The following is a 72,089-nucleotide window of genomic DNA, read 5'->3' as shown; positions in this document are numbered from 1 at the left end:
GCTGTTACAGCTCGCAATGTTCGACCCATTATATCGATGTCATCGGTATAGGCGAGTAACATGTGTTGTTTGGTGTACCGAGTGTCATTTCTATTCACTTTTGCCTCTTGTATGACCTTTTCCAGCAGGATGTTAAAAAGATCACACGACAAACTGTCATCTTGTCTGAATCTTCGTTAGGTATTAAAGGGCTCTGATAGGTCCTTTACGACTTTAATTGCTGACCTTGTGTCACTTGAAGTTATCCTGCATAGCCGTATTAATTTTGCAGGAATGTCGAACGTAGACATGGCTTTAAACACCTCTGAGCGGATAGGGCTGTCGAATGCGGCTTTATAGTCGACGAATAGGTGGTATGTGTCGATGTATTTTTCGTGGGTCTGAACCCGCATTGATATGGTTCAATAATGTCATTGACCATTGGCTTCAATCGTTCACACAGCACACTGGATAGCACTTTATATGCGATGTGAAGGAGACTTATTCCTCTATAGTTGGCACATATCGTCTTGTCTCCTTTTTTGTGCACGGGACACAGGATGCTGAGGTCCCAATCATAGGGTATGCATTCCTCTAGCTAATCTGCTGGTGCATGCTCCTTACCAACATCTGACCACCAGTATTGAATAGTTCGGCTGGTAATCCATTGGCTGCTTTGTTGTTCTTGAGCCGATTAATTGCTTTAACGACCTCATCTTGGCTAGGTGGTATACACTCTATAGCATCATCTATTATTGGTTCTGGGGTATCCTGAGGTCCCAATCATAGGGCATGCATTTCTCTAGCCAAATGCTACTAATCAGCTGGTGCATGCTCCTTACCAACATCTGAGCACCAGTATTGAATAGTTCGGCTGGTAAGCCATTGGCTCATGCTGCTTTGTTGTTCTTGAGCCGATTAATTGCTTTAATGACCTCATCTTGGCTAGGTGGTATACACTCTATAGCATCATCTGTTATTGGTTCTGGGGTATCCTCTTCACCGCTACTATTTGATACCAGAAGCTTTTCGAAATCTCTACAGGAGGATGTGCCTGTACCAAAACCTAAGGTTTGGTGTTTTATTCTTTGGTAAAATTTCCGGACTTCATTCTGACTCCTATACATTTCGATTGACACACGCTCATGTTTTTCTTGTTCTTTCTTCTAAAAACCCGTTTCTCCTCTCTCCTTTTCTCCCGATAGTTCTCCATCACATTACGTGTTACTACTGTCTGCAGGGTTGCCCTATACGCTGCGTTTTTCATATCAGTAGCATTACGACACTCCTAATCGTACCATGGATTTCTGGCTGGTGGTTGTTGGTACCCAAGTGTTGCTTTTGCTGCAATTTGAAGGGAGTGGACAATTCTTTGCCATTGAGCTTCTATACTATTATCGGAAGAAGTAGTGCTTTCGCAAACAGGGTGGGTAAGTTGAGCGGAGTAGGCCTCGGCTACATTAGATCGCACCTTTGCTGCAACATTAAGACGAGTGCGAGCCTTGGCTGCTACAAAGTAGTGGCCCGAATCGATATTCGCTCCTCGGATCGATCGAACGTCTAATACACTGGATGAATGCCTTCCGTCTATCACAACATGATCGATTTTAGTTCTCATTGTTCGATCGGGAGAAATCCAAGTGACCTTGTGTATATCGAGATGCTTGAATCTGGTGCTGCTAATTACCATGGTTTTATTGCTGCTGCGAAGTCAATCAACCTCATGCCATTGTCGGATGTTTTTTCATGACGTCTGAATTTTCTGACGGTGGGGCCAAAGATATTTTTCCTTTCGATTTTTGCATTAAAATCTCCTAGCAGAATTTTAATGTCATGGCCAGGGCAGCGATCATATGCAGCTTCTAGGTCCTCGTAAAATGTGTCTTTGTCTTCGGTCGGAGCATGGGCGCAAATGAGACTAATGTAGAAGAACTTCGCTTTTTTACGGATTATAGCAATTCGCTCATCTGCGGGACTGAATCTGGCAACTGCCGTTGCTTAGTATCTATCACCCTTACGCCACCTCAAAATAATAATAATGAACCCTTGAAAAAATATTCTTTAAAAAATACGCGCCTTATGTAGGTCCTTAAAAAATATTCTTTAAAAATCGACGTCTTATGTAGGTCCTTATTTATTTTTTTTTTTTAAAAAAAAACTTATTTTCAGACAGTCCAAGCGTTTTATGGGTCCTCGAAATAATATTTTTTTGAAAATCCCCGCCTTGAAAAAATCTTTTTAAAAATCCACATCGCCGATTACGCTTATCATTTTTTTTTAATATTTTTGAAAAAAAAAAAATAAACAATCCAGTCCCTGTATTGTTCCACCTCCCCCATAATCTTACAGACATTTCCTCAGAATTGCAATAAATTAATTGCTCTTCTTCTTCTTCTTGTTTTTTTTTTTTTTTTTTTTTTGAATGAACTGCTGTACATTTCTTTAGAATTTCAATACTGTTATCTAAATGAAAATCATCGATAATACTTGAATAAATTTTCTGAGAATTGAAATAGAAAATCTTGGCTGGCAAAAAAATAAACATGATTGAGCAAATACCTGCATAAATAAACGATTTTACATCAAATGCTTCAATTTAACTTTGAGTAAAGACCAATTTTATTACGATGTAGTTGTTGTTGTTGTGCTTTTTGTTGTGTCTAATGCTGATGTGTAATTTTCCATTGAAATAAGTTATGTGGTTTTCTCTTTCAATCGACTAGACAAATATTAGTCTAAAGGAAAAAAACTCTTCTTAGGGACCTATAAAAGTGGTGGATTTTTTAAAGAATGTGTTTCAAGCTTCTAGACAGCATTTGAAACAATTGTCTTTAAAGAATCCATACTTTGATAAATCCAGGCCTTAGATGACCCTTAAAATAAAATATTTTGTAACAAATCCAGGCTTTAGATGGCTGATTGAAGGCTGATTTTTATAGGGTCCTTGAATATTGAACACGTTATAATAATTGATACATAGATGCGTATACGTGGTGACAACACCTATACGCTCCTGTGTACATCGCATCAATATAAATGCCACACTGAATCGGTCCTGGAAATCTTTAAAATGTCTTCAATTCAAAAAATTTAAATTAGTCATTCTTCTTCCCCTTCAAAAATTCCCTTTTTAGAATTCCTTAACATCCATTTAAATCCTTTACCCGGTATCCTTTTCAGCCCTTTTGTATTGATTGTGTTGCAACATTTCCTTCCTGTTTAATGAAATTCATTTGAGATGAATTCAGGCAGGAGATTCGATTTCCTTGTACGAAAATGTTCTAATCAGATAATCCTCTCTATGGCTCAGTTTACCAGCACATTCAAAAGGGAGGGAGGGAGGATGGGAGTGAACATGTTTTCTATTTGAAAGGGGATCCTTTAATTCCGCAGCTATCGAAGAACGTGTGGGCTTAAAATCGTTTTCAAAAATATTTTGCATGTCGAGGTGATAATATTCTTACCTAGGAAAATGTTATACGGAAAATGTTGTATTGGTGTGTATGTGTATGTGCGTAGTAAATAGAGTTACTCTTTTAAGTACAAAGCAAAGTAGATCCCAATTTGCCGAAAGGATTCATATTTGTAAAAATTTTAATTGGAAAATGTTTTACAATTTTAATAAGAAATTAGATACAAAGTAGAGAGCAAGCCAGGATGATGTTGTAATAGAAATTGAATATTGAACAATCTATAATAATTGATACATAGAGGCGTATACGTGGTGACAACAATTATACGCTCCTGTGTTCATTCATGCCTAGAATTCATATTTCAATATTAATTCCACGAAATTGTGCATGGTGTGGAATTTAAAATGGATTAGACATACTTTCAATATGTCAACTAATTACAAAAATTAATTTACAATTTTATATAGTTATTCAATTCAATAAATTCAATTGCATATTTAAATGGTATTTTAAAAAGTTATCAACTATCTATGTGGCAAATTGAAATTAGCAAAATTGAGTTTTCGGCAAAAGGGTTGAACAATTAACAAATATTTATTCTATTTTGATTAGTGTAAATATATAACATGTGTTAAATTTCCAAACAAATTTCGTGGACCGCAAATAAAAATGCAAACAAAAAACTATTGCCATAATGGGAAATAGTATGGAGAGCAAAGAGGATATTTTTCTAAGTCTTCAATAAGGCGTGGATTTTTTAAAAATTATTTTTGACCATCCTTATAAGGCGTGGATTTTTTAAAAATTATTTTTGACCATCCTTATAAGGCGTGGATTTTTTAAAAATTATTTTTGACCATCCTTATAAGGCGTGGATTTTTTAAAAATTATTTTTGACCATCCTTATAAGGCGTGGATTTTTTAAAAATTATTTTTGACCATTCTTATAAGGCGTGGATTTTTTAAAAATTATTTTTGACCATTCTTATAAGGCGTGGATTTTTTAAAAATTATTTTTGACCATTCTTATAGGGCGTGGATTTTTTAAAAATTATTTTTGACCATCCTTATGTGGTGCCACCTGAGGTAGCTATTTTCATCACCCGATGAAATAGTGAGCTAATATGTGCCGCGAGTTCACCCATAAGAACTATTAAAAAATGGGTTGAGGCGTCGGGTTAGTTGCCAACTATCCGAAAACCCAACCTACTATGAAAAAGCAAAGAAAAATAAAACCAACCCCCCCACCCCCCTAATGTTGACGACCCCCGCAAACGTATAAAGAACCACGATCTGTGAATCTGCACATGGAATGTGCGCACGTTGTACAGAACAGGCGCAGTTTTCGCTTTGGCGGATGTACTCAAGAAGTATAAAGCCGAAATTATTGACATATAGGAAATGCGATGGAAAGGGACTGGCGTAAGTAAATCAGATGATTACGCACTGTATTACAGCTGCCATGAAACGACGAGACATGAATTTGGCTGCGGATTTATGGTTAACAGGAGAATAAAAGACCTCGTCTCCAGATTCACTCCAGTAGATGAGCGAATTGCTGTAATCCATATAAATGCGATGTGGTTCTATATCAGTATCATTTGCGCCCATGCTCCGACCGAAGATAAAGATGAATAGACTAAAGACAAATTTTACGAGCGCCTAGAAACAGCATATGAGATTTTAATGCCATAGGAGATTTTAATGCCAAAAATCGGAAGGGGAAATATCTTTGGCCTCACCGTCGGAAAATTAAGTCTCAGTTTAATCCCATAGGAGATTTCAATGCCAAAAATCGGAAGGGAAAATATCTTTGAACCCACCGTCGGAAAATTCAGCCTCCATGAAGAAACATCAGACAACGGCATGAGGTTCATTGACTTCGTGGCAGCAAAAAACATGGTAGTTAGCAGTACCAGATTCAAGCATCTCGATATACCCAAGACCACTTGGATTTCTCCCGATCGAACAACGAGAAATCAAATCGATCATGTTGTAATAGACGGAAGGCATTCATCCAGTGTATTAGACGTCCGATCGATCAGGGGAGCTAATATCGATTCGGACCACTACTTTGTAGCAGCCAAGGTTCGGACTCGTCTTAATGTAGCAACAAAGGTGCGATCTAATGTAACACGGAAATTTGACGTCGAAAAGCTGCAAACACAACAGATAGCAGAATCCTATTCCGCGCAACATACCCAGCTGCTTGACGACAGCACTCCTGGTCCGGATAATATATTATTATCGGCACAATGGCACAGAATTGCCCACTCCCTACAAACTGCAGCAAAAGCAACACTTGGGTACCAAAGACCACCATCAAGAAATCCGTGGTACGATCAGGAGTGTCGTAATGCTACTGATGTGAAAAACGCAGCGTATAGGGTAACCCTGCGGACAGTAGCAACACGTAATACGATGGAGAACTATTGGGAGAAAAGAAGAGAGAGGAGAAACGTGTTTTCAGAAAAAGAAGAAATAACAAGAAAAACATGAGCGTGAGCAAATCGAGATGTACAGAAGTCAGAATGAAGTCCGGAAATTTTACCAAAGAATAAAACACCAAACCTTAGGTTTTGGTACAGGCACATCCTCCTGTAGAGATGAAGAAGGTAACCTGGTGACAGATACAGACAGCGTGCTGAGGATCTGGAAGGAGCATTTTGAAAAGCTTCAGGTATCAAATAGTGGTAGTGAAGATGACACCCCAGAACCAATAAGAGATGATTGTATAGACTGTATACCACCGAGCCAGGATTAGGTCATAAAAGCATTTAATCGGCTCAAGAACAATAAAGCAGCAGGAACCGATGGGTTACAAGCCGAACTATTCAAGACTGGTGGTCAGATGCTGATAAGGTACAATTTGGCTAGAGGAATGCATGCCCAATGATTGGAACCTCAGCATCCTGTGCCCCGTGCACAAAAAAGGAGACAAGACGATATGTACCAACTGTAGAGGAATGAGTCTCCTTCCCATCGCATATAAAGTGCTATCCAGCGTGAACGACTGAAGACAATGGTCAATGACATCGCATATAAAGTGCTATCCAGCGTGAACGACATATGTACCAACTGTGGAGGAATGAGTCTCCTTCCCATCGCCAATGCGGCTTTATAGTTGCGGCTTTATAGTTCTATTCGTCAACTATAAAGCCGCATTCGACAGCCCTATCCCTTCAGAGGTGTTTAAAGCCATGTCTGCGTTCGGCATTCCTGCAAAATTAATACGGCTATGCAGGATAACTTTAAGTTGCACAAGGTCAGCAGTTAAAGTCGGAAAGGACCTCTCGGACCCCTGTAATACCGAACGAGGATTCAGACAAGGTGAAAGTTTATCGTGTGATCTTTTTAACATCCAGCTGGAAAAGGACATACGAGACGCAAAGGTGAAGAGAAATGGCACTCTGTACACCAAACATCACATGTTGCTCGCCTACGCCGATGACATCGACATAATGGTTCGAGCATTGCGAGCGGTAACAGCCACCTTTGAACAAATCGAGAAGGAGTCTCCCAAAGTGGTTGTGGAAGTAAACGGCGAGAAGAGCAAGTTGATGGTATCAACGCGCAAGACTCGGACTAACTGTGGAACTTGAGAACTACAGCTTCGATGTAGTCAAAGATTTTTTATACCTTGGTACCGCCATAAACAAATGGAATGACATCTGTTTTGAAATTCGGAGAAGGATAGTGATGGCCAACCAATTCTACTATGGTCTATGTAAGCAGTATAGAAACAAAGCCACTTCCCTCCAGACCAAACTCACACTCTACAAGACGCTGATATTACCCGTGCTGTTATATAGATCCGAAGCATGGTTAATTACGCAAGCAGATGAGTCAGCTCTTGGAGTGTTTGGGAGAAAATTTCTCCGAAAGATCTATGCTCCGATTTGCGTTGATGGTGAATATCGCCGTCGAATGAACCATGAGCTGAGTACCAGCTATTCTCGGACATCGATATTGTTAGACGCATTGAGCTGCAGCGACTACGTTGGCTAGGTCATGTTAGGAGAATGGATGAAGATGCCTCAGCCCAGAAGGCATATATAAGCTAACCATCTGATGTTTCACGCAGAAGGGGAAGGCCAAGAATAAGATGGAAAGACCAAGTGGAAGATAACATTGCCGAATATGGTCTTTCAAATTGGAAAAACTGCGCAAAAGACCGACGCGCCTGGAAATCTTTTCTAAGCTCGGCTTATGGAACGAAAGTTCTGTCACAAGCCAGCTAAGTATTATTATTTATTTGTGTACCCTACACAACTATGTTGTCAGGGTATTATAGCTTTGTGCAGCCTCAAATGTTTGTTACGCCACAAAATAGTGCAGACCCAAAAGTTTGTTACACCGCGAAATGTTGGTCCTAGACCCAGTCATATCTCGAGAGTCGATCTAGACATGTGTGTACGTCCTTACGTCCGTCAGTCCATTATAATTTGTAAACACGATACTGGTTATACAGTTATGGATCAATCTTCACGAAATTTTGCATGTAAGATGGGCTCTGGCCAATGAAGGCCCCTATTGTTTTGGGTAAAGTTCGGTTAATATTTAGGGAATGAAATGGACCAAAAACTTTATTTTTGTCTGATTTTTTGGTCGCTCTAGAGGCCACAATAATGACCCAAACATCGTGAATTTTTAGATGGAAAAGATGATCGGGCCAAAGTATAAGCATGCCTGTTCAAATGGACCCTAACTTTTGTGTGAAAAATTACAAAATTTGTCATTGATAGTATATCATCGTCTTCAAGAGCCCTACTGAAATCCCACCCCGCCCCTCCATTCGATATACCCATACTTGCTAAATCTCTAATGTCATCATAGTAACGGCATTCCGTCAGTATATGCCTCCAGTCCTCAGTCGCTCTAGAGGCCACAATAATGACCCAAACATCGTGAATTTTTAGATGGAAAAGATGATCGGGCCAAAGTATAAGCATGCCTGTTCAAATGGACCCTAACTTTTGTGTGAAAAATGACAAAATTTGTCATTGATAGTATATCATCGTCTTCAAGAGCCCTACTGAAATCCCACCCCGCCCCTCCATTCGATATACCCATACTTGCTAAATCTCTAATGTCATCATAGTAACGGCATTCCGTCAGTATATGCCTCCAGTCCTTAGTCATCCCGCACCGTCTGGGGCAGGCCTCTTTTACGCAGAAACGCCTTGAGAGAACCATGCCCAGTCAGTAAAAAAGCAGTACTTAAGCCGAAGCGAAAGTCTGGCCGGTCCACTATGAACGTTGCGTCACGAATAAATTCGTACATCACCCTCCCTTTGTCACTGTTCGTCCACCTTGTCCTCTACCTATCAACAACACAGTCCCGAAGGATAGTGCTGAACCGCCCACTCTCCCCATCCACCAAATCAGAAGGCTTGAGCCAATCATCCTCATCCAACTGCAAGCCACACTTAAGCTTATACATGATAGCCCAACTTCTCACTTCAAGATCAAGCGGCGCGGCGCCATGCAGCATTTACAATGCATCTGTGGAAACAGTGCGATACAGTGGCAAGCATGCTAACATGACGACTCACTGACACGAAAGAAGCTTCTTTTGCCCAAAGACAGACAAGGTAGTTCTGTACCATATAGGTGCACCGTACCATATAGGTGCACAGGCAACAAAAATCCCACCATATATGATACGCACAGAACGCCTACTCAAGCCCCAATCAGTCCGCAAAACACGCCTGATGATCCCAACGACCGTTCTCAGTTTCTCCTTTAACCGATCGCAGTGTGGAAGAAAATTCAAACGCTCTGACACCGTTATCAAGAGATATTTGACAGCATACGAATACCTTATGCCGCGTTCACCAGGTCGAATGCAGGGAGGACGACTGCGTGCCAACCGTCTTCTCGGTAGCCACCTCCTCTCCAACTCGGTCACCCCAATCCTGCACAATCTGCATAGATTGCTCACCACGATTTTCCAGTTCAAGGCGACTATCCCCTTCAATCATGATGAGCAAGTCATCCGAATATACACAGACCTTGAAGGAGGCAGCTAGTTCCTGCAACAGAGGATCCATCATAAGATTCCATATACATGGACCACAAATGTAACCCTGTGGGCAACCATGCTGCACATCCCTCCAGACCGAAGCACTGCCTCCCATGACACAAGCCTTCCTATCCCGGAAATAACTTGGCCAAAGAGCGATCTCCCTACACCCGAACTCTGACAACCTTGTGAGCACGCTATCCCATAAAAGGAAGTCAAATGCGCCTTTAAAATCCATCTTTGAATTTTTATGTGTCGTATGTCGTATGTGGTCGGATGTGGTAGTTACACTTAAATATTTACAGGTGCTTACGTATTTAGATATTATTTAGTTACCCATTACCACACCAGAGGGCGGAAACATAGCGCTGATCGCTTTGAAATTTTCCATGAGGATCCAGGTATGGTTAGGGACATCGCCTATAATTTTCGATAATGATCAGATAATAATATTCGGGTGAAGTGGACTGAGAACTTAATTTGTTGTATTTTTTCGATCTATAGACCACAATTAAAAGCCGAACATCACAACACAACCCACGGTGAAGGAAATATGGAAATCAATTAATTAGAAAGGATGTACTGAATATTAGTATTATTTGTTGACCTCTAGTCGGTCAAGAGGGTGCAAATATCGCGAAATATTGTCCATGCTCAGAATATAGAATCACAGAAAGTTGTTCTTCGTGGATGTTGTGTAGGGTATCATATGGTCGGCTCCGTCCGACTATATTTTTCCGCTTACTGGTTTTAATTATTTTTAATATCTCCATTTGCCCAGTAACCCCTTTTAAATTGAGTGTCCATTAAGGATGTTTGTCTGTTTGCCCTGCATTTATAATATATGTTTGTATTTATTATTGAATAACTTTGATAATAAATTAAATACAGAAAAACAGAAAAAACTCCCAGGGTTTTTATTTGACCAGGACTTCCGTCCAGCGATGCCAACCAAAAAAAACCCAAGAAAAAACTGTTGTTTGTGCTTGAAAAAATCGGAATAAAATTTATGTTTGAATGTTCCTTGTCTTTTACCCTCAAGGCTTCTACACTCTTTCGAGTGTTGAAGGCATGGACTGTTCATATAAATTAAGAAAACTATTTGCAGGCCATTAGAAGTTGTTTTTTAATTTCAGGAGCCCATTTGGGAAGGTTTTTTTCATTCTTGTGAAGAATATTTTTTATGAAATGATCCCTTGGGTCATTTCTTTAAAATGATGTTTTGTGGAAAATTTTGAGTTGTTAAGTTACTCCTGTCAAACTTATTATTAAACATCCGTTTACCCTTCCCTTCCTCCCTCAACTTTCCATCCCATCTCATTGCCCCAAAGCCAAAGAAAATTCAATTTCATTGCAATGACCACATCAACTCCAAACAATTTTCACAATAAAAAAATCAACCCTCCCCCTGACCTACCCTTCTCATTATAAAATGTTTCCCCCTTGGCCTGTAGAGGACAGTTTTACGGTCTGCCGAATAACACCACTGACAACAAACTAACTATTTGCCGCATCAAAACAAAATTCCGACCTACCGACCGGCAAAAGTTCTATGCCCATCGCACAACTCAAAAAGAAGTCTCCAAGAAGCAGCTACTTTAATGTAAATAAAACTATGAAGATGACAACAACAATAACAACGACAATGAGATGAAGAAGAAGAAGAAGTAGGAGCAGCAAAGTCAGAAGAAGGCTTAATGTGACACCACACCACAATGGCAATGCATTTGAAGGTCACATTCACTGTGCAGTGCACGGAAAGTGAATGAAGCAATAAAAAAAGGACAATCTGAGAATGTCAACAAAATCAATGGAACAGGGGCGTGGTAGGGGATGTGATGATTAAAAAAAAAATACGAAATATTCCAGGCGTGGATTTTCTTAAAACTATTTTTTTCGAAGGTCAGAACAAGTCGTGGATTTTCAAAATATTTTTATGGACCAATGCAAGGCGAGGTCATAACAAGGCGTGGATTTTAAAAATATTTTGTTATGGACCCATTGAATGCGTGGTCAGAACAAGGCATGGATTTTTAAAATATTTTTTATGGACCAATACAAGGCGTGGTCAGAACAAGGCGTGGATTTTTAAAATATTTTTTTATGGACCAATACAAGGCGTGGTCAGAACAAGGCGTGGATTTTAAAAATATTTTGTTATGGACCCATTGAATGCGTGGTCAGAACAAGGCATGGATTTTTAAAATATTTTTTTATGGACCAATACAAGGCGTGGTCAGAACAAGGCGTGGATTTTTAAAATATTTTTTTATGGACCAATACAAGGCGTGGTCAGAACAAGGCGTGGATTTTTAAAATATTCTTTTATGGACCAATACAAGGCATGGTCAGAACAAGGCGTGGATTTTTAAAATATTCTTTTATGGACCAATACAAGGCATGGTCAGAACAAGGCGTGGATTTTTAAAATATTCTTTTATGGACCAATACAAGGCGTGGATTTCTTAAAATAAATTTTTCGAGGGTCATAAGAAGGCGTGGATTTTTAAAATATATTTTTCGAGAGTCATAAGAAGGCGTGGATTTTTAAAATATATTTTTCGAGGGCCATAAGAAGGCGTGGATTTTTAAAATATATTTTTCGAGGGCCATAAGAAGGCGTTGATTTTTAAAATATATTTTTCGAGGGCCATAAGAAGGCGTGGATTTTTAAAATATATTTTTCGAGGGCCATAAGAAGGCGTGGATTTTTAAAATATATTTTTCGAGGGCCATAAGAAGGCGTAGATTTTTAAAATATATTTTTCGAGGGCCATAAGAAGGCGTGGATTTTTAAAACTATTTTTTTCGAGGGTCATAACAAGGCGTGGATTTTTAAAATATATTTTTCGAGGGCCATAAGAAGGCGTGGATTTTTAAAATATATTTTTCGAGGGCCATAAGAAGGCGTGGATTTTTAAAATATATTTTTCGAGGGCCATAAGAAGGCGTGGATTTTTAAAATATATTTTTCGAGGGCCATAAGAAGGCGTGGATTTTTAAAATATATTTTTCGAGGGACATAAGAAGGTGTGGATTTTTAAAATATATTTTTCGAGGGTCATAAGAAGGCGTGGATTTTAAAAAAATTTTTTTCGAGGGTCATAAGAAGGCTTGGATTTTTAAAATACTTTTTTTCCACGCCCCTGCCTTGAAAGTTGAAATATAATAAAGACCACCGTAGAAATTCCAACAAATCAAGATACTTCTTTTTATTTTCTTTCCCAAAGTCCAATAATGTCAACAAACAAAGAAACTTCAAGGAGCCACAATATAGGAAGTGCATGGTCTCGACATGGCAACGATGCAAGATGCAGCAGATGTTTGTGACTTTTCCGAACAGACATAAATATTGAAGAACTGAGCAACTGAAAAACGAACACTAATGCTGCTAATATACCAAGGAGCCGTAATAAGTTTTGTCATGAATGTATGAAGCGGACTGTTTTGGTTTTAATGAAATGAATAAATTTAAAATTAAGGAAAAATATTTTTTAAAAAATCCACGCTTTCTATAGCCCTTGAAAAAAGTCTTCTTTAAAAAATCCACGCCTTAATTAGGCCTTGAAAAAAGTCTTCTTTAAAACATCCAGGCCTTGTATAGCCCTTGAAAAAAAAGTTGGTTAGGCCTTGAAAATAGTCTTCTTTAATAAATCCACGCCTTGGTTAGGCCTTGAAAATAGTCTTATTTAATAAATCCACGCCTTGGTTAGGCCTTTAAAATAGTCTTCTTTAATAAATCCACGCCTTGGTTGGGCCTTGAAAATAGTCTTCTTTAATAAATCCAATCCTTGGTTAGGCCTTGAAAAAAGTCTTCTTTAAAAAAGCCACGCCTTAATTAGGCCTTGAAAAAAGTCTTCTTTAAAAAATCCAGGCCTTGTTCGGGTCCTTGAAAAAAGTCTTCTTTAAAAAATCCACGCCTTAATTAGGCCTTGAAAAAAGTCTTCTTTAAAAAATCCACGCCTTATGTAGGCCTTGAAAAAAGTATTCTTTCCTGCTGACCTTGTGCCACTTAAAGTTATCCTGCATAGCCTTATTAATTTTGCAGTAATGCCAAACGCAGACATGGCTTTATACACCTCTGAATGGATAGGGCTGTCGAATGCGGCTTTATAGTCGACGAATAGGTGGAATGTGTCGCAAAGTGAAAATCTTGTCAATGATGGATTTGCCGCATTGGTATGGTCCAATAATGTCATTGACCATTGTCTTCAATCGTTCACACAGCACACTGGATAGCACTTTATATGCGATGGGAAGGAGACTTATTCCTTTATTGTTGTCACATATCGTCTTGTATCCTTTTTGTGCACGGGACAGAGGATGCTGAGGTTCCAATCATTGGGCATTCATTCTTCTCTTCAAATTGTACTAATCAGCTGGTGCATGCTCCTGACCAGCATCTGGCCACCAGTCTTGAATAGTTCGGTTGGTAACCCATCGGCACCTGCTGCTTTATTATTCTTCAACCGACTGATTGCTATTCTGACTTCATCTTGGCTAGGTGTCTGTATCTGTCACCAGGTTTGATTCTTTATCTCTACAGGAGGATGTGCCTGCACCAAAGCCTTCAGTTTGGTTTTTTACCCGTTAGTAGAATTTTCGGATTTCATTCTGACTCCTGTGCATTTCGATTTGCTCACGCTCACGTTTTTCTCCTTTTTTCTGAAAACAAGTTTCTCCTCTCTCCATCACATTACGTGTTGCTATTGCCCGCAGGGTTGCCCTATACGCTGCGTTTTTCACATCAGTAGCATTAGGACACTCCTGATTGTACCACGGATTTCTTGATGGTGGTCTTTGATTGCCAATTGTTGCTTTTACTGCAGTTTGTAGGGAGTTCGCAATTCTCTGCCACTGTACTTCTATATTATTATCGGGACAATGGGTGCTTTCGTCAAGCAGTTGGGTAAGTTGTGCGGAGTAGGCCTCGGCTACCTGTTGTGTTTGCAGCTTTTCAACGTCAAATTTCCCTGTTACATTAGATCGCACCTTTGCTGCTACATTAAGACGAGTGCGTACCTTGGCTGCCACTAGGTAATGGTCCGAATCGATATTCTTTCCTCGAATCGATCGGACGTCTAAAACACTGGATGAATGCCTTCCGTCTATCACGATTTGATTTCTCGTTGTTCGATCGGGAGAAATCCAAGTGGCCTTGTGTATATCGAGAATCTTGAATCTGGTGCTGCTAACTACCATGTTGTATATCCCTTGAAAAAATATTCTTTAAAAAATCAACGCCTAGTATAGCCCTTAACAAAATATTCTTTAAAAAAATCCACATCTTATGTAGGCCTTAAAAAAATATTTTTCAAAAATCGAATTTACACCCTAATATACATTTTTCATTTCTTTAAAAATCATCCAATTTGGTTCCACTCAATATATTTGTTTTTGTTGTTGTTGCTGCCATTCTGCCAAATGTTGATTTCCATTCAATACCAGTTGAGTCAATTACTTTGTAACAAAAAAAAGTTTGAGGAGTTATCCGATCGGAAGGGAAACATTGCCAGAGTCATGGCAAAGTGCAGCGATAACTCAGTGATTTCCCCTCACACACACCCAGCCATACTGACACACACCCGTGGCATATGTAGATGCATGTAAATGTAATCAATCAAAAGTTCGATATGAGTGATGCCATTTTTTGTTGTTGTTGTATTTTTTTCATTTTGATTGTTTTTTAAGAAACATCGAAAATATTTATGTATGAATTTGAAGTCCGTTTTTTATCCTTTCTGATTTATGGCAAATAAATGTGGCATGTTTGGCATTTCGAACACAGCAAATTTGAATGAAAGTTTAGAAAAATATTTGCCGTTGTTGTGTTTTGTTTTATTTATTTCTTTGTTGTTGTTGCTAGTTGTTGTTATAGAAATAAAAAATCCAACATTGATATATGGTTATGGGAAGGATGTGACTGGACATGTTTTAGTGTTATGTTTTTGTATATTTTTTTTTTTTGGCATATAAAGTAGTTCGACTATTTTTTATGAATATCCAAATGAAATAACAACAACAGAAAACTAATATTGTTAAAATAAAGACAGAATACAAATTAAATATTTGTAGTCCTTAGGTATTTTGTGGAGGCTTATTCCCAGGGAGACAGTGGACAGGAAAAAAAATTAAAAAAATATTTTTTCAAAGATCTCTACAAGGACTTTTTAATGAATATTTTTCCAGAGCCTACATAGAACGTGGATTTTAAAAAATAAATTTTCAAGGACCTACATAAGGCGTGGATTTTTTTTTATACCCTTCACCACACTGTGGTACAGGGTATTATGTCTTTGTGCATATGTTTGTAACAGGCAAAAGGAAACGAGATAGACACATGGTTCCTTTTGAGAATATGCATAGAATCACTTTCTAAGTCGATTTATGCATGTTCGTCCGTCCGTCTGTCTGTCTGTCTGTCTGTCTGTGCATGTTAAATTGTAAACAAAGTACAGGTCGCATTTATGATCCGAATTGGATGAAATTTGGCATAGGTCACTTATTCGGCCCAAGGACGAACCCTATTGAAATTGGGAAAAATCGGTTCAGATTTAGATATAGCTCCCATATATATATTTTACCGATTTAATGTAAACGGTCCCTATATATTTTTCGATTTGCACGAAATTTGGTACAGCCTAATCATTTAGGTCTATAATGATGTATGCCAAGTTTCGGTCCAGATTTAGATATAGCTCCCATATATAGTTTCGTCCGATTTCATGTAAATGGTGCCCCAAAGTCCCTATATATCTTTCGATTTGTACGAAATTTGGCATAACGTACTGAATTGAGCCTAGAGTGATGTCTGCCAAGTTTCGAGAAAATCGGTCCAGATTTAGATATAGCTCCCATATATAGTTTCGTCCGATTTCATGTAAATGGTGCCCCAAAGTCCCTATATATCTTTCGATTTGCACGAAATTTGGCATAACGTACTGTATTGAGCCTAGAATGATGTCTGCCAAGTTTCGTGAAAATCGGTCCAGATTTAGATATAGCTCCCATATATAGTTTCGTCTGATTTCATATAATTGGTGCACTAAAGTCCCTATATATCCTTCGATTTGCACGAAATTTGGCATAACGTACTGAATTGAGCCTAGAGGGATGTCTGCCAAGTTTCGAGAAAATCGGTCCAGATTTCTATATAGCTCCCATATATAGTTTCGTCCGATTTCATGTAAATGGTACACCAAAGTCGCTATATATCTTTCGATTTGCACGAAATTTGGCATAACATACTGAATTGAGCCTAGAGTAATGTCTGCCTTGTTTCGTGAAAATCGGTCCAGATTTAGATATAGCTCCCTTTTAATATAGATTTACTTTAAGTAATTGACGCACCAAGGAACCAATAGGCTGATAGGAACAAAACGTTCTGAAATTAGTATAACCTACCCTGTGACAAGTTTTTTTTTTTGAAATCGCTTAATATTTGGATAGAGCTTCCATATATATTTTCGCCCGATTTCAAGTAAATTGTTAGTCAGTTTGACATCAATTTTTGCACAACTTACAAAATTGAGCATAGAATTACGCAGTTGCGTTTTCTAGAATTACAGACATAGCCCAACGGATGACCTATTTATATTTGTTTGAACTCGATTTACATACTTAATGGATAGATCTAGGTAGATGCACATTTACATAAATATCACATATTTTATTTCATTCAATTTCATGTTAATAATCCTGTTTAATATACCCATAGTGGTGAAGGGTATCATATAGTCGGCACCGTCCGACTTTACTACTTTCCTTACTGGTTTAAATTAATTTTTCAAGGTCTATACAAGGCGTGGATTTTTTAAATTAATTTTTCGAGGTCTATACATTTGTTGTTATGTTGAATTTGTTGTCCTTTTGAAAAAATATTCTTTAAAAAATCCACGCCTTATGTAGGTCCTTGAAAAAATGGCACAGGGTCTTTAAAAAAAAAACAGGCACTAACAACAACAAAATTACATTAAAGAAGGATTTTGTTATGTTCCTTGAAAAAATATTCTTTAAAAAATCCACGCCTTATGTAGGTCCTTGAAAAAATATTCTTTAAAAAATCCACGCCTTATGTAGGTCCTTGAAAAAATATTCTTTAAAAAATCCACGCCTTATGTAGGTCCTTGAAAAAATATTCTTTAAAAAATCCACGCCTTATGTAGGTCCTTGAAAAAATATTCTTTAAAAAATCCACGCCTTATGTAGGTCCTTGAAAAAATATTCTTTAAAAAATCCACGCCTTATGTAGGTCCTTGAAAAAATATTCTTTAAAAAATCCACGCCTTATGTAGGTCCTTGAAAAAATATTCTTTAAAAAATCCACGCCTTATGTAGGTCCTTGAAAAAATATTCTTTAAAAAATCCACGCCTTATGTAGGTCCTTGAAAAAAATCCACGCCTTATGTAGGTCCTTGAAAAAATATTCTTTAAAAAATCCACGCCTTATGTAGGTCCTTGAAAAAATATTCTTTAAAAAATCCACGCCTTATGTAGGTCCTTGAAAAAATATTCTTTAAAAAATCCACGCCTTATGTAGGTCCTTGAAAAAATATTCTTTAAAAAATCCACGCCTTATGTAGGTCCTTGAAAAAATATTCTTTAAAAAATCCACGCCTTATGTAGGTCCTTGAAAAAATATTCTTTAAAAAATCCACGCCTTATGTAGGTCCTTGAAAAAATATTCTTTAAAAAATCCACGCCTTATGTAGGTCCTTGAAAAAATATTCTTTAAAAAATCCACGCCTTATGTAGGTCCTTGAAAAAATATTCTTTAAAAAATCCACGCCTTATGTAGGTCCTTGAAAAAATATTCTTTAAAAAATCCACGCCTTATGTAGGTCCTTGAAAAAATATTCTTTAAAAAATCCACGCCTTATGTAGGTCCTTGAAAAAATATTCTTTAAAAAATCCACGCCTTATGTAGGTCCTTGAAAAAATATTCTAAAAAATCCACGCCTTATGTAGGTCCTTGAAAAAATATTCTTTAAAAAATCCACGCCTTATGTAGGTCCTTGAAAAAATATTCTTTCTAAAATCCACGCCTTATGTAGGTCCTTGAAAAAATTACTTTGAATATCCACGCCTTTCTAAAATCCACGCCTTATGTAGGTCCTTGAAAAAATTACATAGAATATCTACGCCTTTCTAATATCCACGCCATTCTAAAACCCGCGCCTTATGTAGGTCCTTGAAAAAATTACTTTAAAAAATCCACGCCTTATGTAGGTCCTTGAAAAAATATTCTTTAAAAAATCCACGCCTTATGTAGGTCCTTGAAAAAATATTCTTTAAAAAATCCACGCCTTATGTAGGTCCTTGAAAAAATATTCTTTAAAAAATCCACGCCTTATGTAGGTCCTTGAAAAAACATTCTTAAAAAATCCACGCCTTATGTAGGTCCTTGAAAAAACATTCTTAAAAAATCCACGCCTTATGTAGGTCCTTGAAAAAAATATTATTTAAAAAATCCACGCCTTATGTAGGTCCTTGAAAAAATATTCTTTAAAAAATCCACGCCTTATGTAGGTCCTTGAAAAAATATTCTTTAAAAAATCCACGCCTTATGTAGGTCCTTGAAAAAATATTCTTTAAAAAATCCACGCCTTATGTAGGTCCTTGAAAAAATATTCTTTAAAAAATCCACGCCTTATGTAGGTCCTTGAAAAAATATTATTTAAAAAATACACGCCTTATGTAGGTCCTTTAATGTAAACGGAATTCTGGTGGTGTGGGAAGAATGGCAGGAGTGCCTCTCAACGAAGTTGAGAAGAGAGAAATACACATCTCTTAAAGGAGAGATGTGTAGCTCTCTTCGGTGTGGTCAATTTAGCGTTGATTTTATACGATTATGTCAAGGACTATCTGAGGCATGGTTTTATAAAAGAATATTTTTTTCAAGGACTATCTGAGGCGTGGTTTTATAAAAGAATATTTTTTTCAAGGACTATCTGAGGCGTGGTTTTATAAAAGAATATTTTTTTCAAGGACTATCTGAGGCGTGGTTTTATAAAAGAATATTTTTTTCAAGGACTATCTGAGGCGTGGTTTATAAAAGAAGACTTTTTTTCAAGGACTATCTGAGGCGTGGTTTTATAAAAGAAGACTTTTTTCAAGGACTATCTGAGGCGTGGTTTTATAAAAGAAGCCTTTTTTCAAGGACTATCGAAGGCGTGGTTTTATAAAAGAAGACTTTTTTCAAGGACTATCTGAGGCGTGGTTTATAAAAGAAAATTTTTTTTCAAGGACTATCTGAGGCGTGGTTTTATAAAAGAGGACTTTTTTCAAGGACTATCTGAGGCGTGGTTTTATAAAAGAAGACTTTTTTCAAGGACTATCTGAGGCGTGGTTTTATAAAAGAAGACTTTTTTCAAGGACTATCTGAGGCGTGGTTTTATAAAAGAAGACTTTTTCAAGGACTATCTGAGGCGTGGTTTTATAAAAGAGGACTTTTTTCAAGGACTATCTGAGGCGTGGTTTTATAAAACAAGACTTTTTTCAAGGACTATCTGAGGCGTGGTCTTATAAAAGAATATTTTTTCAAGGACTATCTGAGGCGTGGTTTTATAAAAGAATATTTTTTCAAGGACTATCTGAGGCGTGGTTTTATAAAAGAAGACTTTTTTCAAGGACTATCGAAGGCGTGGTTTTATAAAAGAAGACTTTTTTCAAGGACTATCTGAGGCGTGGTCTTATAAAAGAATATTTTTTCAAGGACTATCTGAGGCGTGGTTTTATAAAAGAATATTTTTTCAAGGACTATCTGAGGCGTGGTTTTATAAAAGAATATTTTGTCAAGGACTATCTGAGGCGTGGTTTTATAAAAGAAGACTTTTTTCAAGGACTATCTGAGGCGTGGTTTTATAAAAGAAGACTTTTTTCAAGGACTATCTGAGGCGTGGTTTTTTAAATATTTATTTTCAAAGGACTATCTGAGGCGTGGTTTTTTAAATATTTATTTTCAAAGGACTATCTGAGGCGTGGTTTTTTAAAATATTAATTTTCAAAGGACTATCTGAGGCGTGGTTTTTATAAAAGAAGACTTTTTTCAAGGACTATCTGATGCGTGGTTTTATAAAAGAAGACTTTTTTCAAGGACTATCTGAGGCGTGGTTTTATAAAAGAAGACTTTTTCAAGGACTATCTGAGGCGTGGATTTATTGAAGAAGACTTTTTTCAAGGACCCAAACAAGGCGTGGATTTATAAAAGAAGACTTTTTTCAAGGACCCAAACAAGGCGTGGATTTATAAAAGAAGACTTTTTTCAAGACTATCTGAGGCGTGGTTTTATAAAAGAAGACTTTTTTCAAGGACTATCTGAGGCGTGGTTTTATAAAAGAAGACTTTTTTCGAGGACTATCTGAGGCGTGGTTTTATAAAAGAAGACTTTTTTCAAGGACTATCTGAGGCGTGGTTTTATAAAAGAATATTTTTTCAAGGACTATCTGAGGCGTGGTTTTATAAAAGAAGACTTTTTTCAAGGACTATCTGAGGCGTGGTTTTATAAAAGAAGACTTTTTTCAAGGACTATCTGAGGCGTGGTTTTATAAAAGAAGACTTTTTTCAAGGACTATCTGAGGCGTGGTTTTATAAAAGAAGACTTTTTTCAAGGACTATCTGAGGCGTGGTTTTATAAAAGAAGACTTTTTTCAAGGACTATCTGAGGCGTGGTTTTATAAAAGAAGACTTTTTTCAAGGACTATCTGAGGCGTGGTTTTATAAAAGAAGACTTTTTTCAAGGACTATCTGAGGCGTGGTTTTATAAAAGAAGACTTTTTTCAAGGACTATCTGAGGCGTGGTTTTATAAAAGAAGACTTTTTTCAAGGACTATCTGAGGCGTGGTTTTATAAAAGAAGACTTTTTTCAAGGACTATCTGAGGCGTGGTTTTATAAAAGAAGACTTTTTTCAAGGACTATCTGAGGCGTGGTTTTATAAAAGAAGACTTTTTTCAAGGACTATCTGAGGCGTGGTTTTATAAAAGAAGACTTTTTTCAAGGACTATCTGAGGCGTGGTTTTATAAAAGAATATTTTTTCAAGGACTATCTGAGGCGTGGTTTTATAAAAGAATATTTTTTCAAGGGCCATACAAGGCGTGGGTTTATAAAAGAATATTTTCAGAGACCTCTAGAAGGCGTGGGTTTATAAAAGAATATTTTTTCAAGGACTATCTGAGGCGTGGTTTTATAAAAGAATATTTTTTCAAGGACTATCTGAGGCGTGGTTTTATAAAAGAATATTTTTTCAAGGACTATCTGAGGCGTGGTTTTATAAAAGAATATTTTTTCAAGGACTATCTGAGGCGTGGTTTTATAAAAGAAGACTTTTTTCAAGGACTATCTGAGGCGTGGTTTTATAAAAGAAGACTTTTTTCAAGGACTATCTGAGGCGTGGTTTTATAAAAGAAGACTTTTTTCAAGGACTATCTGAGGCGTGGTTTTATAAAAGAAGACTTTTTTCAAGGACTATCTGAGGCGTGGTTTTATAAAAGAAGACTTTTTTCAAGGACTATCTGAGGCGTGGTTTTGGCCCTTTCTGGCCTGTCGCATTCACAATTTTTCTACAGAAAAATGACAAGAAAAATTTTTTTATTAAAAATTTCCCTACCAGGCCACCAGCAACCGCCAGCACTCCAATAAAGTTCCGATAAAAGTTTTTTGGGGTAAAAGTTAGTTCACAAATGTGACAAACGTTATTTTGTTGTTTTTTTATTATTACAAAAAAATTAAGAAAATTTACTCTTTTTTAAAAGCATCGGACAAGGGGAACAGACTTTTTAACCAGGACCATAAACAACAACATAATTGTTTCGCCAAGGCCTTGGGTAGAAAGAAATATTTTGTTTTTTATTATTTATTTATTTTTTTATTAATCCCTAAAAAATGAGAAAAAATCGGAATTTTATACAAGAAAATAATGGGCGAACAGAAATTTCCGAAAGATAGCCAAAAAATGTTTTTGGCTGTTGGAGAAAAAAATCTCTTCAGCAATCGGGATGTGTGGGAATGCATGGTGTTGGCTGACGGCAATGTATCCTCGTACGTATACGGCATACGTGAACGTAAATAAAAGAGCCGGAGTACCGACAAAACAACAAACAAAACAACAATAAACAACAACAACATAAACTCGAACAGTTGCCATAAAAAACGAATCTCCCCTCCAGCCAGCCAACCAACCATCTATCCATCCATCCACCCAATCCATCTCTACACCCGAAGAGAGCAATCACCCATCCTGCCATCCATTCGGCATGTGTTGCTTATTTTTGTTTGTATGCCAATGAATGTATGATACACATGTACAGATATGAGTATGTATGTGAGTATGAGTGTGTGTGTGTGAAATGTACTGAACATGTAAACCTTTTTTTATTTATATTGACTCCTTTTCCATCCCTCAGAGAAGGGGCAGGGGTTACATGTTTAGTAGCTTTCAAGCAAAAAATACCATATGACAGATTCCTCTACCCCCTCCTCTGCCTTCCACCCCCTAACTCCTTACACAAAAAATTTCCGAACTTCGAACACAAATTGTTTTTGGCAAGTGTAGAGACAAAGTCTAAACAATTTGGTTATTTGGCAATTTTTTTACCAGGAGAAATACACACCGGTACACATGTATGTGACGTGAGTGTGTATGTGTCACATTTGCTCCTGGTATTCGCCAGTTTTCGTAGGCTGTGTAAAATCACTTGCTATTGAAATTTGTCGATTTTATTTTTGTTTTGCCTGGCAGGCATATGGCCTACGACACCATTAACACCATGTTGCTTTGGGTCATCTTCGGAAAAAGGAAACGATAAATGAGCAGTGATTTATTATCCTGGTCAAAAGGAAGGAGGAGATAAACTTGAAATTTAGAATGCGAATTAGGGTTGAGATGTATGGTCCATTTAAGGAGATGGTTTTGAAAGCGTGTACTCATGCATGTACGAAAAGTACTATATGGTACTATATTTGGTATAAATTTAATTTGGAGATACAAATCGAGCTGGAATCCTGGAATTTGAAATTAACATTACCGTCGGTTGGAGTGTAGGATTGGGATATGTACTGAGTTTTGGACATTTTTTACTTATGTGTACAAAAAGTACAAAATTGTACTATAATTGGTATACAATTTGGATTTGGGCGAACCGATAGAGCGGGGACAATGAAATTTGGAGTCAGGATCACTGATTGGGTACTAAATGGTACTAAATTTGGTACAATTTGAATTTAAGTTGAACCAATTGAGCTAGAATCCTGAAATTTTGATTGAGGATCACTGTGGAGGTCCAGGATTGAGATATGTAGGAAGTTTTAGAAATTTGTACTAATGTGTACTAAATTTGGTATAATTTAAATTGTGGGAACAATGAAATTTGGAATCAGGATCACTGATTGGGTACTAAATTTTGTACAATTTGAATTTAAGGTGAGAATCCTGAAATAGAGAATCCTGAAATTTTGATTTAGAATCACTGTGGAGATCCACGATTGAGATATGTAGGAAGTTTTAGAAATTTGTACAAATGTGTACTAAATTTGGTACAATTTAAATTGTGGCTGAAGCGATAGAGTTGAAATTCTGAAACTTGGATTCAGGATCACTGTGCGGGGGTTAAGTAGAAAGTTTTGGAAATTGGTACTACTGTGTACTAAATTTGATACAACTGTAGTTTTCTCTGACTTACCCCTCGGCGAACAAGCGCCAACACTACTGTGTGTGAACCAATAGAGTTGGAATCCTGAATTTGAATTTAGAATCATTGTGGGGGTGTAGGATCGGGGTATGCAGGAAGGTTTTGTTGGATGGTTGAGGAGGGTACTTATGGAAATAATGTGTGCTAAATGGAACTAAATTTGGTAAAATTTGGATTTGGGTGAACCTTTAGAGCTCGAATCATGAAATTTGGTACCAAAATGGTACTCAAATTTAATTTTTTGGTCGATATTAATGTGCGGATTGTTTTTTTTTTTCGACATATGCAGACTAAACGGCTAAAGCTAGAAACTTAAAATTTGGCACGTAGGTCGGGTTTGTGTGAGTAGACGTGTGATAAGGCGGGGTTTTTGAAAATTCGTACTAAAAAGTACTAAATACTGTATTACGGAGGAACGGTTAGGTGTAGAACTTTGAAATTCGGTATGAAATTTGGTAATTCAGTGCGCTGTGCAAAATTTTGTTTCAATCGGGCAAATATTAGGATTTTTGGGCATCATTCATATAAAATCTGACGAAACTATATATGGGAGCTATATCTAAATCTGAACCGATTTCAACAAAACTTCGCGTACTTAAATATGGATATAATTCAGTGCGCTGTGCAATTACCTGTACTTTGTTCACAATTTAACATGGACAGACGGACGAAATCGACTCAGAAAGTGATTTTGAGTCAACTTTGGATATCCTCCACCATATATATACTGACAGGTACTAGAAATTAAAATATAGGGAAAATACCAAAATATGGACCTATACCGACATTTCTAAAAACGGATTATGTGAACCATAATACAAATTTCAGAAACTTTTAATGGATAACTATACCATCAATTACACTTTAACACGGTGAAAATGTGCCCATCGAAATATTGGTTCTAGACCCCATGTTTCTTTGGACCACATCCGTTTCAGAAAATTAAGTTTTCATCCAAACGTTGCTCATTTTATTATTTCTTCCAAACTTAGTTCAAATTCGAAGATAGGGAATATCGGTATACTCCTTATGGAACCTCCACACAGGGCCGAGGTCTAAATGCGGCTATAGTTCATTATCCAACCATACGTTCTAATTTTTTATCTCGCTATCCTCCGCAGGTGAAATGATTACAACAGAGTCTTAGAACCAAACTCAAAACGCGGAAAAAATTAGATAACTTTTTTAATATAAAAAGGCGGTTTATATGGGGACTACCCCAAAAAGGGGAGAAATATAAAAAAATTGACCTATATTCACAATTTTTTGTGGAGAGATTTGGTACCTATTACGAACTCAAAATACTAAATTACAGCTAATTCGGCGGAAAAATACAATCAAAAACCCCAAAAATACTGCAAATTAGCAGGAACCATTATGTGGGGGCTACCAGAAAAAGTGGACCTATATTTATAATTTTTTGTGGAGACATTTAGTAACCAATAAGAACCCAATGTAGCAAATTTCAGCGAATTCGGTTGAAAAACGCGCTCAAGAACCCCAAAATACCGAATATTTGGGGGTACCCTTATACGGGAGCTATGCCAAAACGTGGACCGATAAAGCCCATCTTCGAACTTGACCTGCCTGCAGACAAAAGACAAACCTATGCCAAATTTCAGCACCTTATCTCAATTCCTTCAGAAGATAGCGTTATTACAACAGACGGACGGACGGACATGGCTAGATCGTAATAAATCCACGCCTTGGTTAGGCCTTGAAAAAAGTCTTCTTTAATAAATCCACGCCTTGGGTAGGCCTTGAAAAAAGTCTTGGTTAGGCCTTGAAAAAAGTCTTCTTTAATAAATCCACGCCTTGGATAGGCCTTGAAAAAAGTCTTCTTTAATAAATCCACGCCTTGGTTAGGCCTTGAAAAAAGTCTTCTTTAATAAATCCCCGCCTTGTTTAGGCCTTGAAAAAAGTCTTCTTTAATAAATCCACGCCTTGGTTAGGCCTTGAAAAAAGTCTTCTTTAATAAATCCACGCCTTGGTTAGGCCTTAAAAACTATTATCTTAAATTTATCACATCTAAGCCCCTCTAGGTTTTATTTACTGCCTCTGAATGACTACTAACATTTCTCTTTTTAAACAAATCATTGACATTTGTTTTCAAGTGGTCTGAACGGCCATCCTCCACATCCTTTTTTCTCCAAACAGGATGCAATGGCATATGACTTTCCAATGAAACTGAAAACTTATCAAGTTTCTATGAATCGAATAAAAAGAAGAAAGTAAAAAAGAACAGAAATAAATAAAAGCATCCATAACATCAGGATATAAAAGAATGGAAAAGTGAAAAGGATGTCATCATAAGTCAAGTTTAAGGATACTGCGATATAACCAAGCGGTAGGCCACATCATATTTGTATTCGAATTCAATATATATTGAATGGGTGGATTTATATTCACATCTTAGACCTTGTCACACAAGTCATGTTGATAAAGGATACAATTCTTTTTATATCCTTGATTTCTATGAAGGATCACATAATCGCTTGTTTATAGGGGTTTGGTTGCAGTTTTGTTTTATAAGCCTTATGTGTATTGTTTTAAATATTATTCAAGATATTGGTGATTTCCATCAGGATTATATGAATGGCAAGGATTGTATGTAACAACAATGCAAGGATAACAAATATCCTTATTCATCAACAAGAAATGGCATTTAATTGATTTTTTTGGTTGATGAAAAAATAGAAGACATTTTTAAAGATTTTTTGGGGAAATTGTTAAGTATATTTTCGGGGGCTCCAAAAGGCCAATAGGCGTGGATTTTTAAAGGAAAATTTCAAAGACTCCCAGAGGACAATAGGCGTGGATTTTTAAAGGAAAATTTCAAAGACTCCCAGAGGACAATAGGCGTGGATTTTTAAAGGAAAATTTCAAAGACTTCCAGAGATCAATAGGCGTGGATTTTTTAAGGAAAATTTCAAAGACTCCCTGAGGCAAATAGGGTGCAAATTTAATACGTCAACAAGGTGCGAGATTAAAGAAATTTAAAAGCTCACTAAAGGGCAACAAGGCGTGCGTTTTTAAAGAAATTTAAAGGGTCACTAAAGGGCAACAAGGCGTGCGTTTTTAAAGAAATCTAAAGGGCCACTAAAGGGCAACAAGGCGTGCGTTTTTAAAGAAATTTAAAGGGTCACTAAAGGGCAACAAGGCGTGGATTTTTAAAAACATTTAAAGGGTTTTTAAAGGAATTTAGGAGGCAATTTTTTTAAAAATATTTAAACGGCTTTTCAAAGAAATTAGGAGACGATTGTTTAAAGAATATTTCAACAAGTCTACAAATAAATTAGGAGGTGATTTTTTTAACAAATTTTAAAAGATTTTTAAAGAGCTACCGAGTGTGGTTTTTTTAACAATCTTTTAATGACAAATAAACACATCTTCTTCTTGGGTGACAATTCTGTTTTTGCTTAGCCAAGACAACAACCTTATAAAACCCAGTATTTCTTTTTATACCCTTCACCACACTGTGGTACAGGGTATTATGTCTTTGTGCATATGTTTGTAACAGGCAAAAATAATCGAGATAGACCCATGGTTCCTTTTGAGAATATGCATAGAATCACTTTCTGAGTCGATTTATGCATGTCCGTCCGTCCGTCCGTCCGTCTGTCCGTCTGTCCGTCTGTCCGTCTGTCTGTCCATGTTAAATTGTAAACAAAGTACAGGTCGCATTTATGATCCGAATTGGATGAAATTTGGCACAAGTCACTTATTTGGCCCAAGGACGAACCCTATTGAAATTGGGAAAAATCGGTTCAGATTTAGATATAGCTCCCATATATATATTTAACCGATTTAATGTAAACGGTCCCTATATATCTTTCGATTTGCACGAAACTTGGTACAGCCTAATCATTTAGGTCTAGAATGATGTCTGCCAAGTTTCGTGAAAATCGGTCCAGATTTAGATATAGCTCCCATATATAGTTTCGTCCGATTTCATGTAAATGGTGCACCAAAGTCCCTATATATCATTCGATTTGCACGAAATTTGGCATAACGTAATGAATTAAGCCTAGAGTGATGTCTGCCAAGTTTCGAGAAAATCGGTTCAGATTTAGATATAGCTCCCATATATAGTTTCGTCCGATTTCATGTAAATTGTGCCCCAAAGTCCCTATATATCTTTCGATTTGCACGAAATTTGGCATAACGTAATGAATTAAGCCTAGAGTGATGTCTGCCAAGTTTCGAGAAAATCGGTTCAGATTTAGATATAGCTCCCATATATAGTTTCGTCCGATTTCATGTAAATGGTGCCCCAAAGTCCCTATATATCTTTCGATTTGCACGAAATTTGGCATAACGTACTGAATTGAGCCTAGAATGATGTCTGCCAAGTTTCGTGAAAATCGGTCGTGATTTAGATATAGCTTCCATATATAGTTTCTCCCGATTTTAGGTAAATGGTGCACCAAAGTCCCTATATATCCTTCGATTTGCACGAAATTTGGCATAACGTACTGAAGTGAGCCTAGAGTGATGTCTGCCAAGTTTCAAGAAAATCGGTCCAGATTTCTATATAGCTCCCATATATACTTTCGTCCGATTTCATGTAAATGGTGCGCCAAAGTCCCTATATATCTTTCGATTTGCACGAAATTTGGCATAACGTACTGAATTGAGCCTAGAATGATGTCTGCCAAGTTTTGATAAAATCGGTTCAGATTTAGATATACCTCCCATATATAGTTTCGTCCGATTTCATTTAAATGGTGCCCCAAAGTCCCTATATATCTTTCGATTTGCACGAAATTTGGCATAACGTACTGAATTGAGCCTAGAGTAATGTCTGCAAAGTTTTGATAAAATCGGTTCAGATTTAGATATACCTCCCATATATAGTTTCGTCCGATTTCATTTAAATGGTGCCCCAAAGTCCCTATATATCTTTCGATTTGCACGAAATCGTTCTGAATTAAGCGTAGAGTGATGTCTTCCAAGTTCCGAGAAAATCGGTCCAGATTTAGATATAGCTTCCATATATAGTTTCGTCCGATTTCATGTAAATGATGCACCAAAGTCCCTATATATCTTTCGATTTGCACGACATTTGGCATAACGTACTGAATTGAGCCTAGAATGATGTCTGCCAAGTTTCGTGAAAATCTGTCCTGATTTAGATATAGCTCCCATATATAGTTTCGCCCGATTTTAGGTAAATGGTGCACCAAAGTCCCTATATATCCTTCGATTTGCACGAAATTTGGCATAACGTACTGAATTGAGCCTAGAGTGATGTCTGTCTTGTTTCGTGAAAATCGGTCCAGATTTAGATAGAGCTTCCTTTTATTATAGATTGATTTTAAGTAATTGATGCACCAAGGAACCAATAGGCTGATAGGAACAAAACTTTCTGAAATTAGTATAACCTAACCTGTGACAAGTTTGTTTGAAATCGCCTAATATTTCGATAGAGCTTCCATATATATTTTCGCCCGATTTCAAGTAAATTGGGCATCAAACTCCTCATGTTAGTCAGATTGAAATCAAATTTTGTACAACTTACAAAATTGAGCATAGAATTACGTAGTTGCGTTTTGTAGAAGTACAGACATAGCCCAACGGATGACCTATTTATATTTGTTTGAAGTCGATTTACATACTTTATGGATAGATTTAGGTAGATTCACATTTAGATAAATATCACATATTTTATTTCATCCAATTTCATCTTAATAGTCCTGTTTAATATACCCATAGTGGTGAAGGGTATCATATAGTCGGCCCCGTCCGACTTTACTACTTTCCTTACTGGTTTAAAATATTACATAGGCAATGCCCTATACATAACTTTTAAACTCTATATAAATGAAACAATATTTATTTAAATATTTTGTTTTTACTACTACAAAAAAATACTTTCTGGAACTTAATACAAAATTTTACAGTTATTATGTTGACATATAATAACACAAAAATAATTTACAAAATAAAAACGAAGTTAAATTATAAAAATACTAAATTTTCTCTAAGGGGCAAGGTAAGGAAATTAATTATTTAAGTCAAATAATGCAGCTAAATTTCAGTAGTCTTCTCAGGGCAGTTTTAGTACAATTCATTATCATCCTCCACATCCAAATTAAGGCAATTAATCCAGAAATTCTCCATGGTGTGATACAGATGAGGCAAGAAATTGCCAATGGAATGGTTTTCGTCGGTATAGAACTGTGAAAAATAAAGGGAAATTATTTAAATATTCAATCAAATTGCTAAGGGGTTTACTTACCATCTCATCAAACATAATATCATGGGCCTGCAATACCTTAGCAAACGCCATGGCATGTTGGATGTGCACATTATCATCACCCGAGCCATGGACCAACATATAGCTATGATTACGGAAATTATCCAGATTCTCCAAGACACTTGTCTCATAGTATTTCTTCAGGTTATCCTCCACTGTGGGTAAGCCCATAAAACGTTCAGTATAAATGGTGTCGTAATACAACCAAGATGTAACCGGTGCCACCGAAATACCACACTGATAGACCCCCTCACTGTCATGGGCCAAAGTACGGGCCGTCATATAACCACCATAACTCCAACCCCATATACCCGTACGTTCAGCATCAACATAGGGTAGGGATTGTAAATATTTGGTCACAAAGATTTGATCGTCCACCTCAAATTCACCCAAATGATTGTTGACGGAAAATAGTAAATCCTTACCCTTATTACCTGTACCGCGGCCATCAATTTGGGCATAGATCACTTCATGATTTGTTGTCATATATCCGTCAAAGCCCACACCAAAGCCATTGGTAACTCTAACGGAATTTGGACCACCATAAACATAAACAATCATGGGATATTTCTTGTTGGCATTCTCATCCAAACCGGGAGGTAATTGTAGCTTGACAAAGCCCATCGAACCATCAGCCAAGGTGACATTCATATAACGAATTTGTGGCCTAAGGCGGGTGGTTAAAAATTCACGGAATGGCAAATTCAATTCCCAATCTTTGATCACAGTATTTGTTTTGGTTTCCACAATTTTCGTATAGCTGGGATTGGGACCACTACAGGTCACGGTGTAATATGAAAATTCCTTGCTAAATGCAGCACTGGCAGATTTACACAAAGCACCATCGGTATCCTTCAAGGCGCAAGTCAGGCAATCATCATTGCTGAACACATGATAGATGGAGGGATCATAGTTCAGGGTGGCCTGGTAGTAACTGGAAATATAGAAAAAAATATTTTAGATTTTTAAAAAATATTTTTTCACGCCTATTGGGCCTTTGGTGGCCATTAAAAATTCTTTTAAAAATCCACGCCTATTGGGCCATTTGGTGGCCATAAAAAATTCTTTTGAAAATCCACGCCTATTGGCAAACGCATTTGTGCTTTTAATGGCCATTACAAATTCTTTTAAAAATTCACGCCTATTGTGCTTTTAATACCCATTAAAAATTCTTTTAAAATTAACGCCTATTGTGCTTTTAATGGTCATTAAAAATTCTTTTAAAAATCCACGCCTATTGGGCTTTTAATGGCCATTAAAAATTCTTTTAAAAATCCATGCCTATTGGGCCTTTGGTGGCCATTAAAATTTTTTTTTAAAAATTCAAGCCTATTGTGCTTTAATGGCCATTAAAAATTCTTTTAAAAATTCACGCCTATTGGGCTTTTAATGGCCACTAAAAATTCTTTTAAAAATCCACGCCAATTGGGCCTTTAATGGCCTTTAAAAATTCGTTTAAGAATCCACGCCTATTGGGCCTTTAATGGCCATTAAAAATTCTTTAAAAAATCCAAGCCTATTGGGCCTTTAATGGTCATTATTCTTTTAAAAATCCACGCCTATTTGGCCTTTAAAAATTCTTTTAAAAATCCACTCTTAAAGCCTCTCAAATTTTTCTATTTACAGTTGTTTTAAGGTGCCCTAATACTCACAGCTTATCGTTGACTTCATCGTAACCATAGACCCTCAACACGGTAAAATTACCACGCTTCGTCCACAAATTTGTCCGGCTCTTCAAATCCAAATTCCACACTTGCACCCAATTACCAATCCAATAGGTAAATATACAGCTATCACTTTGCTTCAAACACTGGGGACTACCCATTGTTATCCATCCCTGAGGTTCTTGCAATCGCTGGACTTCTTCACATTCACCCGTTGTCGAACACAGCTGCATTGAGGCAATATTTTGGCGGCGATTCAACCATGTTATCAACATTTTACGATCTCTGGTCCAGGCAACATTTTGTAAAATATGATCATTGCTGACAATATCGACTGGGGCCTTCAGGGTGACATAGGTTGGCTTCGAACTTAAATCGAAGACGCGCAAGGACACAACGGGGTTGTTGCTACCCGGTTTGGGATATTTCAAATCAATTTCTTTGGGATATTGATAGGTTGGATCACCGGCATCCCCGTAGAGAGAATATTTAAAGGTCTCAACTTCGGTATCATTGAATAAACCCACAGCCAAATAATTGCCATCTTCAGACCACCACATAGCACTGCCACTGGCCAATACTTCTTCTTCATATACCCAATCGGGTATACCATTATACACAACACCATCTATACCATCCGAAGTGATTTGCAACTCAATCGAATCATCGAAGTGTATAAAGACATTATTGTTGTGGACATAGCCCAAACGATCCTTGACCGGTGACCAGGCACAAAATTGCAACTTTTCACCATTGTGAATGCTTATGGAAGTTCTGCAAAGAAGAGAGATGAAGGAAAATTAAATTGATTTTGGAATATTATTTGGAAATCTATTTCTTCTTCTTCCTACCTCGTTGCAATATCGAACACATCATACTTGGCAATGTAGGAATGTCTGAAAATCTCCTCAACATCATAACGTACCAAAATTTTGGTATTGTCGGGAGATAATTTAAACGAACTACCGCTTTTGTAAATTTCCTATTTTGACATGGAAAGAAAGAGGAAATGAACAATATTTTAAATCAATATTTTAAGGTTATGGCCAACACACACCCACTTACCAAAAAATCAGAGGTTACAAAGATGCTATCCTCACCCGTGGCGGCATTGAATTTGTGTATGGATCTGTCGGTGTGTGTGTAATAGAGTTCATTATCTGAAATCAAAAAAAAATAATAATATTAATTTTTTCATCTTAATAACATAAATAAACCGAAGACCTTCAAAGGTATTTAAAATCAAAACAACACATAAAAATCATTACGTGAGATATATGTAAGGAAATATTTAATCCAAAATCCGATTAAAAATGTAATTCGTCTTCATATTTAAAAACCAAAAACATATAATATTAGCATAAACATATTTTTAATTATGATAACAACATTTGAGCGGTGTATAAAGAAGGGTCAGTCATTGGAGGCGAGCAGATAGCCAACAAGATGATTAATTCAGCGTGTAAGTGCGGACAAACATACATACATACATACATATTAAACAAGCGTTGGTTAGTTAGATAAATATTTATGTGGGTCGAACCAAAAAAACATTAAAGGCCAAACGATAAAGGAATTTTGTAAAGAAAATTCTGTCAAGGTCTACAGGAACGGATTTTTAAAAATAATAAATCCTGGCCTTATTGAAACCCTTGAAAAAAGTCTTCTTTAATAAATCCACGCCTTAGATGCCCCTTGAAAAAAAAATCTTCTTTAATAAACCCACGTCTGGGATGCATTCCTCCTCCCTCTTTTTGCCAACATTCTGCCATTTTCTTTCATTCTTTCCTCTTCCTTATCTTAATATAAAAAAGTGGAAAAATCTAATCAAAAATTGAGTTATTAATGACATGAATTGAATGACCATATAATGAGATTACGATTTCGAACATAAACTATTATTAAAAAAAAAGTATACAATACAAAAATCTTATCGTTAAATTGTTTACTGCTCTCATCGACGTCGTCGTCTTCTTCACATGTGTATCGTATAAATGTCAGTATGTTGTTGTAGTTGTTTGTGTGTTTTTTTACAAATCCAACAATAATTTATTGCCATTTATTTCACGGTTATTGCTCTGTCCGGTACGCTTAGATGGAGTAACAATTGTTGCTTTGGAAAAAACAAAAATGCGAAAACAACAACAACAAATTAAAATAACGTTAAGAAGAAGTGTTACGTTTATACGCCAATGATGGATCTGATATCTCAGTTTTGTAAAGCATACTCGTCTCTCTATTCATTTCTTCTTCATGCCCTAATTGCAGGCTTTGTAATGTTTAGGTTAGGTTTAGACATTGAGATTTTCTTATTATTATCATCTGAAGTTGTTGTTGTTATTTAACTCCTTCCATTGCGACCCAAAGAAAGTTGAAGCTTGGTTTGATGATAATTACCCTGGAGAAAGGTCCCTTAGCTTATCTTAATACCAATTACACACCTCGTTAAGTGTAGTTATGAACAAAGAAAAATGTTCGCTGCCATTTCCCTTTAATGAAATAATTACCAGGTGGTAACATGATCGGATGACAGTAATCGGATATGTAATTTCCCATTATAATAGCATTTAGAATTTAGAAACAAAGAAAAATGTTCGCTGCCATTTCCCTTTAATGAAATAATTACCAGGTGGTAACATGATCGGATGACAGTAATCGGATATGTAATTTCCCATTATAATAGCATTTAGAAAGTAGGAAAACACTTTGAAAAATATCGTCTTTCCATAATCCACTCTATGGAAAAAGTCTCCTTTAGAAAATCCCCACTTTAGAAGGTCTATGGAAAAAGTCTTCTTTGTAAAACCCCCACCTTAGTTTGTCTATGGAAAAGTCTTATTTATAAAATCCATACCTTATGTGGTCCCTGAAAAAGTATTTTTTTTAATCGACGCCTTAGATGGTGTACTGAAAAAGTCTTCTTTACAAAATCCACGCCTTAGATGGTGTACTGAAAAAGTCTTCTTTACAAAATCCACGCCTTATGTGGTCCGTGAAAATTTTTCCTTTATAAAATCCACGCCTTATGTGGTCCCTGAAAAAGTCTTCTTTATAAAATCTACGCCTTATGTGGTCCTTGAAAAAGTCTTCTTTATAAAATCTACGCCTTATGTGGTCCTTGAAAAAGTCTTCTTTATAAAATCCACGCCTTATGTGGTCCTTGAAAAAGTTTTGTTTATAAAATCTGAAAAAATCTTCTTTATAAAATCTGGTCCTTAAAAAAGTCTTTTTTACAAAATCTAGTCCTTAAAAGTCTTTTTTTACAAAATCATCACATTGATGGTCTATGGAAAAAATCTTCTTTATAAAATCCATGGTTTATATAGTCCTTGAAAAAGTCTTCTTTATAAAATCCACGCCTTATGTGGTCCTTGAAAAAATCTTCTTTATAAAATTATGTGGTCGTTAGAAAAGTCTTTTTTATAAAATCTACGCCTTATGTGGTCCTTAGAAAAGTCTTTTTTATAAAATCTACGCCTTATGTGGTCCTTAGAAAAGTCTTTTTTATAAAATCTACGCCTTATGTGGTCCTTAGAAAAGTCTTTTTTATAAAATCCACGCCTTATGTGGTCCCTGAAAAAGTCTTCTTTATAAAATCCACGCCTTATGTGGTCCCTGAAAAAGTCTTCTTTATAAAATCCACGCCTTATGTGGTCCCTGAAAAAGTCTTCTTTATAAAATCCACGCCTTATGTGGTCCCTGAAAAAGTCTTCTTTAAAAAATCCACGCCTTATGTGGTCCCTGAAAAAGTCTTCTTTATAAAATCCACGCCTTATGTGGTCCCTGAAAAAGTCTTCTTTATAAAATCCACGCCTTATGTGGTCCCTGAAAAAGTCTTCTTTATAAAATCCACGCCTTATGTGGTCCCTGAAAAAGTCTTCTTTATAAAATTCACGCCTTATGTGGTCCCTGAAAAAGTCTTCTTCATAAAATCCACGCCTTATGTGGTCCCTGAAAAAGTCTTCTTTATAAAATCCACGCCTTATGTGGTCCCTGAAAAAGTCTTCTTTATAAAATCCACGCCTTATGTGGTCCCTGAAAAAGTCTTCTTTATAAAATCCACGCCTTATGTGGTCCCTGAAAAAGTCTTCTTTATAAAATCCACGCCTTATGTGGTCCCTGAAAAAGTCTTCTTTATAAAATCCACGCCTTATGTGGTCCCTGAAAAAGTCTTCTTTATAAAATCCACTCCTTATGTGGTCCCTCTAAAAGTCTTCTTTATAAAATCCACGCCTTATGTCGCTCTTGTAAAGTCTTCTTTATAAACTCCACGCCTTATGTCGCTCTTGAAAAGTCTTCTTTATAAAATCCACGCCTTATGTCGCTCTTGAAAAATCTTCTTTATAAAATCCACGCCTTATGTGGTTCTTGAAAAAGTCTTCTTTATAAAATCCACGCCTTATGTGGTTCTTGAAAAAGTCTTCTTTATAAAATCCCCACCTTAGATGGTCTATGAAAAAGTATTCTTTATAAAATCCACGCCTTATATGGTCCTTGAAAAAGTCTTCATTATAAAATCCACGCCTTATGTGGTCCTTGAAAAGGTCTTCTTTATAAAATCCACGCCTTAGCTGGTCTATGGAAAAAATCTTCTTTATAAAATCCACGCCTTAGCTGGTCTATGAAAAAGTCTTCTTTAAAAAATCCACGCATTATGTTGTCCTTGAAAAAGTCTTCTTTTTAAAATCCCCACCTTAGTTGGTCTATGGAAAATTCTTCTTTATAAAAATCCACTCCCTAGAAAGTCTTTGGAAAAAGTCTTCTTTATTAAATTTCCCCAATATTGCTCCATTTCTTTTAAATTGTGTATTATTGTTGTTGTTTTTATACAAAATTTATATAAGCCATAGACCAATTAACAGGTCATTAACAATCAAAGAGATCGATAAATAAAAAAAATATTTGCGCCATCTCCAAATTCCTTAAAAGGTGTTTCAGTTTTATTAATTTCTATTCTTTTTTCAAAACCATATTTGCCAGAATAACAATTTACCAAATATGGATTTACTTCACACACAAAAAACAACAACAACAATAATGTGCCAATAACAAAGAAAGCTGGCAGCAGGTCTATTTGTTGTTAAATACGATTTTGTATTTTTCCCACCTACAACTTGAGCCACGCACGGAGGGTGGGCCTAAGTTTCTTCGAGTTTTTTTTTTTTTTTTTTTTTGGACTATGGAATAACTAAAAGAAGACACAAACATATGTACACACACACAAATTAAAATATATGTACATTTGTCACTCACCTGTTATCCAGGTTATATTCGAAGAACGTATTGAACCTGTGGCCGATAATGCCTCCAAAAGAGTCCATGGCTTTTTGGTATCTTCAGGCAAGGGCACCCCTGAAGCCGGCACAAATTGATAAGCGAAAATTATTGCACAAAGTGCCAGCAATTTTTGTAAATGCATGGCTGGATTTCGGGGTGGATGGAGGATCTTAGGAAGTATTCTAATATTGGTTACGAATTTTTTATCACTGCACTTGAAAAAAATTGTTAATACATTGACCGAAATTTGTTTCCAAAAACAATAATGAAAACAAACGTAGACACACACACGCACGCACGTTCAGACGTTATTCAAATCGTGTGGAGTAATACCCGCCAGAAAAGTAGTGAGTCGACTAATTGAATTCTGATCAACGACAACCAACAGCAACAACCTCCCAATGGGATAGCTAACGGCGTACTCACAACTGCAGAATGTTGGTGTGTTGTTTTTATTGTTGTTGTTCGGGCATTGCCATGTTCGAATATTTCAATACGATCACAACAGTTGGTTCGAAGCTCCAGGGATGGGAATAATATGTCTTATACGAAATTTTTGTTTTAAATGGTTTTTAAATAAAATAAAAGGAGACTATTCGATTTTTGGATTTTATATAGAAGACTTTTTCGCGGACCACATAAGGCCTTGATTTTAAAAAGAAGACTTCCAGAGACAATATAAGACCTTGATTTTAAAAAGTAGACTTTTTCAAGGACCATAGAAGGACATGATATTAAAAATAAGGCCTTGAAACTTTCTCAAGGACCATATAAGGCCTTGATTTTAAAAAGAAGACCTCTCCAGGCGTGGATTTTATAAAGAAGACTCTATCCCTAGGCCATTCAAGGCGTGGATTTTATAAACAAGACTCTATCCCTAGGCCATTCAAGGCGTGGATTTTATAAACAAGACTCTATCCCTAGGCCATTCAAGGCGTGGATTTTATAAACAAGACTCTATCCCTAGGCCATTCAAGGCGTGGATTTTATAAACAAGACTCTATCCCTAGGCCATTCAAGGCGTGGATTTTATAAACAAGACTCTATCCCTAGGCCATTCAAGGCGTGGATTTTATAAACAAGACTCTATCCCTAGGCCATTCAAGGCGTGGATTTTATAAACAAGACTCTATCCCTAGGCCATTCAAGGCGTGGATTTTATAAACAAGACTCTATCCCTAGGCCATTCAAGGCGTGGATTTTATAAACAAGACTCTATCCCTAGGCCATTCAAGGCGTGGATTTTATAAACAAGACTCCACGCCTTGATTTTATAAAGAAGACTTTTTCAAGGACCACATAAGGCTTGGATTTTATAAACAAGACTTTTTCAAGGACCACATAAGGCGTGGATTTTATAAAGAAGGCTTTTTCAAAGACCACATAAGGCGTGGATTTTATAAAGAAGACTTTTTGAAGGACCACATAAGGCGTGGATTTTATAAAGAAGGCTTTTTCAAAGATCACATAAAGCGTCGATTTTATAAAGAAGGCTTTTTCAAAGACCACATAAGGCGTGGATTTTATAAAGAAGACTTTTGCATAGACCATCTAAGGTGGGGATTTTATAAAGAAGACTTTTGCATAGACCATCTAAGGTGGGGATTTTATAAAGAAGACTTTTGCATAGACCATCTAAGGTGGGGATTTTATAAAGAAGGCTTTTTCAAAGACCACATAAGGCGTGGATTTTATAAAGAAGACTTTTGCATAGACCATCTAAGGTGGGGATTTTATAAAGAAGACTTTTGCATAGACCATCTAAGGTGGGGATTTTATAAAGAAGACTTTTCCATAGACCATCTAAGGTGGGGATTTTACAAAGAAGACATTTTCACAGGTTGTGGATTTTATAAAGAAGACTTTTTCAAGGACCACATAAGGCATTGGATTTTATAAAGAAGACTTTTTTAAGGACCACATAAAGCGTGGATTTTGTAAAGAAGACTTTTTTCATAGACCACATAAGGCGTGGATTTTATAAAGAAGACTTTTTAAAGGACCACATAAGGCGTGGATTTTATAAAGAAGACTTTTTCAAAGACCACATAAGGCGTGCATTTTATAAAGAAGACTTTTTCCATAGACCACATAAGGCGTGCATTTTATAAAGAAGACTTTTTCCATAGACCATCTTAGGCGTGCATTTTATAAAGAAGACTTTTTCCATAGACCATCCAAGGCGTGGATTTTATAAAGAAGACTTTTTCCATAGACCATCCAAGGCGTGGATTTTATAAAGAAGACTTTTTCCATAGACCATCCAAGGCGTGGATTTTATAAAGAAGACTTTTTCCATAGACCACATAAGGTGTGGATTTTATAAAGAAGACTTTTTCAAAGACCACATAAGGTGTGGATTTTATAAAGAAGACTTTTTCAAAGACCACATAAGGTGTGGATTTTATAAAGAAGACTTTTTCAAAGACCACATAAGGTGTGGATTTTATAAAGAAGACTTTTTCAAAGACCACATACGGTGTGGATTTTATAAAGACCTTTTCAAAGGCCACATTCGATAAAGAAGACTTTTTCCCATAGATCATCAAAGGCGTGGATTTTATAAAGAAGAGTATCCGAATTTAATCATTCTATAGAGCTCAGGGCACATTTCTTCCGTCATATTAAAATGCAAACACTGTCGGTCATTAAACATACCAAACATATGTACGGGGGTGTGTGTGTTTAAATTGAGTCATTTGTTAATTAGTTTAATTGCCAAATATTTATTCCATTTCATTTTATTAATTCAATTCAGTTTATTATGATTGTAATTCATTTTTTTAATACAAATTGGCAACAAATAATTGAGTTCATTCTGTATAAGGTGTGTGTGTAAACATAAATTATATCTCTAAAACATCTAATATTGAATTCTAGCTTAGAATGTTTTGTTATAGAATAGAAAAAAATATATATACAAGAAATTAATTAAAGTGTAAAAATGTGCTATTACAACGATTATCAGCCGGATTGGAGCGATGTTTGGCCAATTCGGCATATGCCATTGCCATAATATTGCCTTGTAAATTTTCCGAAGCATATACGGGCAATTTATTTAGTATGGAATCTAAATGATTTAGGAAATATGTATTTTCACTAAATTTCCTAGCATCTGGTACTGGTTGTGGGGGATTAATCGATTTCTGAAGTGAAAACAAAAAAACGGAATGAATTAAACGAAGATATCTTAATTTAATTACAAAAGCTTACATTGGAATTTGTGCTGATTGCTGTATTGACCGGTGATTGTTTCGTTACTGGCTGCGGTACTCGAGTGTATAACTCCGTTTTGGGATTAAGTGATTTCTGAAAAAAATGGAAAAATAATTACACAATATTTTCAATTTAATATCAGCAACTTACATTGCCATGCGGGGAAGTTGTATTGGCACCTGATAGTTGAGTCGATAATTTTGGATTGGTCAATTTCTAAAAGGCAGAAAAAATATATACAAAAGAATTACCCAACCTTCTCAATTTGTCGTAATGAATACTTACATTATAATGTGTATTGTAATGAGTATTGATCCCTGATTGCTTCGCTGATAAATCTGTTCGTGGATATACCTCCGTTTTGGAATTATTCAATTTCTAAAAGAGTGAATTCGAAATTAGGGAGATATTTAAAATTTTATACAGGAAACTTACATTGGAATGTGAGAAGGATGCATTGGTACATGGTTTTTTGGCTGCAGGCTCAGTTCGATTGTATAAATCGGGTTTAGGATTATTCGATACCTAAAAAAGAAAGAAAAATGCAGCAAGCCAAGATAAAATACATTTTTCAATTTTTTATGATTAAAACATACATTGGAATGCCGAAAGTTATTTTGACTCGCTTGTTTCGCCGTTGTTGGTTCTATGGGTAATTGGGCGTATAAATCCTTTTTGAATTCTCTAAAAAAATTGAAAAACATTTTTACTTCTTAAAAACATTTTAAAGACATACGGGACATTCCATACATTTTCCTTGCAGTCTCCATAGGTTTATCAGTTGTTGTTGTTGCCGAGATAGCCCTACTGTTGCTAGACATTGAATTGGGATAGCTGTTATCCTTGTTAGAGTAAGACTCCGATTGTTTGGGATCATATTCCCGATTGTCCGGTGTACTAGTTTTCGTTGTGGTAGTCTTATTGTTGTTAGACAATGGATTGGGGTAACTACCATCGTTGTTAGAATAAGAAGTCTCTGTTTCTTTGGGTTCGTAGTCGTCGCCATTGTCAGTTGTTGTGGCAGTTCTACTGTTGTTGTTATACATTGAGTTGGCATAGCTGTCATTAGCCGGGTATGACTCCGTTTGTTTCTGATTATGGCCCCCACTATTTGTTGGTGTTGTTGTAGTAGATCTACTGTTGTTATACATTGGATGGGTGTAACTATCATTACCCGAATAAGCCTCAGATTGTTTACGATTATGATCCCCATTATCTACAGCTGTTGTTGTAGTTGCTGTACTAGACCTACTGTGATTATACATTGGATGGGCGTAATTGTCATTGGCCGTATAAGGCTCTGATTGTTTGTTTGGATCATATGTTCCATTGTCTGTTGATGTAGCTGCCCTATTGTTATTATACATTGGATTGGCATAATTATCATTGGCCGAGTAAGGCCCAGATTGTTTCTGACCGTACTCGCCCCCATTGTCTGCTGTTGTAGCAGGTCTATTGTGATTATACATTGAAGAATTCGGGTAATTGCTGTCATTGTTTGAATAAGACTCCGGTGGTTTGGGATCATACACCTCTCCATTATCTCCATTGTCAGCTATTGGATCAACCTCATCATTTAGCTCCTGTTTAATTTCCATTGTTTCAGCTAAATCGGGAGTAGCTGTGCCATCCATACTACTATCACCCGCACCCTTATAGAAGCTTTCACTGTGCTAAAAATTGAAATTTTCTTTTTTATACAAACAAATTTATTGATTCAAAATCCAGCTTACATATGATGAGGCATCATCCATTCCAGTTGATAGATGATACTCGGGAAATAAGAAACCATCATCATTGTAATTTCTGAAATTGAAAATATCAACAATGATATTAATTTTTTAAAATTATTATTAATTACTCATTACTTACCCCGATGTATCGGCGGAATTGAAATTATTATTATCTGTAGATTTCGTCTTGGGAGGTCCATGGAAAAAGTCTTCTTTATAAAATCCACGCCTTAGATGGTCCATGGAAAAAGTCTTCTTTATAAAATCCACGCCTTAGATGGTCCATGGAAAAAGTCTTCTTTATAAAATCCACGCCTTCTTGGAAAAAATATAAAATCCACGCCTTAGATGGTCTATGGCAAAAGTCTTCTTTATAAAATCCACGCCTTAGATGGTCTATGGCAAAAGTCTTCTTTATAAAATCCACGCCTTAGATGGTCTATGGCAAAAGTCTTCTTTATAAAATCCACGCCTTAGATGGTCTATGAAAAAGTCTTCTTTATAAAATCCACGCCTTAGATGGTCTATGGCAAAAGTCTTCTTTATAAAATCCACGCCTTAGATGGTCTATGGCAAAAGTCTTCTTTATAAAATCCACGCCTTAGATGGTCTATGGCAAAAGTCTTCTTTATAAAATCCACGCCTTAGATGGTCTATGGCAAAAGTCTTCTTTATAAAATCCACGCCTTAGATGGTCTATGGCAAAAGTCTTCTTTATAAAATCCACGCCTTAGATGGTCTATGAAAAAGTCTTCTTTATAAAATCCACGCCTTAGATGGTCTATGAAAAAGTCTTCTTTATAAAATCCACGCCTTAGATGGTCTATGGCAAAAATCCAAGTCTTCTTTATAAAATCCACGCCTTAGATGGTCTATGAAAAAGTCTTCTTTATAAAATCCACGCCTTAGATGGTCTATGAAAAAGTCTTCTTTATAAAATCCACGCCTTAGATGGTCTATGAAAAAGTCTTCTTTATAAAATCCACGCCTTAGATGGTCTATGGCAAAAGTCTTCTTTATAAAATCCACGCCTTAGATGGTCTATGGCAAAAATCTTCTTTATAAAATCCACGCCTTAGATGGTCTATGGCAAAAGTCTTCTTTATAAAATCCACGCCTTAGATGGTCTATGGCAAAAGTCTTCTTTATAAAATCCACGCCTTAGATGGTCTATGGCAAAAGTCTTCTTTATAAAATCCACTTTAGAAGTCATTAAAAATTAATTTATTATTTATTTAAAACAAATCATATTATATTTTTATTTATATATATTTTTATGTATGGTCTACGCCTTAATGGTCGCCTTAGAAATAATTAAAATATACAAATATATAATGGATAGGACTTAATTAGATTACATAAATTTGTATAAGGTTTTTTTATTAAAATAAAAGAATTGATTTGGATGGGACAGTTAACATTTTGTGATTAACACACCTAACCTCAAATTGACATAAAAAATATAAATTACTTTTAACATAGGGTATGGGATCAAATCTATCTGCCACTACGCTACACAACATAATCGACAAAATAGATTTGTAGTTTTATAAAAAAATTTTGGCTTTTATAAATAAATAAATTCGGAAAGATTTTCCTTAGCCAAAATTGAAATCAACTTGAAATAATCAGATTTTTTTTCAAAATCTTGTTCTTCTATATCTTCTCCCTATCTTTTTTCTTGTATAAACTTAACAAAAAAATTAAGAAGAAATTTTATTGAAAAATTTGTCGACCTTGCTTCACATACTCTCTCCCACAAATTACTCCTCTATTCGTATATTAATCGATTCCGGTGTATTGCTATTTAAATTATCCAATTTCTTTAATATATCCTGTTGCAAGGATAAATATTTGGGAAAGAAATCCTCCATTAGTTTCACTTTTCTCTCCTCCAGTTTTAAACGTTTACGATTAATTTCACCCTGTTCAACGAGTATGATATTCTTTTTCTTGATTTCTTCCAAATATAAATGTTCCAGGGAATCTTGAGCAGCAGCGGCCGCCGCCGAGGAGGCTGGTGTAAGGGCTGTCGAAGTTGCCCCACCGCCGCCACCGCCAGTTGTTCCTGCCACCGAGGATGATGTTGTACGATTACGTTTACGTGGTGTTGATGTTGAGGTTACCGATGATCTGCGTGGTGGTTCCATCGATGTTGTATGATTACTATTTGCATGATTTACATCTACGGCATTGTTTGTAGCACCCAAAGTTACATTTGTATGATTCGCCAATACTGCTCCTGATCGATTATTGTTCGCAACAGCTGTAGCAGCCGTACCATTGGTGGTGGCCGCTAAGTCACCAAGAACTTGCTGATTTGCCGCTGACGCATTTTGTGATGTTGCCGCCGATGCCACTCCACCTTCAGTTGATGGATTTGCTGTTGTTGTTAGTTCTTGCGGATCTATTGGTATGAATTCGGAAAACCCCTCGGTCTTTAAATCATTTTCAATTTCTTTTTTAATTTCGATTTGATCCAGACCAAAAAGTTCAGTACTAAAACTGGTGTTTGAATTATTGCTGAAAACATTTAGGGATGAGAGATTTTGTTCGGTAAGGGAGATCTGGAAAGAGAAAAAATAAACGATAGATAAAAATAATAAATTTTCTTAAAAAAATTTGATTTTTAAAAAAATAATTTTTCAAGGATTAAAAAAGACGTGTATTTTTTAAAGAATATTTTTTCAAATAGTCAACAAGGCGTGGATTTAAGCAAAAAAAAAATATTTTTCAATGGCGTGGATTTTTTTAAAAGAATATTTTTCAAAGGCGTGGATTTTTTAAAAAAAAAAATAATTTTCAATGGCGTGGATTTAAAAAAAATATTTTTCAAAGGCGTGGATTTTTAAAAAAATATTTTTCAAAGACGTGGGTTTAAAAAAAAATATTTTTCAAAGGCGTGGATTAAAAAAATATATTTTTCAAATGCGTGGATTTAAAAAAAAATATTTTTAAAAAAAAATATTTTTCAAAAGCGTGGATTTAAAAAAAAAAATATTTTTCAAATATATATATTTTAAAAAATATTGTTCTTGTCCTGTCTAAAGAATTTCTCTAAAAATCCACGGTTCTTGTCCTACAAGACCATCTAAAGAATTTCATAAAAAATCCACGCTTCTTGTCCTACAAGACCCTCTAAAGAATTTCTTTAAAAAAACACGCTTCTTGTCCTACAAGAACCTCTAAATGATTTCTTTAAAAAATCCACTCTTCTTTTCCTACAAGACCCTCTAAAGAATTTCTTTAAAAATCCACGCTTCTTGTCCTACAAGACCCTCTAAAGAATTTCTTTAAAAATCCACGCTTCTTGTCCCTCTAAAGAATTTCTTTAAAAATCAATGATTCTTGTCCTACAAGACCCTCTACAGAATTTCTTTAAAAATCCACGCTTTTTGTCTTCCAAGACCGTCTAAAAAATTTCTTTCAAACTTATTTTAAATCCCAGCTGGTGTCTCTAAAAATTCTAAGCTTATAACTTTGCCGATGTCTCTTCTCTTGTCCTACATATTTTTACTCCTTTAATTGTTTTCCCGCTTCTACTTACATCTTCAGTCAATTGTTGATTATCTCCCGGTGTCTGATTCAAATTAATACTCTGTTCCGAATTGGTTACATTTGGTGAGGAAGGTCGGGTACCGCCACTATTACTATTCAGCAATTCTGTTGGTGACATATCACGATTATTTTCCAAAGCTTCCTGTGGCACCGGTTCATCATCTTTGGAACGATATTGATTTTTCAATATTTTCTCAACCAAATCGTATTTCTTCCATTTAACAGCATTTCTATCCGTTTCCAGTAGACGTTTCACTTGCCTGCAAAACAAAACCATACGCAAACATAAATATTTCTTGCAACTCACACACATCCCCCACACACATGTACACATACCTATATTTTGCCCTCGTTTGATTGACTTTACACTGTACCTCCTCCGGTTTGACATCGATATCGAAACGCTCCTTCATTTCCTCAGCCCATTGGGCAAAGAATATGGTGTTTTTGCCATGTTTGGTGAGACGCCAATTCTCTCTACCCCATATTAGAAAGAAGCGGTCTTCCTCCTTGGGTGTCCAATAGCGACGATTTTTACCCTTCGTCTCAGTTTCCGAATGATGATCATTATCGTTATTGAGGGGATTTAATGTGGCTCCATCTTCTTTGGCTTCCTTATCAGGAGCCTGAGAGGATGATTGTTGCTGTTGTGGTGTTGGTGTAGTTTGTTGCCTTTCTTCATCCTGCTTGTCGTCGTCTTCTGCTGCTGCTGTTGTTGTTTGTTCCGATGTCGCTGGCGGGGCTGTATCTTCCTTTGGCTTCTCCTCGTCTGTATTTTTATTATCGGCATTTACTTCGGTTTCTTCAGCTTTAACTTCGGTCATTTTATAATTTTCCTAATTTCTACTAATTGTTTATACAGAGTTTTCAATATTTTTTGCAATATTTTGTGTATATATGGAACAGGACACTTTTTTATTTTGCAATTCAAAGCGCCGACAAATTTTTGTATGCAATCTAATCACGTAGCCGTCTTCTTCTTCTTTTCGTGTAATCATTCACAGGGGATTGTTAGCAGAGTTGCCAATTTGTGGCAAAATGGCGAGAGAAAAAAAAACGCCAGAAATGTGTGGGATTTTATTTTGCAGGGAAGAAGATATTTAATCTCATAATTTCAAGGGTTGTCGGAGGTATAAGTGTGGTTTTTTTTAAAGAAAATTTATTAGGGACTATCCACTTTATAGTCGAGGAATTTGTAAGTACATTTTTTAAAGACTATGAACACAATTATAGTGGATTTTTAACAGATATTTGTGGATGGTATTGGACAATAAAATGTGAGAATTTTTATAGATATCTTTGGAGGGGTTCGTAAGTACAGTAGTGAGATATTTCGAGAGCAAGACCAAATGCTTGTATTTTTACAGGAATTGTTAAAGGTCCTAAAGGAGAACAAAAGCATGGATTGCTAATAATATATAGATTTCTTATAGGTCTTGAGAGGGTCTTGTGAGAAAAGAAGCGTGGAATTCATAAAGAATTTTTAGAGGATCTCGTAAGACGAGAAGGGTGGATTTTTTAAGAATTTTATAGAGGCCCTCCTAAGACGAGAAGCGTGGATTTTTTTAAGAATTTGTAGAGGTTCTCGTAAGACGAGGAGCGTGGATTTTTTAAAGAATTTTTCAGAGGTTCTCGTAAGACGAGAAGTTTGGATTTTTTAAATAATTTTTTAAAGGTTCTCGAAAGACAGGAGCGTGGATTTTTAAAAAAAATTTTAGAGGTTCTCGTAAGATGAGAAGCTTGGAATTTTAAAAAAAATTTTAGAGGTTCTCGTAAGACGAGAAGCTAGGATTTTTAAAAAAATTTTTAGAGGTTCCCGTAAGACGAGAAGCGTAGATTTTTAAAAAAAATTTTAGATGTTCTCGTAAGACGAGAAGCGTGGATTTTTAAAAAAAATTTTAGAGGTTCTCGTAAGACGAGAAGCGTGGATTTTTAAAAAAAAAATTTAGAGGTTCTCGTAAGACGAGAAGCGTGGATTTTTAAAAAAATTTTTAGAGGTTCTCGTAAGACGAGAAGCGTGGATTTTAAAAAAAAAAAATTTAGAGGTTCTCGTAAGACGAGAAGCGTGGATTTTTCAGGTCAGGTCTCTGATACCTGCTGCCTTTAAATTCCTTCTTTATAAAATTCAGGTCCCTGATGTCTTTAGAAAAGTTCTTCTTTATAAAATTCAGGCCCCTGATGTCTTTAGAAAAGTTCTTCTTTATAAAATTCAGGCCCCTGATGCCTTAAAAAAGTCTTCTACATAAAATCCACGCCGTATGTGGTCCTTGAAAAAGTCTTCTACATAAAATCCACGCCGTATGTGGTCCTTGAAAAAGTCTTCTATATAAAATAAAATCCACGCCGTATGTGGTCCTTGAAAAAGTCTTCTATATAAAATAAAATCCACGCCGTATGTGGTCCTTGAAAAAGTCTTCTATATAAAATAAAATCCACGCCTTATATGGTCCTTGAAAAAGTCATCTTTTTAAAATCCACGCCTTATATGGTCTTCGAAACAGTCTTCTTTATCAAATCCATGCCTTATGTGGTCCTTAAAAAAGTCATCTTTATAAAATCCACGCCTTATATGGTCCTTGAAAAAGTCTTCTTTACAAAATCCACGCCTTATGTGGTCCTTGAAAAAGTCTTCTTTACAAAATCCACGCCTTATGTGGTCCTTGAAAAAGTCTTCTTTACAAAATCCACGCCTTATGTGGTCCTTGAAAAAGTCTTCTTTACAAAATCCACGGTTATGTGGTCCTTGAAAAAGTATTCTTTACAAAATCCACGCCTTATGTGATCCTGGAAAAAGTCTTCTTTATAAAATCCACGCCTCTGTTGTTTATTGAAAAGACCTGTCTAACAAATCCACGTCAAATGCGTAAAAAAACGCCACCTTATCCACACTATGTGCTGTCATTTCGTAATGAATTACCGGTCACATCAAAGCGCCACGCAGTTCACAGTGAATTTCATTTTCACCCTCAAATTGGGTTACCAATTACCGACCGCTGTCATCTGAAGAATTGCAATTGTTTGGACCCCCATTAACAACTTTGTTTACATCCTCCTCTTGAAACTGACGAAATTTTCACTGCCCGAAAATGGATGTCCAACCAGATGGTGAACCGAAAAAGATTTTCCTAACAAAACCCACTGAAACAAAGTCCGAAGAAAAGCCGACATCTTCTCGGGCCAAAGAAAATCGTGGACAATCTGAATGGGTACAAATACCACCACCAAAACGGAGACCGCCACCACCAGATAACATGGAAGAGGAAGAAAATATAACCAATCATAAGAAGCAGAGGTATTGGAACTCCTATGAGGAGATGCATATCATAGAGTTGTGGCGTCGCTATAAGGATGAGGTTACGGAGTTTAATAAAGCCCTACCGGTACATCGTAAAATTATGGTGGGTATGCGTCAAAAGGAGATGCTTGTGACGGGACAGGATTGTCGAAGGAAATTGAATACCCTAAATAATCGATATAAGTAAGTTGTGGGCGGTAGAAAGGGAGGGGTATGTTATTGGTTAGGGACTTTAATTAACATTTTCTTCTTTTTGCAGGGCTGAGTTGGAGAGCCAAAAGCTGACGGGAGTGAAGTCGGAGTGGCGTTTATTCCCCCTTATACACTGCATCAAATCACCGAAAATAAAACAATTTGATCCCTGGCATGAGACCCTGGTAAGATTTGGAAAAAGAAAAAAATCCACACCTATGTTGCTCCCTAAAAAATCCACCCTTTTGTGGCTACTTAAAAAATCTACTCCTTTTTTATTCTAATTCTTTTAATATTTCTTTACGTTTGTTCCAGGTAATTCGCAAAGTACTGGAAAAAATACCCAAACCTCCGGAACCAAAACAATTGGCCCCATCCCAACAACAAGTTTCCCACAGAGTACAACAACCGATACGTCAATATTCCAATACCACACACATGTCAACAAATCGTCAAAATACCATGGCCAACAATTCTGCCGGTCAATTAATTGCATCAATACCTCTTAAATCCATCGCGGGCGGTGTTAGTTCCCTAATAACCATGGACAATATGGATTCCTCATCAGGATATCCCAATCCTGCCTCACGAACAAATATCCACAAACGTTCAACAATACTACCCATACGAAATATTACCCGCAAGAAATTGGAACAATTAAAATTGGAAAATGCCCTATTGGCTCAGCAGCGTGATGATGCACTGAAAAGTTTACGTATTGCCGAACGTAAACAGAAAATGTTTGAACGGATTTTGTATAGTTTTTTGGCACAAGCCGAGAATGGTATTCACATCGAGAATGTTGAGAAGTTATTGGCACTGTGTTAACTTCACGCGGTATCTCAAATTATTTTTAGGTTTTTTTCTTTCAAATTTTAAAAAACTAATTGAATGGTAGTTTCTTTTTTCATTATACGTTCCTTATTTCTGTTTTTTGAATTTATTAGAATATTTTTTTTTGTAATATTGGAACAATTTTTTAAGTTCTAAATCATTGCTAAAAATTATATATATACTATACACAAATTTGACCTGTATATTTGACATCAAATAATAAAAAAATAATGATAAAATTTTTATTTTTATTAAAAAAACTTTGCTACCCTTACCTTAACATTATTAAAAAAATATTTTTAAAAAACGAAGCCATGAAAGAATAATAATAGAATATTTTTAAAAAATCCTCGATTATTTTGGGGTCTATTGTAGACATCGGCCTTGAACATCCAGTCTTCAAAAAATTTTCTAAATAATCATTTTAAAATCCCTTGTCTTATTTTTTTTAATTTCCCGATCTTCAAAAAATATTTTTTTAAAAATCTTCTGCCTTCAAAACAATATTTAAAAAAATCCCCGGTCTTTAAAAAAGTATATAACAAATTTCCCAAAAAAAAGTATATAACAATTGTCAGCAATAAGGGACAGTTAAGCCACTTCCTGGGTATGGAGATCGAAAGAGAAGGTGAGGCGAGTATGATAAAATTGGGGCAAAGCCAATACATTTTCTATTACAACATCAAGTACCATTGGAACCCGGATATAAGGTAAATTGTAATATGATGACGAACGTGTAGATCAAACCGAGTATCAATCCCTCGTTGGAGCCTTTTTATATTTAGCCACGTCTACAAGACCTCAAAAAATGAAACATATTCTGAAGTACTTTGCGCGATCGATCGACAAGAAAGTAATATATCAATCTAATGGAAGTAACCTGGAAGGTTACGTGGATGCGGACTGGGTGGTAACCCAGTAGACAGACCGGAAATCATATACCGGATTTATTTGTTCAATGGGAGGATGTCCTAATCGTGGGAACACAGAAAGCAAAAATCAGTCGTTCTTAGTAGCACGATTTTTTTTAAATGTGGATTTTTTAAAAACAAATATTTTTGCAAGTTGGCGTGAATTATAAAAAAATTTTTCAAGTAGGCCGGGGATTTTTTTAAAAATATTTAAAATAAAATATTCCCGGGGATTTAAAAAAACATTTTTTAAAAAAGTTTTTGAAGATCGGAACATTTTTTTAAATTATATTTTTGAAGACCGGAGATTTTTTTAAAAAAGTATATAACAAATTTCCCATCTTTTAAAACTTTTTCAAAAAAATCTCCGGTCTTCAAAAATATAATTTAAAAAAATGTTCCGAACTTCAAAAACTTTTTTAAAAAATGTTTTTTTAAATCCCCGGCAATATTTTATTTTATTTTAAATATTTTTAAAAAAATCTTTGAAAAATTTTTTTATAATTCACGCCAACTTGCAAAAAAATTTGTTTTTAAAAAATCCACATTTAAAAAAAAAATCGTGCTACAAAAATATTTTTGCTTTTCTGTTTTAAAAAATGTTTTTTGAACAAATAAATCCGGTATATGATTTCCGGTCTGTCTACTGGGTTACCACCCAGTCCGCATCCACGTAACCTTCCAGGTTACTTCCATTAGATTGATATATTACTTTCTTGTCGATCGATCGCGCAAAGTACTTCAGAATATGTTTAATTTTTCTGAGGTCTTGTAGACGTGGCTAAATATAAAAAGGCTCCAACGAGGGATTGATACTCGGTTTGATCTACACGTTCGTCATCATCATTACAATTTACCTTATATCCGGGTTCCAATGGTACTTGATGTTGTAATAGATCACGAATGTATTGGCTTTGCCCCAATTTTATCATACTCGCCTCACCTTCTCTTTCGATCTCCATACCCAGGAAGTGGCTTAACTGTCCCTTATTGCTGACATCGAACTCACTTGCCAAATTATTTTTGATATGTATCCAAAACAACCATTTTGTCTTTGCACCCAATAATAATGTCATCTACGTAAACGGCGATCAACACTAGCATATTTCTCCTCATGCTTTTGTAGAGACAGGGTTCGTTTTCACATGGTTTAAAATTCGTCTTATCTCCCGTCCGCTTTGTTTCAGTCCATAAATAGCCTTATGGAGACATAGAACTTTGTTCGGCGAACTATTTACCTCAAAAGTCGGTGGCTCCTGCATATATACTTCATCATAGAGTTCACTGTTGAAATATGCAGTACTGACATCGATTTGATGTAAACACATTCCTTCCCTCACAGCCAGTGCCAATAAAATTTGAATTGTTGAGTAGCAAGAGACAGGTGAACATATCTTGTTGAAATCAATTCCGAATCGTTGGTGACTACCTCTGGCTACTAAGCGAGCCTTATACCACTCAATTTCACCGTTTACATTCCTTTTTATGGCATAGACCGATACATACATGGAATAGCTTTTTGTCTTCTTGGAAGATCCATCAGCGACCAAGTCTTATTCTTGCCAAGAGCACGTTATTCATCTTCCATTGCCTTTAACTATTTGTCCCCATTACTACCAGATATAGCATGCTCCACCGTATTAGGAATATTTTCGTCAACAGCATGACCTAGGACCTCATTAAGTTACTTTCGTGGACGACCAGGCTTTCCCTTAATAAGCACGTTATTCATCTTCCATTGCATTTAACCATTTGTCCCCATTATTACCAGATATTGCCTGCTCCACCGTATTTGGAATATTTTCGTCAACAGCATGACATAGGACCTCATTAAATTGCTTTCGTTGACGACCAGGCTTTCCCTTAATAATAATTTTAGGCCTACCTGCACCAACCTTATTCGGCATATCCTGTGCAGCACCAATTTCCTCATCTCTTCCACACCATTCTTCATACGTTTTGTTTTCCAGCTGCTTTGTAGGACACCTATTTCTAATATAAACGGCGGTATTTATTGCCTCTGCCCACAAAGCTGCTTTAACATTTGCATACACCATCATGGATCTGGCCATTTTCACAAGGCTCCGGTTGGCCCTCTCGGCTACCCCGTTTTGTTGTGGTGCATGAGGAACTGCCTTGTGATGCCTTCTTTATGAAGATAAATATCAAATCTTGAATTAATATATTTACTACCATTGCTTGAACGTAGTGATTTTATCTTGCAGTCTGTCTGCTTCTCAACTTGGGCTTTGAACACCTTAAATTTTTCAAATACCTTCGACATCGACCGCATAAAATAAACAAATACCCTTCTGGACTTGTCGTCGATAAATGTTACAAAGTATTTGGATCCACCAACTTAGGGTGTTCTAAAAGGACAGCACACATCTGTGTGGACAAGTTCCAATAAATCTTTGGAAATCGTCTGAGACTGGTTAGGGAATGGTAATACATGAACTTTACATGCCATTTACCATACCGTTTCTGGATAAATCATTTAGGCTCTTGAAGTTAAAATGACCGTATCTATTGTGCCACACCAAATTGTTGTTATCCATAACGAACAATTTCTCACACGGCTTGCCGTTGAATACAAACATGTTGTCCGTTCGGTCCGCTTGCAAAAAAATTTCACCATCTGGTCTCTTCACTGATGCTCTCTTCTAATCAAAAGTAACGGTTAAACCTTTGTCAACAGTCTTGTTCACCGAATTGTTCATAAAATTAGCTTGCAATTCCGGCGAGTACAAAACGTTTTCAAGTCTAATTTGAAAATCGTTGGCATGCATGCATGCACATAACCCTTACCAATAGCATTGATGCATTTGTCACCAGCAGCAAGCGCAATTCTCGTTGTGTTGTTACACATATGAGACGTCGCGCCGCTGTAAATGTACCACTACTCGCTTTCTAACGCCTCTGTCTCTGCTACCGCCAACATCGTCATCACTTGCTCTTTGTTGCTTTTCTTCTCGCACTTATTCGCAAAATGTCCCGTTAGATCACAGTTGAAACATTTTCCTTTGAAACAATTCTTGTTGGTTTGCTTCTTCTTGTCCGTTCTAGAATTCGCAGGTTTTGCGACGAATGATTTCTGATTGGTTATTTCATCCTCTTCTTATACCCCCCACCATAGTATGGATAGTATATTAATTTTGTCATTCCGTTTGTAACTCATCGAAATATTCATTTCCGACCCTATAAAGTATATATATTCTTGATCTTCTGAAGGAAGTTTAGGCCTAGCTCCCATACCCCCCAATTTTCGGCATTTTGCAGTTCTTGCAACTCCAGTACATGAAATTTGGTACATTGGGTTCCTATTGTGTACTAAATGTCTCCACAAAAAATTTTAAATATAGGTCCACTTTTTCTGTTAGCCCTCATATATTTCCTAATTTTCAGTATTTTATGGGTTTTGATCGCATTTTTCCACCGAATTAGCTGTAATTTAGTATTTTGAGTTCTTAGTAGGTACCAAATCACTCCACAAAAAATTGTGAATATATGTCCATTTTTTTGAATAGCCCCCATATAAGGGTAACCCCATTTTTCGGTATTTTGGGGTTCTTGAGCACGTTTTTCTACCGAATGCGTTGCAATTCGGTATTATATAGTCGTATATGGTAATATTCGCCCCCTTTTTGGGTAGTCCCCATATAACCCCCTTTTTTATATTAAAATAGTTATCTAATTTGTTCCGCGTTTTGGGTTTGGTTCTAAGACTCTATTGCAATCATTTCCCCTTCTGAGGATGTCGAGATAAATAACTAGAACGTAAAGTTCGATAATAAACTATTTCCCGTATTTAGGCCTAGCCCTTCTATGGGAGGTACCAAATGGAGTGGACCGATATTCCCCATCTTCGAACTTGAACTAAGTTTGGAAGAATTCTTGTCTTCTCTTTCCCTCTCTAACAGTTTTTGTCTTAGAGATGACAAACTAGGAAGATAATTGCGCGTTTCCATTGCGATCATAAAATTATTAACTTCGTCAGGAAGGCTTGACATGAGCATAATGGTCAGAAGCTCCACCTTAATCTCCTTATGTAATTTCTCGTACACTTCCGAGAACACGTTTTAATGCTGCACCACATTACCATTTGAGGCCATCTTCAAATTTAACAACTTCTTATACAAAGAAACTTTTTGAATCGGACCCTTCAGCATATAGTCCTCTTCCAGCTTTTTCCAGGCTTCATGTGAAGTTTTCGCATTCCTTATATAAGCCAACTGTGTTGGGAAATAGACGCGAGGACCTTCTCTTCTATTTTTTCAATTTAAAAAATTCCATCTTAAACAATTTATGTTTTTTTTACATTTCTTTTTTATAATATTTTTAATTGTGATTTTTTCTATTTTTATTTTTTTCTTTTCTAAAAGTCGAGGCGGAGATATATATATATAGAGACAGATCGAAAGAGATTAAGAGAGACTAAATTTATATAAATTTTTTTAACTTCAATGATTGTTTTAAGAACACAAAAATATATATTTATAAACAAAATTATGAAACCATTATTACATTATAATAATAATTAAACTTAAGATATTTTCTCTGTATACAATATTTTTTTAAATATAATTATTAAAGCACTAAAACTTAGTTTTCACAAAAAGGTGGATTTTAAATATATTTATTTATTATATAAAATAGAATGTTTATTTTTTGCACAAAGGAAAAGGGGGGAAACTATCAGGAGATAAAGGAATCTTCAAAATATTTTCTTTTAAATTAATTTAGAATAATATTGGTTATTTTTTCATATACAAGTATTAACGTTTGTATATTTGAAAACAATTGACTTGTAATATGCAAGTGTGTTGTTGTAGGTGTGTTATTATAATATTTTAATTTTAAACAATTATTTTTTTAATAAATTATATTTTTAGTTGCGTTGAGTTAGTATTTCGTTTTCTAAAAATTTTATTTATATATATATATATATATATATATTTTTTAATTTAACTATTTCTTTTCAATTATTGTAGTCGTTATTTAGTTTGCTTGCCAATTTGTTTTCGAAAACAAACATTTTTTTTCTTAAATATGAAAATGATGAGGACAATTTTTTTTTTCGTTAGTATTTCCTTGTTTTGCTGAATTAAAAAAAATATTTTGTTTTTCGCATAAGAATGTTATTGTTGTTGCCGGTATTGTTTATAGTATTAAATGCCTTAAATTCATGATAATGATTTAATGGATAATGGCTTTGTTATTGTAGTTTTAGATTACTTGCCAACGATCACCTGTATTATGACGGGGGTTCGATTCGGTATTGGTATTTAATTTTTGTAAGAGCACCAAGTGCAGTGAACTGAAATATGTTTCATATTTTCCTTTCACTGCCCATGATGTTCGCTATATTTTGTCTTCGTATTCTTATTTCTATATATATTTTGTTTTTGTAATTTTTTTACAGTCCTAAAAATGAGCATAATGTAAATGCGCCAAATAGTACCAATACAATAAGTATTATTGCTAACCAAGCTGGCATTGTACCTGCGGAATAGCAAGGGGAGATATTAATATTAAATTCAAATTAAATATGAGATCTATACTTACGTCTATGCTGTAAGCTATGTATGCAAACTTTATTGTCTACCGATATAGAGAGTACGGCCGCCTCGGTATCACTAGATATGGGTGGGCCCTCTTCATTGGTTACAGGCAAGAATTGTAAGCCAGTCACAAACATTGAGTGAGCATTGGGTATGTGTAGGACACGCTGGAAGAGAGGGGAAAGGAAATTTATTAATAAGGATTAAAATTTTTTTTTAATATTTTTTCAAGGCTTAGGGGATGATAGATGCCAAGCAATGGCTTTTTAAAAAATCCACACTACATCCACAAAATGTTGTGAGAATTGATGAAGATGCCCCAGCCCAGAAAGCATATAAAAGCGAACCAGCTAATGGTTCACGGAGAAGGGGAAGACCAAGAATAAGATGGAGAGATCCAGTGAAAGACAACATTGCCGAATATGGTCTTTCAAATTGGAAAAACTGCGCAAAAGACCGACGCGCCTTGAAAACTTTTTTAAGCTCGGTTTTTTGGAACGAAAGTTCTGTCACAAGCCATCTAAGGCGTGTATTTTTTAAAACCATCCACACAAGGCGTGGATTAAAAAAAAAATATTTTCAAGGGTCAACAACAAGGTCTGGATTTTTTAAAAATTATTTTTTAAGGGTTATTCGACTCACCTGCAAACTAAAAGCAATATACATGGAGATACTCCCCGAAAACATAGTGCCCACGGCAACAAAACGACCATCATCTCTCACGGCCAAAGACGCCAAACTTTCATCGATGCCAACAGCTATCCGCAATTTACCATTAGTACAATCCCATTGTTGAAGAAAGCCTCGCTGTTTTCCCACTTTACCCAACGGATTTGTTATGGTAAATAGACGATATTTATCACGTTGAGCCTCGATGGTACCATAACGGCAGCGTTTAAATAGATATTTTGCACCCTCAGGTGTGGCCCATTTCAAGTCGAATACCTTTTTCGATGTTGCCACATCCCATACCAAACCTTGGCCGTCTTTTGAGATTGTGATGATATACTTGGAATCGGGTGAGATGTCAATGTCATCAATTTCTTTCGAGTGGGCTCTGAAAGGGAAGAAAATTTAATAATTTAATTTTGTTTTTAAGGATATTGGGTAGTTTCTTACTCTATATCGCTGGTTTTCAGCATTTGTGGAAATGACCATACCCTCAAATGGCCATCGGTGCCACCCGTTGCCATAATATGACCATTGGGTGAGATGCGCACCACCCTTTGCAGTGGATCATTACCCAGGAAATCTGTTTGTACTGAATCTGCTGCCTTGATATCAAATTTCAATATCCTCTTGATATTGGCATTTTGATCTTGCTTTGGCGACGACTGTTTCTCTCCACCCGGTACATGACCATTGGCCACATCTTCCACCCCTGATGTTCCAGGTCTCCTTTGCCGTACGCCATTTTCATTTATATGAGAATCTGCTGGATTTTTTGTGGTTTCTTGCGTCACCGAGATTTCTTCCTTGCCATCTTCACTAACCACTCGTGGATTGACAAAATACATTTGACAATGGGACTCTTGGCCGGCACACAGATACGAACGACGGCCATCATTGCGTACGGCAAAATTCATAACAACATTGGAACCCGTCTCATGGCGTATTACCTCTTGGGCACAGAAGTGTTGGCCATTATGATAGATTTCATAGATTTCCTGGAAGCAAAATAGGAAGATATTAAAAGGGTATATTGATAACTTAAGGGCATAGTACTCACAAATCCATTGGCCACACCGGTTTTACTGGCTCCACCGCCACCAGCCACCAAAACATGACGGCTGGTCAGCATATCAACGGCATAAAGGGGGAAATTGACACGGGCCAATAGCCCATCGCTGGGTCTTCTTGTTGGGGCCATTTGTTGTTTGGTCTTATCTGGTGGTGTATAAACACTATTGTTGTTGTTGTTTTACAGTTGTTAACCTTAACCCCCTTTTTCGAAACAGATTCGTTTAAATTAATTATTGGTTTTGACTTATCAGCAGCTGCTCTAGGTTCCACCACAAAACACTAGTCATCTATTGTTGGTCGGTATGTCTGTCTGTCTATCTGTCGGTTTTGTTTGAGTTTGCTTTCTTTTCTGCTTTCCGATTCAATTTGTAGGGCAGCAGTCTTGTTTTTTCTTGTCCTGTTTTTGATGCCTTTGTTGGGAACTTTATTTTATTAATTATTTCCTTATTGTTATTAATTTATTGTGTATTTAACTATAATTATTATTGTTTTATTTATATTTCATTGTTTATTAAACAAATTATTTTTTTGTCAAGTTCCACGTATGATTTACCCGTCTCCACGTAAGGCTGAAACTAAAATTAAAAACGTTCCAGCTGCTATTCAAATGAGGGTGAAAAAGAAATGACCGCTAAAGAAGGAACACAAAGTGTAAAATGGAGAAAATTTATGAATAAGTTTTTAACAAGAAGAGTTTTGTTGAGAAAGAGGAATGGGAGAATGGCCGATAAGGGTTAACGCAAGTCGACATTGAATTGAAAGTGATTGGCAATAACAGCTGTTTGGTGTCAAAAAGTGTTGCCAAAGCCGCGCCTTCTACCTATGACTGCAAGACTGAATTAAAAACGTTCCATCTTATTCAGTCTAACTGAATGTCCATGGTAGTCTACTTGAATTCGATGCGAAATTTTGCCAATAATTAGAAATATAACTGATAAATTTGACAGATGGTTGTGTAAAAACAAATGTGTTTGTTTTGATACATCACCTTATTTTTTGTATCATGGACATGTCAGGCGATGTAATAGAATAATAGGGTTGCCAACGTGGTCTTTATCAAAAATTATTCCAACTGGCGAAACTTTTCAAATTTAAATTTCAAATTATTTGCTTTTTGGAGGTTTTGGAACAGAACAAAAATTTTATGTCTATGTTCTCACACACAAAACAACTGGCAAACATTTTCAAATTTACCAAGGAAAACCAGTGAGCGGAGCAGTATAGTCGGACGGGACCGACCATATTATACCCTATACAACTTCCATGAAAATTTAACTTTCTGTGGTTCTATATTCTGAGATTGGGCAATATTTCGCGATATTTGCACACTTTTGACTGGCTAGAGGTCAGAAAATGTTACTAATAATCAGTACAGCCCCTCTAATTACTTGTCCACATTCCTTTCACCATAGGTTGTGTTTGATGTTCGGCTTTCGACTCGAAAATAATTAATAATTAAGTTTTCGGTCCACTTCATCCGAAAAATTATTATCTGATAATCAACTAACATTTTAGGCGTTGTCCTTGACCATAACTGGAACCTCATGGAACATTTCAAAGCGATCAGGCTATATATCCGCCCTAAAGTGTGGTAATAGGTTACTAAATAATATATGAATACGTAAACACCTGTAAATATTTCAGTGTAACTCCCGCATCCGAGTACCTACGATACTATGATTGGTATCAATTTAAAGGTCAACCACTCCTCTTGGATATACTATCAACTTCTCGGGTCTATGTCCTTCAGGGGTAAATATATACGCCATAGTATACAAATTTTGTAATTTTTCACACAAAAATCAGGGTCCATTTGACCCGCTAAATATTGACCGATCCTTATAAAAACGGGCATGCTTATTCTTTGGCCCGACCCCCTTCTCCATGTGAAAATTCGCGGAGTTTAGGCCATAATTGCGCCCTCTGGAGCGACCAGAAAATTTAAAAAAAATAAAGTTTTTGGTCCATTTCATCCCCTAAATATTAACCGATCTTTACCAAAAACAATAGGGGTCTTCATTGGCCAGAACCCATCCTACATGCAAAATTTCCTGAAGTTTGGTCCATAACTGTGGCGTGTATCGTGTTTACAAATTATAATGGACAGACGGACGGACGGACACACATGTCTAGATCGAATCAGCTAGTCGAGATATGACGATCGGTATACTTAAAGGTGGGTCTAGGACCAAAATTTGCGGCGTTACAAACTTTTGGGGCTGCACAAAGCTATAATACCCTGACAACATAGTTGTGTAGGGTATAAAAATAATCGGATTTGACAGAGATAGAGACGTCCTACTAGTAACATTACTTACACAAAGTCGCGAAAAGGATGAGATAACAGTATGGCGCCCAACGTGGACTGTGTGTCACCGGTAACACTACTCCACATTCGTGAAAAGGCTGAGATAACCGTATGGCGCCCAACGTGAGCTGTGTACCACGTTATAGAATTTTGTCATAACATTTTTTGTAGAATGAATTGTGTATTACTGTATGCTATACGGAATCTATGTTGATGTCGGGCTACTGGAAAACTGCTTCACATAGCTGGAAGTGTTTTTATTTCAGGTTTAGGAAGGTTACAATCTAGATAGACTTCGTACAAAGAGATTCTGGAGACATATGGGATTCTGGAGACATATGAGATTCTGGAGACATTTGAGATTCTGGAGAAAACTAAAGAGATTCAGGGTATCGTGAGGTCCAAGTCCATACGCAGAGCATGTGTTTAATATCATGCTGCTGGAAGATATTGCATTCACATAGTATTGGTCCATTGCCTGGGTCACTGCTTCCGTGTGAAGCTGGTAATTTCTGCTCGATAAGCCTGTAGATTTAGGGGTTCTCTTTTTTACCGTTGGTCCTCTCTCTCTCTATAAATCATGTAGTTTTCTCCTTACATGTCTGGGTGGGGGAATTCTATCCATAAGATGATGGCATGTATAATTCCGACGATAACACCCAAGCAGGTACTGCATAGACAACATCCGGACGATGTACAGGTAAAACCATTGCCTCCTCATGCAAATGGTCCACTGGTGTCATAAGGAAGCACCCTGTCACAGTTCTCAGGGCGGCATTCTGACAGGTTTGTATCTTCTTCCACTGCGTATCGTTTATATTTGCGAACCACATAGCTTACCACCAACCGACCTATGGCTTTATAGGAGGTCAACAAGGACTTCTTATGAGCACCCCAAAAGCTGCCGGCTTGCGACTTAAGCACCTTGTTCCTGCTTCTCATCTCATCTTATCGCAAATAGCGGTGGTTTGCGCGAACAACTTAAATAAAGCTATCGAACATTACTCCCAAGATTTTGGGGTAGTTAGTGCACTAACGACCATGATATTCAGAACGAGCTTTATTGCAGCCGTCCATGTGGTGAACAGTGTGACTGTCGATATTAAGGCGGATATTTTCAAGTTCCTCAGATGGAAAAAATTTACGAGATCAGGTATGTAGAAGTTTAACCTCTCACAAATGTCATCGATAATGGGATGACATGCCGTAATAAATGCGGATGATCGTACAATCATCTGCATTTATTACGTTCTCTATGCCGTACGGTGGTTGTGGAATTTCAGAAAGGAAGAGGTTAAACAGTTCCTTGGGTAACTTCCTGTTTTACTCTACGGCTTTTAGACTTCTTTTTTCTGAATTCTACATATGACTGGCGATCACGTAATTGATATTCAATGTTTCAAACACGGTCGGAGATTCGTCTTCTCTATATTCTCAAACAGATTGGCGTGATTGACAGTATCGAAGGCATTCGATAAGTCAAGAGCCACTAAAACTGTTCTGTCGCAGGCCTGTTCTGGTTAAGTCCATGGGTGGTTATGATGTGTAATGCTGTAGTTGTACTGTGCATCCTCCGGAATCCATGTTGATGTTGAAGGACTGGAAACTTACTTCTCATCAAAGGGAGGAGTAGGACTCAAGCATCTTTGCTACTAGAGACAGAAGGGAAATCGGCCTGTAGAATTCACCTCTGCTGGCATCCTTGTATGCCTTCAGTAGCGGGACCACCCTGCCTATTTTCCAGGCTTCAGGAGATTCCTTCTGGACCCAACGTTTTGGATGATTTAGCGTTTCGAATGACATCTGCCATATCATCCTTCGTAAATTGTGGTGGAACCTCCTCGGCTCAGAGGGCTCTAATACGACGAAGCACACACACTTTTTCGCCTTGTCACTCTCGGGGTGCTCTATGAATTGCCGGTTAAAAAATTCGCGCACCTCAGTCACCTTTACGTCGTTAAACGTGTCATTACCTAGGACGGAATTAGGGTACAACTATTCAATGGGGAGATGCACACGTTAAGCACCTCTATTTGATCAGTACCACTCTTGACTGCTACCCCTATACACTCCATGTATACACTCCAAACACTTCGTTGCCGAAAAAGGATAAAGAGGCTGAAGACAACTGCCGCGAATTAGAAAATCAAGTTCATGAACTTAAAAGGGAATTGGTGGCGGCTGAAAATATACCCAGGCAGCAGGAAAATCATAGGAAAGGAGTTAAAGAAACGCTTCGAGCAGCAGAGGCCGAACGTGATGATTTGGCCAAGTAGATGGTCACCAATGCCGCAGACATTATGACAGCGAACCACACCGCGAAATCCTGTCGTTTAAAATAAAAAGGCGGAAGAATTGACACTTCGGAAAAGACAAGTGAAAAAGCGGAGGCGGAACGCGATAAGTTGGCCAGATTAATGTTCGCCCATGCAATCCCTTTTCTCCTTTTTTGTTATCGAACAAGGTCCAGCTGGGAAGTTGAAGATGTTGAACATGGATCATGTGCGGAAAGAAATACTTCCTGGGTAGGAAGATGAAGCTGGCGGACAATGGCAGTGAATCGATAACACAAAATTAATGGACCAGTCAGCAGCAGCCGTTAATTAAGGATGTTCCAGCCAGGAAGATTGCTCGGGTGGTGAATAGCGTTCCTATAAATCCTGGAAATATGGCCACTATGTTGGAGCCGGCAGCTATTTGTAAAATAAAAATCACGACCAATAAGAATGCCAATAAAATGAAGCATGTGGACAGAAGCGGGGAAAAATAGTAGAAGGAAGTCGCCACTTTGATGAGTCTTACAAATGGCACAGCCTGGAAGATGATGCTACTGCACAAATATGTGAAGAACCCAACTGGAAATTGGGTGACCGAGAATCCGATGAGGACGATTGTCAATGGTTCAGGCTGGAAGAAGAAGCCGGCAGAAAAATGTGGAGTTGACGATAAGAGAAGCTGGTTGGAGAGATGACGGTGGTACCTTGATGTAATCACCTAGCTATCCTTTCACTCCACAGAGAATATACGTACTGGAAAAGAAAAAGACCCCCTTGTTTAACCAGCATTTTAAATTTATTAAGACATTTCGAATATGATTCGAAACAATTTGTTTAACCCCATAAAAATGTAACCTTTCGTGTTTACGTCTTTATGCTCTTTAAGGAACAAAAAGAGAATATCCTCCATGAACTTAAATTTATGTCCACATAAATGCCGACTGCAAAACCTATCCAAAAAAGATCACAAAGGCTATAAAGAAATTCCCGACAAAATAAAAGAAGCTCATCACAGGTGACACTTTTAACTAACTGCAAACTTCCAGACTTCTTCTTAGTCTTGCAGAATTTCTGCTCTGCATTTACTGACCAAATATTTAAGCGAACCTTAGATGAGGTGGAGAAGTTTCATGCGTGTCATCGCTGCGGTCACATTTACAAAAAACTATGACCACAAATTTTATGACTCTATATGGGGTATTGTGGAGTCTTAGCGTTATTTTATAGAGGGTGGAATGGATTTTGATGGCCACACAGGAGGTGGAGGTGCATTTGATAACCCGATTTTGATGTGTTTCCCTCAATTATGCATGAGGAGCAGGAGTATGGAAGAAATTGATGTCGTCATCATTGTTAAAAGTCATAAAACGTCAGGCGGGATATCGGTAAAATTGAGATGTCTCTAAATGAGAGAGGGGTGTGAGGAGAGTCATAAAAAATGTCGCATGTCTGTGCATGCATTTTTTTGGGTGGGTGCGTGACGTCTGTGTGGGGTAATGGAGGTTTTTTTGGGGTGACAATGTGTGACTGTCTCACCCCCCTACTCGCTGGATGGATGCACATAATGGTGGTTAGGCATACATGTGTCTGCCGAACACTTAAAACAAAGTTTTGACATTCGAAAAAAACGAACATTTCTTAAAGGAAATAGGCAAGGATGTGTTCTGGAGATATGTTTGCATATATGAGGGCCTTATGAGAATGATGGGAGGAGCCACACAAGGGATGGATTTTTTCAAAAATATTTTTCAGGAACCATCAACAGGGCGAGGATTTAAAAAAAAAATTTTAGAAACAATCTATAAGGCGTGGATTATTTAAACATATTTTGTAAAGGGACCAACAATTAGTCCCGATTTTTTTAAAAATATTTTTTTAAGGGACCATCAGCAAGGCGTGGATTTTTTGAAATTTATTTTTAAGGACCATCAACAAGGCGTGGATTTTTTTAAAAATTATTTTTAGGGACCACTCAAACTTCTTGAAAAAAATTCTCCCTTTCCTTAACCCCCCATCCTAAGAAGCTGAGGATTTTTTCCTCGGCTTTTTTATATTCCGCAGGAAGAAAAAATGAAGAAAAAATAAAAACAATGTCTTGGCAAAAAGCAATCCCATTTAGTAGCCCAGACGTGTTATAGTTCTACAGCCACCTCCTACTCCTCCTCTCTCTCCCCTTAAAACATCTTTCGTGTGAGGTTATGTTTGTTTAACGCGGAACAACAATTTTTATTTTTGGCAACAGGATGCCGATGGGGGTTGGGGGATGGTAATACAGGAGATTACATCTTCAATATGTCTACATGTTACACATACACATGTAACTAGGTATGCATGTCGGTATGTGTGCGCATCACATGTTGCTTTATAGAGAATTTTTCTGTTTGGATACATGTTCTTGGGCCATTTATTGGAATATTTGTTTCTTTTTTTTGAAACAGGGAGTGCATGAAATGTGGGGTGGGGTGGAGGAGGGGTGTTTCAGAAAAGACTACCTTTTTATGACCAGCCATGTACTTTGTTTGTCTAGTCTAGACCATGAAGACGACGATGTTTTGGAGCTTAAATTGATGTCCCCACATTTTCATAAACGTGATGCTATCAAGGTAGTCGCAACCTGCAAAGCCACGTCTAGCCACCATAAACAAAAGTTTTGGTCCAAAACTTTTGGACAAGAAAATTAGCTTCCGTGTGTGTGTTTTTTTTTTTTGTGGAGAAAATTTAGGTCAAATTGGATTATCGGAATTAAAGTAAAGGAAAATAGAAGGATATTTGTAAAATAAAATATATGGGGAGATGTTTGAAAAATCTCCCCATATAAGGCCCTTCGAGGCCTTCCCCTTCTGCGTGAACCATCAGCTGGTTCGCTTTTATATGCCTTCTGGGCTGGGGTATCTTCATCCTTTCTCACAACATGACCTAGCCAACGTAGTCGCTGCAGCTCAATACGTCTAACAATGTCAATGTCCGAGAATAGCTGCTACAACTCATGGTTCATTCGATGTCCATATTCACCATCAACGCAGATCGGCCCATAGATCTTTCAGAGAATATTTCTCTCAAACACTCCAAGAGCTGCCTCATCTGCTTGCACAAGTACCCATGCTTCAGATCCATATAACAGCACGGGTAGTATCAGCGTCTTGTAGAGTGTGAGTATGGTCTGGCGGGAGGTGGCCTTGCTTTTGAGTTGTTTGCTCAGACCATAATAGCATCCGTTGACCACTATCCACTATCCTTCTCCGAATTTCAAAACTGATGTCATTCGTTTTGTTTATGGCGATACCAAGGTATATAAAATATTTTACTACCTTGAAGCTGTAGTTCTCAAGTTCCATACTTGGTCCGAGTCTACTGGACGTCTTGCGCGTTGTTACCATCAGCTTGGTCTTCTCGCCGTTTACTGCCAGACCCACTTTGGCAGACTCTTTTTCAATTTGTTCAAAGGTGGCTGTTACCGCTCTCAGTGTTCGACCCATTATATCGATGTCATCGGTGCAGACGAGTAACATGTGTTGTTTGGTGTATTGAAGGGCTCCGAGAGTTCCTTTCCGACTTTAACTGCTGACCTTGTGACAGTTAAAGTTATCCTGCATAGCCGTATTAATTTTGCAGGAATGCCAAAAATGCAGACATGGCTTTATACACCTCTGAACGGATAGGGCTGTCAAATGCGGCTTTATAGCCGACGAATAGGCGGAATGTGTCGATGTGTTTTTCGTGGTTGATATGCCAGGTCTGAAGCCGCATTGGTATGGTCCAATGATGTCATTGGCTTCAGTTGTTCACACAGTACGCTGGATAGCACTTTATATGCGATGGGAAGAAGGCTAATTCCTCTATAGTTGGCACAACTCCTCTTGTCTCATGTTTTGTGCACGGGACACAGGATGCTGAGGTTCCAATCATTGGACACCCATTCTTCTAGCCAAATTGTACTAATCAAGTGGTGCATGCTCCTGACCAGCATCTGACCACCAGTCTTGAATAGTTCAGCTGGTAACCCATTGGATGCTTTATTATTCTTCAGCCGATTGATTGCTATTCTGACTTCATCTTGGCTAGGTGGTATACACTCTATACCGTTATCTATTATTGGTTCTTGGGTATCCTCTTCACCGCTACTATTTGATATCAGAAGTCGTTCAAAATGCTCCTTCCAGATCCTCAGCACGCTGTCTGTATCTGTCACCAGACTTCCTTCTTCTTCCCTACAGGAGGATGTGCCGGCATCAAAGCCTACGGTTTGGTGTTTTACCCGTTGGTAGAATTGTCGGACTTCATTCTGACGCCTGTACATCTCGATTTGCTCACGCTCACGGTTTTCTTGTTCTTTCTTCTTTTTTCTGAAAACACGTTTCTCTTCTCTCCTTTTCTCCCGATAATTCTCCATCACATTACGTGTTGCTACTGTCCACAGTTGAGATGAAAGGGAGACCAAGACAAGCCTGGACTTCGCCATGTTAAAGCCAAACAGAGCTGTTGCTTGGTATCTATCATTCCCTACGCCACCCAAGGGCCATTATAGGTGGGAATTTTCTAAAAATTTTTCTCTAAAATTTGTTTGTTTTATTTTTCATCTTGAACCGAAAAAAACGTTCGCAAATCGATTCGATTTCAAATCCAATTCAATTTAATAAATCTTGAAACTGGTATGACGGCATGGCATGATGGCAGGCACAACAAATTGACAGAAATTGCGTTGGCGATTTTTTCTGTTGTTCATTTTTTTTTTTGTGTTTCTGAAGTGCCACAGAGAGAAATGGTCGTAACAACCACTCACATCCCGATATCCCCATCCAGCTGAACATGACGACATTTTGTTGTTGCATTTTTCTTCTTTTTGTTGTATTTTAGTTTGTGTTTTTTTCGTATATTGGCCACCATCTAACCTAACAACCCAAACATGCTACGAAGAAGAGACATTGACATTAACTGACAGTTTTCTTGGTTCGACGGTTTTTGTGCCCTGGTTTCCTTCCACCCGAATGTCAAATTGAAGTTTCCTTTTTGTTGGCGATTTTTTCTCTTTTTTTTTTGCAAACAGAAAAAATAAAATAAAATTGAAAAGCTTTGCAAAATTTTATTTTATTAAAACAAATTATTGGACATACAAAGGGGAAATTGTGCGAATCAAGATTTATTTGAAATCGACTGCAGGATGGAGGGATGATGGGGGTGAAATTGTGAACTTTTAATGAATGATAACGTCATTTATTTGATTAATGTAAATTCCAATCGATCCTTTTTATTGCGTTTCTTTTTAAAATTTTCACCTGTAATGGCCCTTGAAAAAATAGTTTGAAAAAATTTCCACGTGAAATGGCCCTATTTTGGAAGAATCCGGAATCGAAAGAAAATGGCGAGTCTTCTACAGTTCTTTATGCCAAAAAGCATGAAATGAAGGAGATTCAAAAGAAATGCAAGCAAAATAGTGGTTGTTTTAAGTGAGGTAAAATCGGACAAGGAATTGCAGAACCAGAAATGGTGAAAATACTCGTAGTTACCGGGAATTGGAAGGAAATAGAAAGTCTGAATTAACATTAATGACAGAAGAAGCTAATTTTTGTGTTTAGAAGCGAAATCCAAATGGTGTTTGAACAGTGGTTGTACATCGAATATGAGTGCTGATAAGGAGGTTTTTACGAAAATGTCAGTAATTTTTCAGACTCTGAACTTGACAAAGAAGAAGTGTACAAACATTTGTGGAATCGGAAGTGTAAAAATCAACGTGAAAAATGGGGCTTCTGAAACAAATGTGAAATAAAGAAGACGTTCTTTATGTACTACCAGGCTTGAGAACAAATTTGCTGTCAGTGTCGAAAAAAAAGATAAAGGTTACGAGGTCAAATTTCGTAAATACGACGCAGTCATAATTGATAAAGGAAAAGGAAGGTGATATTAACTGCAGAAAGAATCGGACTGTATGTATGAGGAGAGAAACTCCGAAGAGTGTGAATATGTATACCTATCTAACGAAAGCACCCGAACAAAGATTTCATCTATCTTTACCATAAAATGCAAAAAAGCCTCAGGGAGCTACTATTGTGGGAAGTCGATTAGATGAGCGATTGTCGTCAATTGGACTTCTGGCAGCTTTTGGAGCTGAATGTTACTTGGTCATCCATCATGTGAATGTGGTGACGGCAAATGGTTGTAGCGAAATTACCAGGAAATTGCGAGAATTAGGTCTGAAACCAACTGCTCAGGATCCACGTATATTCTCGAAGAGGGAAGGTGTAAACGTTTTGTTAATCGGAAGTGTAAAAATCAACGTGAAAAATGGGGCTTCTGAAACAAATGTGAAATAAAGAAGACGTTCTTTATGTACCAGACTTCAACGAACGAATTTGCTGTCCGTGTCGAAAATAATAGATAAAGGTTACGAGGTCAAATTTCGTAAGTACGACGCAGTCATAATTGATAAAGGAAAAAGAAGGTGATATAAACTGCATAAATAATCGGAGACTTGTATTTTATTATTAACGATGAAAATTCAGAAATTTTAACTACCCAGAAAAGAGGTAGAGGACGTCCGAAATTTAGAAGACGGGGACGGAGACCCAGAAAATTATTCCAAACGATGAAAGATGAGGTTGAAGGTAATCAATATGAAGATAATAAGGAGAGAAACTCCGAAGAGTGTGGATATGTATACCTATCTAACGAAAGCGCCCGAACAAAGATAGATGAACTATTAAATGCAAAAAAGCCTCAGGGAGGTACTATTGTGGGAATTCGATTAGATGAGCGATTGTCGTCAATTGGACTTCTGCCAGCTTTTGGAGCTGAATGTAACTTGGTCACCCATCATGTGAATGTTGTGACGGCAAATGGTTGTATCGAAATTGCAAGAATTAGGTCTGAAACCAACTGCTCAGGATCCACGTATATTCTCGAAGAGGGAAGGTGTAAACGTTTTGTTAATATTCAAAGATATTAACGATCTGTTGTTGGCCTCCAATGAACCGAAGTGTATAAATTCCGTTAAAAAGACACTATCGAGATCGAGTTTGATGTGAAAGATATTGGTGAAGTTAAAGAATGCCTAAGTTTGAAGAAAACAGCGATATCAACAGTACAGTGAATTTACCTCGAGGGGAGGTATTGCAGAAACGAAAGCAGTGTATTTACTTCGAGGGGAGGTGTTCAAAACACTTTGAACATAATTTTTTGTCACAGAAGATTTGATCGTTGGAGTGGTTTATATTTATATTTAAGACTGTTGTTGTTGGTGTTGAGATTTTATGACGCACACTATGGGAAAACTCTCCACAGATCTTTTTATTTATTATATAGACGAGCTGCGGCTCTCTGTATATTTTACACATAATTTTTGGTCCTTCGCAAAAATTGAGTCAATTGAACCAGCAAATGGAAAATCATAAAAAAAAATACTACAGCAATTTTGAGTGAGGAGCTCAAGAATTTCTAGGTTTTCTGTTCTACAAGGTGAACAGTTTTTAATTAAAAAAAAGGAGTTAGATTTTTCCGTAGAGTCTTGGGAAAAAGACTTGATGAGAAGGAGAGCGGAATCAACGACTGGTGGCCTTGTTTACATGTATTAAAAAGTTCGTTCTCTACGATCTCTTTTAGTAAGCTATTTCATATGGCGGTTTCTCATTTGTTCTCTGAGAATTTTTTCGTTGTACACCTCTAAAGGAGAGAGCGAGAATGTACAGGCGGTTTAATCGAGACGCACAGGAGTTAAAAGCCATATGCGCATATTTAACGGAGAGAATACTCTTCCGGCCAGAAGGTCTACTAAAGGAATGGGTAAATATTATTAAAGACAAGTTGGCTAAACTGAAGCAACTTGCATCCGAAAACAATGATGAAGGAGTAAATTCAGAACTGGAGCAGGTGATCCAAATGTGTGAAACCATTGTAAAGGAAGTGGATGGCATCAAGTGGTATTGTCTATTGTCCGATTGTCGAAGAATTCCAGAACGTATGATGTGGCATTGTAGGAAATATACAACGAAGCCGACTATGTGATTAGCAGATGTGACGACCTGAAAAGTGAATTGGCCAAAATGTCAAAAGAGAAAGCCCTATCCTAAATGCAATATTTGAAGGCATTATATATGGAAATCAGAAAGTTGATCCCAAAAAAATCAAATGTGGAGTTTTCTGAAGATACAGAAGAACAGTATGGCGGACATATACTCTGATGTTAGGGAGGAGCTGGGTAATAAGCTGTCTTCTAATGACATTTTGGTGCCCCCGGCAAGCCCTGACTGTAGAGGGAAGTTAGTTACAAACGGCAATGATGGACAAAAACCTTGAACTAGAACCAAAAGTCTATAAAAAGGAGAAACAAAAAGAAACCTTGCAGTTTATCGAGGCTGGATCTATGTGTCAGCTGAAGAAAAAGGAAGATGACGGCACCGATCTTGAAAAACAAGAACAAGAGGTGTTGTGGAAACGAAGTAATCCACTGCTGATGTAAAACATATTAATAAAACCTGAATTCAATAATCATTGCGTTTTAATATCTTCAACTATAACTACTCTTGAAAAAATATTTTTAAAAAATCCCCACCTATAATGGCCCTCCAAAAAATATTTTAGAATAAATCCCCACCAAAAATGGATATGAAAAAACATTTTGTAAACAATTCTCGCCTAATTTTTGTAGAGTCTTCCTTGTTTGCTACATCCTGCCCGCATTTTAAAATATTTTTATTCTTGACACATAATATTGTTTGTGTGTTGGTGTATGTGCCGTCTGATCTTGTCAAGATGTCATCGAAATGTTCAATACGAAGAACAAAAAAGCCAAACCAGACAATGATCTCTCCTCCAATATGCTGGGGGTCGGAATAAATTGTTGATCTTCCAAAACGGGCTGAGGCCAAATCAGAGTTCATTGCTGTTGCGATCCGCTGACTGGTTGTCGTCTGATGTTTGTGCTCCATATTTGGAAGTTGCTGCCGAGTTCTTGTCGTTTTTGTTTGTCTGTGATCATCTTCTGGTTGTGTCGGCCTTTGTCTGAGTGTCGGAATTGATTTCTGGTTTGAACAATGTTTTAATGCTTCTGGGTTTTTGCTTTTAATTTTGATGAGATTTTTTAATGAGATTGGACTTTGAACCTTTTTAGAGGGGCTGTAGAGGGTTATACAGGTCTTCATAAATACCTACAGGTCTATAGGAGGCATC

At 36.7% G+C, this 72,089-nt stretch overlaps 3 protein-coding genes across 3 annotated transcripts; all 3 read right to left on the bottom strand.

Moving 5' to 3' along the window:
* Nucleotides 1-30,163: 30,163 nt before the first annotated feature.
* LOC133338603 (venom dipeptidyl peptidase 4) lies at nt 30,164-37,445 on the bottom strand. The gene is made up of 6 exons (XM_061546769.1): nt 37,280-37,445; nt 33,092-33,186; nt 32,878-33,008; nt 32,015-32,800; nt 30,345-31,296; nt 30,164-30,283 (listed from the first exon to the last, which is right to left on the bottom strand). The coding sequence occupies exons 1-6, from the start codon at nt 37,443-37,445 to the stop codon at nt 30,164-30,166; spliced, it is 2,250 nt and encodes a 749-aa protein (XP_061402753.1).
* A 2,785-nt stretch (nt 37,446-40,230) lies between these two features.
* LOC133338602 (putative uncharacterized protein DDB_G0282133) lies at nt 40,231-46,634 on the bottom strand. The gene is made up of 11 exons (XM_061546768.1): nt 46,147-46,634; nt 45,800-46,070; nt 44,020-44,819; nt 42,253-42,325; nt 41,270-42,192; nt 41,116-41,203; nt 40,955-41,044; nt 40,805-40,897; nt 40,670-40,735; nt 40,517-40,612; nt 40,231-40,449 (listed from the first exon to the last, which is right to left on the bottom strand). The coding sequence occupies exons 1-11, from the start codon at nt 46,632-46,634 to the stop codon at nt 40,231-40,233; spliced, it is 3,207 nt and encodes a 1,068-aa protein (XP_061402752.1).
* Nucleotides 46,635-56,458: 9,824 nt separating this feature from the next.
* On the bottom strand, nt 56,459-58,475 carry LOC133338601 (prolactin regulatory element-binding protein). The gene is made up of 5 exons (XM_061546767.1): nt 58,333-58,475; nt 57,723-58,270; nt 57,246-57,660; nt 56,608-56,770; nt 56,459-56,544 (listed from the first exon to the last, which is right to left on the bottom strand). Exons 1-5 carry the CDS (start codon nt 58,471-58,473, stop codon nt 56,459-56,461), a joined length of 1,353 nt encoding a protein of 450 aa, XP_061402751.1. The 5' UTR covers nt 58,474-58,475.
* Nucleotides 58,476-72,089: the final 13,614 nt, after the last annotated feature.

The sequence above is a fragment of the Musca vetustissima genome, unplaced genomic scaffold, assembly GCF_032173495.1.
Source record: "Musca vetustissima isolate MV318-11 ecotype Yass unplaced genomic scaffold, APGP_CSIRO_Mvet_v1 utg17428, whole genome shotgun sequence".
Lineage (NCBI taxonomy): Eukaryota > Metazoa > Arthropoda > Insecta > Diptera > Muscidae > Musca > Musca vetustissima.
The sequence above is the reverse complement of the archived record's forward strand: the minus strand, read 5'-3'. Positions and strand labels throughout refer to the sequence as shown.

Coding starts and splice junctions, on each gene's coding strand:
- LOC133338603 (XM_061546769.1), bottom strand. CDS start 37,445: ATGCATTTACAAAAATTGCTGGCACTTTGTGCAATAATTTTCGCTTAT. Junction 32,801..32,877: donor GTGTTCGATATTGCAACGAG/GTAGGAAGAAGA, acceptor TCTTCTTTGCAG/AACTTCCATAAGCATTCACA. Junction 30,284..30,344: donor ATATTATGTTTGATGAGATG/GTAAGTAAACCC, acceptor TATTTTTCACAG/TTCTATACCGACGAAAACCA.
- LOC133338602 (XM_061546768.1), bottom strand. CDS start 46,634: ATGACCGAAGTTAAAGCTGAAGAAACCGAAGTAAATGCCGATAATAAA. Junction 46,071..46,146: donor CAAACGAGGGCAAAATATAG/GTATGTGTACAT, acceptor TTTGTTTTGCAG/GCAAGTGAAACGTCTACTGG. Junction 40,613..40,669: donor CAACTTCCCCGCATGGCAAT/GTAAGTTGCTGA, acceptor CATTTTTTTCAG/AAATCACTTAATCCCAAAAC.
- LOC133338601 (XM_061546767.1), bottom strand. CDS start 58,473: ATGGCCCCAACAAGAAGACCCAGCGATGGGCTATTGGCCCGTGTCAAT. Junction 58,271..58,332: donor CCGGTGTGGCCAATGGATTT/GTGAGTACTATG, acceptor TTTTGCTTCCAG/GAAATCTATGAAATCTATCA. Junction 56,771..57,245: donor ATATTGCTTTTAGTTTGCAG/GTGAGTCGAATA, acceptor CCTCTCTTCCAG/CGTGTCCTACACATACCCAA.